A 60948-nucleotide genomic window follows, 5' to 3' on the forward strand; every position below is an offset into this window, starting at 1 on the left:
CTTCTCATGTACTAAAATTATGTCTTATTCAGGATGCTTCAGATCTCAGTCATTTTCTTTACAAAGGTAAAGAAGTTTAAGAAATTATTGCTAACAAAGTCTCTCTTTTTGTGTCTAGGGTTGTGATGCCATTCATAAAGTCTATCCTTTTGATCTTGCCATCCGTGCAAACTGTATGGAAGAGCTTGACAGATGGTTTCATTGCACCAGTGTGTCACAGCATGGGACAGTGCTTTTCAGGAATCAACATACGCCTTGACCAAGAGTGAACAATTTGGATCCAATGCTATTTTAGTCTTAAGTGCTATTAAAATCTCCTTATTGGTATAATGTAGAGACACATAAGCATTCATTCCAAAGCTACTGCTGTTTAAAGGAATGACATTTTCACCCTTCAGCTGGGTTGCACTTTTTATGGAGGGAAAAGCTTGCTTTGGGGATAGGGAAGATACCTATATTGTAACTAAAGGATAACAAGTGACATTTAACAATGTTAAGGTAATGGTACTGCTAATGCTTGGTTTCCGTAAATGTGTTGTGGATAACTAAGGGATGTCATCTTGAGGTGTATCAATCAAATTTTCATCTATTGTATTACTCAGATTTCCTAGAAATCATTCTATCAATAGATTTGCCTGTTTATTGACTATAAACAGCTCTTAGAAATAAGAATGTAAAAGGTTAATTTGGAAGAGGTTTCTTATCTGAATTCTGCTGGTCAGCCTTTCTAGCCACACAAACAGCTAGCTCTGTTTGTTTATAGATTCTATAATCCATCAGCTTCTTGAACTGTATAACCTCTTAGTATACAGGTAGTCCTCGACTTACGACCACAATTGAGCCCAAAATGTATGTTGCTAAGTGAAACATTTGTTAATTTTGCCCTACTTTGCGATCATTTTCTTGCCATAGTTGTTAAATGAATCACTGCAGTTGTTAAATTAGTGGCACGATTGTTAAGTGACTCTGGCTTCCTCATTGACTTTGCTTGTCAGAAGGTCACAAAAGGTCGGGACACTGAAACCCTCATAAACATGAGCCAGTTGCCAAGAATCTTAATTTTGATCACATGACCATGGGGATGCTGCAACCATCATACGTGTGAAAAATGATCATAAGTCACTTTTTTCAGTGCCATAACTTTGAACAGTCACTAAATGAACTGTTGTAAGTCAAGGACTACCTGTAATTCTGTTCTAACCTAGGCTTCCCCAAAAAGCACGAAGGAGAGTCCTGGTCCCAACAAAACCCCTTTTATTAAACAAATGTGAATTCCTCTCATTCATATTCAGCCAAGGCCTGGCAAACAGTCTTTCAAAGGAGTAATTATGACTACAGACCTTATCTATGTTGGAAAGCTGCCATGTAAATATTTTCCAAATGAGGTGCTGTGCAAAGAAAGTCTGGGTACAGAGTTTCTGAGGTTCACGGACAGATTTTCACACTCCTGAAATGAATCTTAACAACCAAACGAACGAATTGTTTCCTGCAAAAACCTTTCACTCCTCTTTTATTTCCTATGGGAGGGGCCAATCACCTTCCATCTGTGACTTTACTCCCAAGTCGATCCTGCTTTCTGAGTTGTTTTTTTCTTCTGGCAGTTCTGCACATGCGCACACTGGGAACAGGCTCCAGCTGTTCTTCTGCCTCACTGCTGCCTAGCTCCATAGGGACCTGATCACTACCAGACGGCCTCAGTCCCATCTCTGCCTCTGACGCAGAGCCCTCATCCGAGCCTTCCCCAGTCTCCAGGACTGGCCCATGCTCCTCCCCAACCTCCTCATTGTCCGACTCTACTGCCAGCTCCGCTGGCCACTAGGAGGCCACAGTAAATTCATATTTCAAATACTGACAGTTTCCCAAACCCATGGATTTCCAAAACAATAGGATCTTAAAATCTGGTAGAATCCATGCACATTCAGTGAATAATAAAAGTGACATTTCAGTGATTGCTTAGAGAGCAGCAGAAATGCTTATAGTACAATACAAGCAAAAACAGGTAAATGCTTATGTGAGCACAGCCATTTGAGAAGCTTAATACAATATTGCCTGCAAGTCATTGGGGCCTTTCCTCTCATTTTTATGCTTACAAATATTTTGGAGCATATATACACATATCCTTGGATCACTGATTAGTTCCAGCCCCAGATCATGAAAGCCCCATTCCCAAAGTTTACAGTGAGGTGTTCAGCTGTACAAATGTGCTCCAAGTGCAATTTCCAAATAATAGAAGAATTCATTCAACCATTTTTTTCTTGTTTGCATCAATGTCTATAGGAAAACTCTCGCAGGACTTCTGTGAATTAGACTAGCATTTAAAGACTCCAACCTGTAAAACCAAGTACATGTCTCATGGGAAGAGGGAGGTTATAAGGGATATCTTTTAACAGGATTTGAGGATTTCTAAAATTGGGTAAAAGTTGTGAATTCAAAAGAGTTGTATAGCAAATAGACATAAAGCTTCACAGATAAAGGATACTGGCTGAATACTTCTTATATTGCCCTCTGTGCATATTCCTAAGTATCAGAAGAAAAACAAAACCTTCCCAAATCCACTCTTTAAAATGAGATGTTGATCTGAGAAGAAAGAAAATCTTTATGCTATATTTAATTAAACTTTTGACTTTTTTGTATATATTGTGTTTTTTATGTAAATGACAAAGTAAAAGGTTGTCTTGAAGTATTATTTTTGTGAACTTGCCAAATAGTTATTCTAAAAACATGGACTACTTCAGCCAGTGGTCTGCTGTAGAGATCTGCCTTGCATGGAAAGCAGGGGTGGGTTAGTGTCAGTTCGCTTCATGCGCACTTTGCGCGTGTGCAGTTGAGCAAAATTGTTTTGTGCATGCACAGAACATGAAAAACCAAGCCAGCATGGGTCACCAGGGTTAGGGGGCTGTCCCTACCAGTTCAGCGTCCCAATTTCCAGTACCGGTTTGCTTGAACCGGTGCAAACTGGTAACAACCCACCAATGGTGGGTTTCAAAAATTGTTCGAACCTACTCTATGGGTGTGGCCTCCTTTGTGGGAGTGGCTTGCTGCCCATGTGACTGGATGGGAGTGGCTTGCCGCCCATGTGACCGGATGTAAAGATGCCGACGACACTTGTCAGAATCACCTTAAATTACCTCACACACAGCACTGGCATGCATAAGAATAGGATGTAAACTTTTTTTAAAAAAGGCATCTTTGGTTTGCGTTAAAACAACTTCAACACACGCAATGTTCTGATTGCACCACAAATGTAGTAATCATCCTTACCTTTCACAGAGGCACTGAGTTTTATAAATATGAGCATGATAGTGTAGAATAATCATATCCAAGGACCAGTGGTGGGTTTCAAAAAATTTTGGAACCTCTTCTGTAGGTGTGGCCTGCTTTCCGGGTCCACTGGTGGAACCTCTTCTAACCGGTTCGGTAGATTTGACGAACTGGTTCTACCGAATAGGTGCGAACTGGTAGGAACCCACCTCTGCAACCCACCCTTATGGAAAGGCAGACAAAGGACAATTTCATGCATGCAAGAGAGAAAGAGCAGGATGTCCAGTGAGGTTGAATTGCATACAAAGAACCAAGCACAGCACTTACTGAACCTGGGAACTAAGCATCTGACATCAAACTAAGAAATTTGTATATACTCCTTTCTCCCCTAGTATGTGCGCTTACTTAATCCACAAGCTGTGCTCTTATTTTGTGCAATATTTATATACATTTTAAACACACAAATGTTCAATTAGCTGTATTAATCAAAGGGCCTTTGATTAAGTTATATAAAACTTCCATTGAAATGCACAGGCTCAATTCAAAACATACCCAAGACCTCCTGTAATTTCCCTTTAATGCTCCAAACAATCTAGGCAACAATTCTATAATATGTATTTTAAAGATTATTTTTTATTAAAGTGGTTGATACAACATTCAATTTTTTCTGTCTTTATGATTGAATATAAATACTGTACTTCTCATAATAAATATATTACTGATATAGAGTGAGAAGGATGCTCTCTTGCAAAGAACATTTATTTAGTTAACATTTATTATAGTCATAGACAAACATTGCATAAATAGGTATATCAATAGGTATGTCAAGTGGACTCACTTTTAACAAAGTTACATTAAACCATCAACAGGCAATATAATTCCCATGATTACCCTTACCGAATTATCAGTAAAATGCTGGGCATCTGCCAGGATCTTTTTTACATCTGACTTAAAACAAAACAAAAATGTGAATGATTGGGATAAAAAGACAAAAATTACGAAATGTCATTTTAATGTGTGCTGATTACTGTACATTCAAAGTGACAATAAAGTTATTCTAAGACAGTGAGGTATGGTATGACAGGCCAGTCCATGCCGCACTTAGCACAGTGGTCTCCAACCTTGGCAACTTTAAGACCTGTGGACTTGAACTCCCAGAGTTGAAGTCCACAGGTCTTAAAGTTGCCAAGGTTGGAGACCACTGGGATCTAGATGCCCAGGCAGTCAGGTTCCATGCTTGCAACATGGATTGTTCTTTTTTTTTAAGGCAGTTTGGTGTCCTGGAGAATCTTGTCTAGTCCTAGATTATAGTCGTCCTCTTACTGTCACTTGATATCTACTTTGCATGTGATGCATTGAATCAGCTGGCTGTTGATGAAAGTGTAGTATAGGCCAAAGGCATCTTGTTTTGCAAATGCTCACACAGATACTTGCATTCACTCTTGGCACCTGACTCCCCAAGTACCACTCCTTAAGAATTAAAAAAAATCAATCAGAATAGAGCTGGAAGGGACATTGGAGATCTTTTAGTCCCACCCCTGCTAAAGCAGGAGACCCTATGCCATTTCAGAAAGGTGGCTGTCCAGTCTTTTCTTTTTTTTTTAATAAAGATTTTTATTAACAAACATGTAAAATACACACACACAAAAGTTAGACGTACACCACATTTATACAATACAGTAAGAACAGGAACTTCCTGTTTTTTATAATAGCAATCATCAATCGATACCGCTCACCTTATATTATTTCCCCTTCTATTGTATTTCATTTAGATTTCACCATTCTTAACCCTCTTATTTTACTCATAACTGTTATTTTTGAGTTTTGTTATATTCCTTCATTGATTTTTGTTTCTTTCCTCCAACCACCTATACCATTTATCTCATATCTGGTAGAATTCTGATTCTTCCTTTTCCTGGATTTCTTTAATTAGTTTATCCATTTCAGCACAGCCCATAACCTTTCTTATTATTTCATCTTCACTTGGGATTAATTTATTTTTCCATTTCTGGGCAAAGGCAATCCTTGCCGCTGTAATTATATGTAGTATTAAATACTGGATTTCTTTTTTGTATTTCACTGACATAATTCCTAATAAAAAAAACTTCAGGTTTCCATTCTATTTTAACCCCTGTTATTGCCTCCAGCCAATTTTTGATCCTTTTCCAAAAAGAATTTGCCTCCTCATAGGTCCACCATAAATGATAATGTGTTCCGTGTATTGATTCACATTTCCAGCATTTTGGGGAGGTATTTGTTAAGATTTTAGCTAAACGTGTTGGTGCCAGGTGCCATCTGTAAAACATTTTGTACTGGTTTTCCTTCTATGCAACTGATAGTGTCATTTTTAAGTTGGTTCCCCAAAATTGTCCAGTCTTTTCTTAAAAACCTCCTGTGATGAAGCTCCTACAACTTCTGAAGGCAAGCTGTTCCACTGGTTAATTGTCCTCACTGTTAAGATGGTTCTCCTTAGTTCCAAGTTGCTTCTGTCCTTGATTAGTTTTCATCTATTGTTTCTTGTCCTGTCCTCTGGTGCTTTAGAAAATACATTGACCCTCTCTTCTTTGTGGCAGCTGCTCAAATACTGGGATACTGCTATCATGTCACCCCTAGTCCTTTTCTTTAGACTGGTCCAGTGGTGGGATTCAGCCAGTTCGCACCTATTCGGGAGAACCGGTTGGTAACTTTCTAAGCAGTTCAGAGAACCGATTGTTGGAAGAAATCTCATTTTGTTTTTTTTTTCACTTTACAGGCTAATCCTATAAGGAAGACAGGAAACATTCTAGGTTGTTTCTAGCCTAATCTTTATTGCCCTGCTTACCGAAACTGCCTCTTCGGTTAACCCTTATTACATTGTAACAGCTAAGGCAAAGCGCCCATCGACCTGAGTGACATTGAGTTGGCCATACCCATCCAGTCACAAGACCACCAAGCCACTCCTACCCAGCTGGTCATTAGGGAAGAGGACCGGTTGTTAAATTATTTGAATCCCACCACTGGACTGGCCATACCCAATTCCTGCAAACATTTTTATGTTTTTGTCTCCAGGTCTTTAAACATCTTAGTTGCTCTTCTTTGCACTTTTTTTCCAAAGTCTCAACATCTTTTTTATAATGTGAGGACCAAAACTAGATGCAGTACTCCAGGTATAGCTTTATACTAAGGCTTTATAGAGAGGTACAAATACTGCACATTATTTTGATTCAATGCCTCTGTTTATACAAACAAGGATTTTATTAGCTTTTTTGGCTACTGCCACACACTGCTGTCTAAGTGATCATCTACTAGGCCTCCAAGATCCCTCTCAAATTTACCATTTGTGATCCAGGTTTCGCCTATTCTGTACTTGTGCCTTTGTTTGTTTTTTCTGCCTACCGTAGGTCTAAAATCTTACTTTTCTCCACATTAAATTCATGTTGCTGGATAGGGTCCATCATTCAAGTCTGTCAATCTTTTTGCATCCTGAGCTTGTCTTCTGGGGTGTTGGCTATTCCTGCCAGCTTAGTATCATCTGCAAATTTGAAGAGTTCCTCTTCTATAGTGTAGTGTAGTGTAGTGTAGTGTAGTGTAGTGTAGTGTAGTGTAGTGTAGTGTAGTGTAGTGTAGTAGTATATATATATCACAAAGCAGTGTATCACAAGACATACTTTGTTCATATGCTGCAAACAAAACCCTATACGGAATGTTTTTAAAGGCTTTAGAAAATCAGTCAGATTGGATTTGAGCTTCAGGTCTAATATAGATGTGAAATGTTGAGTATAGTAATTTGTATTTTCAAATTCTTTCTAATGAGAATATAAAGTTCTCACTAACTCTAATAGAAGGTTTTATTTATACATTTGACAAATCAGACACCAAGTGAAGTTAATTTTTTACCACAGGACATTTATATCCTTTGCATCCTCTCTATGTGTTTGAATAATGTATATCACTTTCTTTGGTTTCTGGGATAATAATTTGGGAAATGATGGCATGTCTTCAGAATCATCCCTTTCTGTCAAACTAATCACACTGTCATAGAATGATATAAAATGAGACATCACCCCTTTAAGGAAAGTCAAACTGAAAAAATATTTTAAAAAATCAAATATTGGTATTATTTCTACTATGGCCCCGTGAATGTTGCTGAACTAGAATCCTACAACCCCAATTAGAAAAGGCCACAGTAGGGAATTGTGGGAGATGCAGTTCAGCAATATCTGGAGAGTTATATATTCTTCAATCCTTTGGGCCCTAAAACATCAGTGAGAGTTACACTTTCCTACAGCATGGTGGCAATGTAAAAAGATTGGGAGAAATATGGGCATCTGGTATAACATGTTGTCTCCAGGCCATAAGGGGTACAAAATATATCAGTGTAAGTTTGCTCTTTCAACAACACTGTCAGGATGCACAGCCTGGGCATCATTTAGCTGAAACAGGAGGACACTTTCACTTAGCCAATGTTGCTGGCCCCTTCCTGATGCACTGATTCAAATACCTGCATTTCTTTTATATCCATAAGTAACAACTGACTTTAGCTATATTTCACCACTTTACCAGACATCACAATTCCTCCTAGCATGTTCTGGAATTCATCTGGCCAAATATAAACTATGCCAGCATGGAACATTCCATGAACTGTGTATTGCAATCTTGCATGGTTATTACAAAACAAACACACACACACACACACACACACACACACACACACACACACACCCCAAACAAAAAACAGTTACATAGGATTTTAAAGTTCTGACAAATATTAAGGTTTACTGAAGAGACAGACAGAATTTTAATGCCCAATGCAAATAGTAACTAATTAGATAGGAAGGAAGGAAGGAAGGAAGGAAGGACAGAAATTCAATGACTTGAGATTAGGATGAATGAATGTTTGCCTGCCATCACATTTTGCCAGTGACACATCAAGCTCTTCAGGGAAAGCATTTCTTCAGATGGTCCCTGATCAGGTAGCTTTTAGGGATGAAAAAGATATTTAAATATTATTTTCATAAAGAGCTTGTCTGACAGCAACTTTCTGGAGTCAAATCTTGGCCATTTCATCTTCCCAGCTTTTACTATGATATATTATTTCATACAGGTCTTTTAACAAACTGTGCTGTTCCTGGATTCTATGTAGGTCTTTTTAAGATATCCTTGAAATGCTTATGATAAATGATTTTTTGGTATTTATTACTGAATATTTGCATCTGAGGTGTGGCAAAATTCTCCTGCTTAGGAGCCTAGAAGAGATCAAGTTATCATAAATAAAGGTGCTGTTCTCTGGACAATTCCAATAACTTTTTGGGCTAAAACTCTTCAAGTATGGACCCCCCCCCCCTTTAGAAGTTATTTAAAGATTACCAGAAAGGCTCTGCAAACCCAGTGTACTCCCTGCTCCCATGATTTATGCAGCCTTATCCTTTGGGGATGGGCTGGAAGGATGAGCATAGCAGGGCTGGGTTCAGTTGAGGTTGGCTACTGTTGAAATACTGTAATTCACAATCCTTCTGTATCCACTCACTAGATTCAATCTTGACACAAAAAAACCCGGCAGCAGTGAATCTGAAATACCAGCACTGGAACATAGGAAAGGGAGTGGTCTCCTAAAGAATGAGAGTTCTGGAATACGTTGAACTAATGAAATAGACTTGCAAAATAATTAGTGGGTCTAATGTTAGTTTTATCGGTAGACCAAGTCAAGTTTATGCATGGGTATTATTTATTATTTATGTATGATTTCTATCTAGTTTTGACTCCTGGTGACTACAAGTGTATCCATGTAGTTTTCTTGACATTTTCAGACATTGCCTTTTTCCTGGGATTGAAAGAGAAGGACTGGTCCCCAAATCACCCACCTGGCTTCTCCATGCAAGACTAGAATTCACAGTCTCCCATTTTTAGCCCAATGCCTTTAAGACCTGCATCAGCTTGGCTCTTATTACAGCCAGTAGAATGACTGGAACCTGGGCAGCTTAATTTATCCTAAACAAAAGCAAATCATTGTCCAATGTACCGTACATGCTGAACAACCAGATATTTGATTAAATTTCCAGGATTTTGCTGGAGGATTGGACCCAAAGCCCCAACTGTCCCATTCTAAGCCTCTTATCTATTTTGACTCTCTGCCTGCTTTAGTTTCTTGAAGCTCCTTCTTACACTTTTTTTATTTTGCTGCCAGCAACCACGCCCTGGATTCCATGCTCTCAATATGAGCAAAACAGTTTGGAGTCTCTCTCTCTCTCTTCTCTACCATTAATGCCCTTTAACATACCTATGCATTACCAGCCAACCCCATATGCCCTTTAATTTAAAGGCTTTAAACGATCATTTCCAATGCCAATGCAATCCAGTGGCAATACAATTAACTTTGTAGGCAACGCATTTGCCATTTCTGCTGTTTATGGTACCCATCAACGGGTTATGTTTAATAAAATACCACGAAGAACAAACCAGCTCTTTAATATAATCATGTGCATACTGTACTAATTATGGAGCCAGGGTTTTTTTTTTGGGGGGGTGGACGGGGAGGGAGAGAGAAACAAGCGAATAAAAACATTTTGAAATATAGCAGCCTGGAACGAAAGGTCCTCACGTCGGGCAGAGAGAAGCCCACGTTTCCAAAGCCTACAAGGTTTTCCGTGCAGAAGCTTCGTAATTAGACCATCAATTTTGAATCCGGCTCGTTCCGCGTGATTCCTCGTCTTGGAGCAGAACCCCAAGGCAGCCCCGTGACTTTGGCATCACAGCTTTGACAGAACTAGGAGAGAAGCAGAACAGTAGAAGACTCTCTTTCATCTATCTATCTATCTATCTATCTATCTATCTATCTATCTATCTATCTATCTATCTATCATCTATCTATCTATCTATCTATCTATCTATCTATCTATCATCTATCTATCTATCTATCATCTATCATCTATCTATCTATCTATCTATCTATCTATCTATCTATCTATCTATCTATCTATCTATCTATCTATCTATCTATCTATCTATCTATCTATCTATCTATCTATCCGTTAAAGAAAGACCGCAATCCCAGCGACGAGCAATTGTAAACAAGGCAACCGGTGTTCGGGGTGTGGGTGTGTGGCTTCCCCCCCCCCCCGCTTCTTTTTAACTGGAGCAGCAAAGACCGCTCGAGAGGTAGTGCCAAAGCGTGGACCCGCTGGCCTAAAAACAGGCTTTCAATATTGGGGGGATAAAGAGACGACGGCGGGAGGGGGGGGATCTGTTGAACACGGTTAGGGTGTCCTGGCATCCCCCCCGCCCCCTGGCGTCCCCGCATCCTTAGGGGGGGATCATGTGCCTCAAGACCTATCAACTCTGCCCCAGAGGTAGCAGCAGAAGGAAACTCTGGCGGGTGGCCAACCGGGCCACTTGGAGATACCTCCCATTCGGCAGCCGTCTCTGCGTGGGCGTGCGGGTGCTGGGGGGGGGGGAACCGTGCGTGCTGCCAGCGTCAGGTCCCGTCCTTCTTCGGATCCTGTCATTTACCCATCAGAAAGATTTCTGCAGCGCCTCCAGCCAGCCCAAGAAAGCATGTCTGGGAGCAAATACGTAGATTCCGAGGTAGGAGCTGCTTTGCATTTTTTTAAAAAAACGGCTTGACATTCCTGGCAGCCGGTTACCTGCTCCAGCCGTCTCGCGAAGCCCTCTTTGGCTCGCCTCTTATCTCTTATCTTCTCCACCTCGGAGCCTCTTCCCGAGAGGGGAGGAAATCCGGACTTTTCCGGGCAAGGGGAGGTTATTCTCTCGGTGGTGGCCGGTAACTCGATCTCCTTGGCTGGGCACTTCTCTTTCCTCCCCCTTCCCCCTCCCGTCCCGAGCTGGGTTGCTCAGTTTCTTTCGCCCCGCAGCAGTCGAAAGACCGCACCAGTTCGGGCGTCTCCACCCTGAGGCCAGCAAGCAAACGGCTCTCGGCGCGTAAGTGCGGGACGGGGGGGGAGTGGGGAGGCTTTGCCGCTCTGCAAAAACTCTCGGGTGCAGGACCCCAGTCACACACACACACACACACAACACAGACAGACAGACAGCCCGTGCTGTGGCCATTAATCAAGGCGGGAGAGAGGATTTCTGGAGAAGGCTGCCCCGAGTCCAGCGGCCAGGCGTTCGTCGAGGGGGCTCTTTCGCTCTTAGGAGAAGCAGATCTCTTGCACCCATCCAGAAGAGGGCAACGAGGGGTTGGGGTTGCCTTAGCAGAATGCCTCCACCCGAGAGTTTTCATGGCTGACTTACTGAGGTTTCGGGACTTGTTTTTTTTTTTTTTTTTTTAAACCCTTTGAAGTAAAACCGACCGGGCATCGAGAAGTTCATTTTAAGAGCATCTCCCCAAAACGCAGCAAGGTTAGAAAACTGGTTTTCTTTTTCCCCGGACACCACCACCTTTCCGACGCGGCCCAGTCTACATGCAGTGACAAGGCTGGCTGGGTGCTGATTATTAAGAGTGCCAAGACTTTTGACAGCTCCAAGTTGGAAGAGGCTTGAAATTTCACTTTTCATTGTCGCTTGATTTCAAATTCAATCTTTTGAAGTCTCGTCCATCACCCCGTGATTTAATACTAAGGAGTAGTTAGATATTGCCCTCTTCATCCCAAACCTGCCTACGGGAAAATCGGGCCCAAACTGTTGCACTTTTAATGATCGCTGCGTGGCCTCTTTTCCCACCTACCCCAATTCCTTGGGACGCTCAACTGAGGCGGGCTAAGAGCTTTTATGCCAACCTCAGATCCTGCCTGGATAGTCCAAGCAAGGAGTCATTTTTCTAGCAGAACGAAATAAAAGGAGGCTTTAGGCGATGCACTCGCGTTTCTTCCAGGGCCAAAGGGGAGCTCATGCAATGCCCCCAAAATATCGTAGGCACTGAAGTGAAGAAGCTCCGTCTAACCAAATTTGGACCTGTGAATTGTTGTCTGGTTTTCTCCCACGGCGGGTGGGTCATTCTGGCAGCCACCACATCGATCGGCGATTTCGGAGCTGGAAGCGCCGGAATTCAAGGGCGAGGTAGCCGCTCCCTGCCCCGCGGAGTTCGCCGCGCCCTGCTTCTGCCTGTAGAAGCCCCCTGGCGGCGGGAGGCGGAATTGCAGTTCAGGCCGGTTCCCAGAGGGGTGTGTTGGAGGTACCGTCCTTTTTAAAAAGCCCAGGGCCTTGAGGGACAGTGGCCGGATGAAGTTCCTCCTGCCTTGATCGGCTCCCCAATTCAGCCAGCAGCTCTGAATCGTCGCGGGAATCTTTTTCCCCACTCTTCCCTCCCTTTCCTTTCCCAGGGACGCTCAGTTCAAGGCAGCGCGGCGGACTGATCGTTTCCCCACCCATCCCCGCTTCCCTCTCCAGGATTATCTCTACACGGGGCCTCTCCGGGAGCAAGGCAACATTTACAAGCCCAACAACAAGGTCATGGCTGACGAACTGAGCGAGAAGGAATTCCAGGACGTCCACACCAAAGAAATCGACTTAGTTAACCGGGACCCCAAGCATCTCAACGACGAAGTGGTGAAGGTAGGAGTCCGAGATCTGTTTCTATGCTTCCCCCCCCCCGTCCACCCCGGGTCGGAATGGACTGAGGGAGTAAGAAGATGCGCAGGGATTTTCCCAGGGAAACTCGTGACAGTTTCTTTCCTAAACTCGGGCTTTCATACACTGCTAGAAGTTTGCATAATGTCGCTCAGTGCTCACTTTTTAAAGGCCGGTGTGTAATATCCGACGCACGAACCAGCTGAGAGATGCAGGATGTACACCTTTATCTTGGTTAAGCCATTCTGATGGCCGAATGGGTCAGTTAACATGTTTCGATTAGAACGAGGAAAAACACTCTACTGCACGGGTGAAGCTTTTTAATGTTTACCGTCGTAATGGATTCTTTATTTGAGTATATTATTACCTTTTACAAATGTTCAGTAAATAACTCTCCGGAAAAACTGCATGCAGCTGAATGTGGGTCTCTGTTTTCCAGCAAGTTAATATTTGAATAACTTGTTGGAACACCTGTAAAATGGAAACAGTGCTAGGGACAAGAGTGCTAAAACTGTGGGAAAAGTAAAGGATCACAAGCTACATTGAAAAAAGAACAGTAGATCATGTAGAATGTGTTTTTGCTTTGGAGTTTTGGAATAGGGGTGGGGAATGGCCATTCTCCATAACGTTTTTGATGTTCTGCATGTGTTTATATTTAAGATGCCATGTGATTCTGGTGTCTTTTTTTAAATACTGGGCAATGTTAATTGTACACTCACTTCTCAGGGCTTACTGTTGAATAACCATAACCAATGCATTATTTTGCAACATCTGATCGTAGAAGAGAAAACAAGTTGCCACCTAGAATAAGTTTGGGAGGTTGTGTGATTAAGAGAAACATGCATTTGAATATTTTCTCATTAAACGTAACACTGTTCACAAGAACTTGCCTTCAAAAGTGCTACAAAAGGGAGGAGGAGGAGGAGGAGGAGGAGGAGGAGGAGGAGGGGGGGAGGAGAACCATGAATCATTAATTGGTAAGCTAAACAAATGGAAAAGAATAGGTCTGCAATGTTTAATCTCTTTTGGATTATTTAATTCTAAAACGATGGAATTGGGCAAATTGTTTTTTTAAATAGATAGATATTTTCAAATATGCAAATATTTGAAAATATTGCAATATGCAACTGCAAATATAAAGTGCCGCTTTAGAAACGTATTCCCTCTTTTTTGTGTCACAGAAGGAAATGCCAGCTCTAAGATGAGGTTTATTAAAGGAGGGAAAGCAGGGATGTTGGGAAATATGTATATGTAGACTTTAATTTATTTATGCAATTTTTGTACTGTCCACCATACTTGCATGAATGAGCAGTTAACAAATAAAACAAAATCATATAAAAACCTCAGTCAAAAACAAAGTTAAAAACAAGATAGACATGAGTTAAAAAGAATAATTGCAAAACTGAAAGGCACACTTTGAGATGTGTACTGGAGGCCACACGTAAAGTAGACAGGGCCTGCCAAGACAAAAACAAAATTTGAATTTAAGTTAATTCTCAGTTCACCCTTTCCATCTGGTGGCAACTTCTGGAGATGGTCTAGAAGTCTCATATAGGTTTTGGGGGGTTGCATATGGCCTCACATTGAAAGCCATAAATATAACAGTGGTGACATTTTGTTCCGAACCATTGCCCAGGACAAGTAAATTTAGAATTTAATTGCATGCAGATAAATCTCACCACTTCTGGACGCACAGTACTGGACTCTGAGGCGGAGTTTTTCAAAAGATGTTCTTTAAAAACTTCACTCAAATGCAGTTAGCAACAACCATATTAAATTTTCTTTAAGTATAAAGAAAGGGTGGGACTTGTATTCCCACAAAAAAAATATATGCCATGGCCTCCATTTTGTGCTCAGAGATTTCAGTAAGTTTGTTGATGATTCAGAGGTTCTGCAGTTTGAAAAAAAATGCCAAACCCATGCTCTTAAATCATTAAAGGATGGTCCAGATATCTGTAATTGAAAAAAAAATATGAAAATTTATATGATGTGGATTCCCAGTTGACGAAAAGAAAGAAATTATTATTTTACTCTAGCTTCTAGCTTCAAGTCTCAGTATTTCTGCCTATGCAGGCACTGTGGCATCACAGATGGGCTAGTGTGGGATGGCAGAATTAGAATTTGTGGAAGTAGACAAAAACCAAACTAAAAAAGCGGAGGGAAGGTAAAAACAATGAGAGAAGCGGGCTTTCCCAAAAGGTGGCTCTATACCAGGAGTGTCAAACTGGCAGCCCGTGGGCCAGATGCGTCACAGGCAGGCCATGCCCACCCCAGCTCCAATGGGAAAAACATTGCAAAATGTCACCCTATGGCAATATGGTACCATGAGTTTGACACCTGTGTTCTATACTAGTGCCTATTAAAAGTGGTACCAGTAAACGTTTGCACTCAGTAGAGTAAGTCAGAGGAATGGTGTCATTGCAATGGCTGCAGGGTCTGTGGAGGAAGCAACCAATAGGGTGGGGGGAAGACAGAGATTAAGACTAAGGATAGGGTCCAATCTGCCCCTCTTCCTCACTTTTTCCCTCTGATACCTGAAGCAGCCAATGTACTATATGCCTACAATAATGTTCAAGTCAGCCCTGGGCATTAGAGAAGGCTGGAAAAGGCCTGGCTGGATTTTATACTATCACATTGTGCTTCAGGTTCCATCTGGCTTGCACTGACTTAAAACCAAGACATGCAATCACTGAAAGTTGCACTTGGCTTTTTGGTGAGATGCCAGAGACTTCATGCTGAAGAACAGGAGCACAAGTGGGGAAAGCTAGAATAAAAGTGCTTTGGTTTCTATTCAATGTAATTAATTAAAGCCCATAGAAACTAATTAAATACAGTTCAAATGATTCCTCTTAGTGTATTGCATCATTTTAACCTTTTTCCATATGAGAAATTGCCATTTGGTGGCAAATTTGGAGTGAAGTTGGAAGTCTCAGTTAGGGCTGTACAGCTGGGGGGGGGGGTTCCAAAATTGCAGCAACGGGTTCGCTGCCCCATTGCTGGGCAAGCGTGGCCATGGTGGGCGTGGCCTAGTTGGCCTCCTGCACATACGGGGAGACATTTTTCACCCTCCCCCAGGTTCCAGAGGATTTCCTTGAGCCTCCGGGAGGGCAAAAACTGCTTTCCCTGAGCTCTGGAGGCCCTCCAGAAACAGGCCCATTTCTGGACTTCTGGAAGTTCCGGTAGGCCCATTTTATGTCCTCCCCAGGCTCCAGTGGTTTTCTTTGAGCCTCCGGGAGGGCAAAACTGCTTCCCCCAGGTTTCAGAGGTCCTCCAGAAACAGGCCCATTTCTGGACTCCTGGAACTTCTGGTAAGCCCTTTCCCCCCCCTCCCCGAGCCTCCGTGTGGACCCTGTATTTACCTGGTATGATGAATGGGCCATGTGGAGATTCCTGGGAGGGGAGGAGTGAGAGGGGCGGGGCAGCGTGGGTGTGGCTAGCCATGGGTGGCATTTGGGGGTTCGCCAAACTGGGCAGAATTCTAGCTAGAGGATCGCCTGAACCTGTGAGAACGGCCTGCAGCCCACCCCTTTGTAAAGTGCTATCAGGCCTGAAACTAACTTATGAGAGAGAGAAATCCATGTTACACGGCAGTGTTGCCTAGTGGAAGTTTGTAAGGGGGGACAAACTGAGTTTAACACTATTGTTTAGAATATTGGAGTGGGCAAGATTTTTCTAGTATTTCTGAGGAAGGTTGATATACATGAGAAAGCTTTGTTGAAGACTGCCCAGAGTCACTTTTTTTGTGAAATGGGCAGCTAGGTAAATTTGACAACTAAATAAAATAAAATGTATTTTAGCCAACAAGCAACTGAATTTTTGCTTCTGGAATTTAAATTTACAAATTTCTATGAAGGATGTTTATGAAATTGAAGGGGACTCAAGTTGATTCTGGTTATTTGTTTTTAGTTAGCGTTATAAAACTGCTCTTTAGAAGGCCAGATCCTGAAGATGAAACTCAAATATTTTGGCCACCTAATGAGAAGGAAGGACTCACTGGAGAAGCGCCTAATGCTGGGAAAGATTGAGCGCAAAAGAAGAAGGAGCCAATAGAGAAGGGGGTGGCTGGATGGAGTCACCAAAGCAGTAGGTGTGAGCTTAAATGGACTCCAGAGGATGGTAGAGGACAGGAAGACCTGGAGGAATGTTGTCCATGGGGTTGCTATGGGTTGGACACGCCTTCGCAACTGGCAACAGCAATAAAATTGTAGGTAATTTGTAATAGAAGAAGAGTATATAGATACTGATGATCTGTTCAAATATTCAGATGGTGGTTATGACTACGTGACTGAAGCTCCACCACATTTGATGTGCATGTGATATCAACACATATACCAAAAGCCTCAGGGCTTTGATTGCACAGTTGTGATCTCCATCTTGACTTCTTTGACTCATCCCTTCAAACACTCCTGGTGCCTCTGTGTGTGTGTGTGTGTGTGTGTGTGTGTGTGTGTGTGTTTTCATCTGAGGTTCGAAATCTAGTATGCTCACATTTCATAGGCTTGAAGAAGTTCTTAAGCTACTTCATATCCTGAAAGGAAATTATATCATTCACAGTGTTTTGCTTACAATGTTTTGCTCACAATGTCTTGCTTGCATTATTAACATTTCTTTTGTCTCAAAGCTAATTCAGATGTTTCCTTCTATAGCACAAGTGGTTCAGTGAGCTGATTAGGAACATACTGTATATTACTTAGGAGATTGTATATTTGGATGTTTCTGCCTCTTGTATGTTTTCTAATGCCAGAACTCACTTCCCTGAGATTCTCTCAAGAACTGTCTTTTAATTGATTGCCAAATGAGCATACATCACTGTCTAGTATATCTGTATTCTATAGTGGTACACTAAAGTCAGCATTGTCACATTTCTCTTCTCGGTTTCCATTAGTCTTAATTTTTACCAAAAGAATAGGAAACTTTCACTTTCTCCACCAAATAATCATTGTTAGGATAGGCCAAATGGCCTTCTAATCTAGACCCTTCCACCAGACACTACCATGTAGGTACCTCTTCTAAACCCAACAATCATCCAGCAGAATTTTCCCCACAAGTCAAATATTCTGATTTCTGCCATTGCAAATCCAAATTGAGAGACAGTCTTAAATTTGAGACTCTAGTCTAATATACTTTTAGGTAGAACTAAACACCACTAAATACTAAATTTCTTTTGAAGAACAACACACTGAATTGAATTTGGGTTTTTCACCAGAAGGCAACATTGTCCCATAGTACATAAAGTCTTCTTGCAAAACAATACATGAGAAAGTAGCTTAATACTGCAACATAACTTTTTTAAAAAAAAATTGGGAAGAGAAAATAGGCTTGGGAAGAAGGGAGCGTTTGGGGAATTCAGAGCACATACTTCTTAGCTTGTTCTTCAGAGCAGCTGAAAGTCGCAAAGCAAGAACATCTTACAAGGCTTAGTGATATAAGGAAGGCAGGATGGAATCTACATTGCTCTCTAACAACATATCCAAACAGAAAAAGATGGATACTACTGGGAATAAAAGGCTGCTCACAAGAAAGAAAAATAAGGGCAAAAATGAGTATTTTAAAGGAAATGTTTGCAAACTTTCCCCCAGAGAGAAATCAAACGTGTCAGTTACATCCAATGTGCTAAAGAAAAAATGGGAATGCTACTTTGCTACAAACAGGTTCAAATTATAGACCCATTAAATACAAATGGTTTTTCTTTCTCATCTCCTTGTACCTACATGCTACTGGTGAGGCATTTCAAAAGCATAGACTCATCTGCTGCTTTTAAAAAAAGCTATCATGTTGGGGATGGAGGTTTGCAGCATTTTACTTTGAAGATAATTGCTGTTCTTTCATTCAGATAAAACAGCAGGCAACTCTTCATCACCTCCAAGAATACTTTAGAGCCAGATCCAAGTTACAAGTATAAACTGGGTGATGTTATATAAAGGTTATTTCAGACTGCAGTGACTAGGGGACTGATCTAATTTGTAGTAAAGTTTTGTATCCAAATTGAAAGTTCCCATTCTACACAATAGCATCCGGGGCAGGGGAAACTCCAAAATCATCAAGACATTGGAGAGAAATAGAAGGCTGGCCACATTTGCACATGTAACAAAAAGGGCACAACTTGAATCCAAATGCTCCGTTTGCCATCTCGCTCACGCACGCGCGCACACACACACACACACACACACACACACACACAGAGAGAGAGAGAGAGAGAGAGAGAGAGAGAGAGAGAGAGAGAAATGAAACTGGTTCTGCACGAGCAATTGATAAATTGTGACTAGACATAAGATTTGCAGGTTGTACTTTGGCTTTTCCTAAATTTTAAGTCCTTCTGGCCAGCAAAAGATGCCCATATAAAACTAAATTTTGGATCTCTTCAAAATTCATTGAACTGAACTGGACATATATCTTTATTACATTTTTTAAAAAAATATTACAGTTTTATTGATTTGCATTCTTTTGTTGCTTCTTTTAGCAAGATACTTTTTTTTTTACCGTTAAACTACTGAAGATCAGAAATCCTTGCTGATTTAGAACAGATTACCAAAGAACTACAAGTTGCTGCAGATTTATTTTCTGCCCAGTCTAATAGGGATCTTGAAGTAAATGTTACTTTTGAACTGCAATTGTTTGGAACACCGATAAATACTTTTAGTCCCCTGTGTGAAGGACCGAGAAAAAGTTCTCCTACCAAAGTCTGGAACAATAATAGTGCAAATTTGCTTTCTTTTCAAATGTGTTTCAGTTTCTCAATCTAACCACAGCTATGGTGTTTTCTGGTTGTCTCCTATCCTACCTGCAGATGCCATCTTTAAACATTTACCCTGTTTAACATGCTGTAACTGACCAGGCCCAGTCCTGCTTAGCTTTCAAGCCCAGACAAGGTTAGTTGGGCGTGGCCCATAGCCAAGTAGCTGAATGTGTGTAATTTTTTGCAAATATACCCATTTATCTAGGAATAGGCTTCTGTGAAATGAGTTCCTGTTTTAAATAAGCATGCATGGGATTGTTAATTAAGGTAAATGATAATGGAATGCATATTTTTTTTAATAAAGTACTAGCGATTGCCACATATTTCATTGACTTGAAAGAAACAATTCCTTTCTTGTGAGAAGTTTCTAGCTATTTAGTGTCTTTTTCTGAAAGTACACTTCTTTGAAATAAACATGGATCTTTAAGGCACAGAGTAGACCCTTCTTTGTCATCTTGTGATGTTCTTGATTTCCTTGAATGTTTGCTCCATCACAGCCATTTTAGGGTTTCTTCATTTTATGACAGGTGATAATCATTCAGTATGGCCCCTCCAAAAATATGCATTTTGTTTTCATCCCAGTTATAGGGGCAGCTTTTGAAGGTATTCCTGTCAATTCATTCTTCATGTTTCTTTCATACTAGGCATCCATTATAAGCTGCAAAGTTGTTTCATATAATGACACACAAATTATAATGTCATGATGAGAAATGATCAAATACATTTATTTATTTGTGCCCTGCCTTTATTATTTTTATAAACAACTCAAGACAGCAAACATATCTAATCCTCCTTTCTTCTCCTATTTTCCTAACAATAACAACAACCCTGTGAGGTGAGTTGGGCTAAGGTCCAACAGCTGGATTTCATGGCTAAGGCAGGATTAGCACTCACAATCTCTTAGTTTGTAGCCTCTCTCCCTGTCCCTCAGTCCCCCTCCTTTGGAAGATGGCATCAGCATGCTTGTAATATTATTTCCTATCCCTGCTCTCCTACCAGTAGATGCCTCATTTCCTTTATTCAACAAGTGATAGCTTAGCTCATGCTGTAACTTACAAACTGGTATTTGGAGTTTAATAAGAATGTAGAGAAAAATTGGTGACAATATTTGACCCAGTGTTTATGTATTCCCATAAAGCATAGAATTGGAAAAGTCTGCAAGGATCATTTACTTCAACATTTTGCAGCCCGCCAGAACCAATTATGTTTTCCTTGAGAAGAGGCTATCAAGATTCTTCCTAAAAATCTCTAGAGAATCCACAACTGAAATAATTTTCTTTTCTTTCTTACTCTTAAATTAAATTTTAGAAAGCATAATTCACACCTACTATTTCTGGTCCTAGTTTCTGTGACAACAGAAAATATAAAGGTTTTTATTTCATGGAAGCACCTTTGGAATCTTTATCATTATAAAATGATTGTTAAGGTCTGTATTCAAAATCTAGTCTTTCGAAGATTGCTCTCCATCTCATGAGGGATCCTGAGCCACCCTATTCGGTCTCCTACAATACTCTAGAACAGTGGTTACCAACGTGGGGCCTACGCCCCACAGGGGGGCAATTTGATTTTTAATGGGAGCAATTTGAACCTAAAAGGTTAATGGCCTTTTAGGCTTCCTCTGCATGAGTTGAGTTCACTTTTTGAGTAAAGTAAGAATTATATGTTGGGGGGGGGGGGAATCAGGATTTTAGAGATGCTTAGATGGGGCATGGCCAAAACAAGGTTGGGAACCACTGTTCTAGAGCAAAACCCTATCAGTCCAGAGTCACTTTGCAGGGAAGATGGACAGCATAGAAATTAAATAAATAAATAAATAAAAATAAAATAAATAACAAAGAAATCAGTTTGGTCTAGCAAGGAGGCAATTTGGCCTAGCAATTAAGACACCAGTCCATAAAATAGGAGACCGTGAATTATAGTCCTGCTTGAAACATGACAGCCAACTGGATAATTTTAGGCCTGCCACTGTCTCTCAACTCTCAACCCACCTCACAGGGATGTTATTGTAAAGAAAATAAGAGAACGTTATGTTTGCAACTTTAAGTTATTTATAAAAATAATAAAAGCAAGATAAAAATAGGTTTTTAAAAAAGCCATGCAGCGTGGTGACCATTATGAAATAGCACTCTCCTCACCTATCTGCCTGCTACCAGTGATCTGTGGTCAGTGTCAATAATTGGGTGGTTATGAGCAAATGTTTTCTCAAAGATGCCTAGTGGGGGTGCCAGGTCTTTTTCCATGCAAGTAAGTTCATTAAAGTGGAAAGGTTTCCAGGTTTCATTGCATGCCTACAGGGGAAATAAGGAATCAAGTAATGAATAATACATTGGATACTGCTAATTGAATGTACACTCTTCAGAGTCACATTTTTGCATGTATGGGATCCCTGGTTTATTCCAATTATTTGGCTTATTTTATATTCTGTGCATTATAGTCATTGTCTAGGATTTTTGCATTGTGTTTCCCCTAATGCCAACATCAACACAGAAGAACAGCCGAACACGGACAGATGATTAAGCAAAGGCCAAGGAATCTGCCCTGTAAGCAATTCTTTGCATGGCTTCAGTATTATTTCACAAAGTGCCTCATAATGTTATGTATTTGTTCATTATCGGGGGGGGGGGGGTGTCAGTGTGCCATGTGGCAAGCACATCATACAAAAGGGGACAGAGACATTTACAAGGCAGAAAGTAACAACCACACAGAGGGAAGACTGAGAAGGAACTAAATTTCATGTTGCTGGATAAATGTTGCTAGTTTGCATGGACATTGTTGAGTTGCTGACACTGCCTAAGCTCCTTGGCCCTCCAGTGGAATAACACAAGAATAATTCACGCAAAATAAAACAAGTAAGCAATTCTTCAGATGACCTCAGTATTGTTTCCAAAATTGTTTTGGAATCTGTGAAAAACAATGGGTTTTTATAATTTTATTATTTGCATCCTCTGTATAAATAATACAGATTTTGGATATGAAGTTTTATTATGATGAACCAGCAATAAGAAACTTAAAAGCAAGTTAGAAGCTGCTCTGAGCTAGTTGATGGTAAAATCACTGACTTGGGCTTAGAATTGTATTAATTTACCACATCTGAGCTATAAAAGTCCAGACATCCATTCAGTGAGAGTGGAATTAGAATATTCTGTTTCACTTCGTTGCTATCTAGCAATTACCTGGATTATTTTTTAAAAAATAATTTTTATTAAGCATATTTCAACATTAAAAACAACACACAGTTCCACTCTCTGTATCGACGTCACTCTTATTAACATAATTTATAATTATATAGATTACTATACTATGTATTATATACTCATTTAAACTATAACAATATTTACAAATATATACATTACTCTCTCTTTTTGATATAAATCTTACATATTCCTTATATAGTAGTTTTACATCTATCTGGATTCTATCTGAATTCTTATAGACCTCATTAAACCCGAATTGGGAAAGTTTCAGTGACCAGATTGAGACACTAACATAAATATTTGGCAATGGAGTATGGGGTGTGAGGTTGTAAAGAAAAACTTGAGCTGCATGCAGCCCTTAAATCTTAGATTTTCATATATGCACTGAGCTGAATTTTAATAAGAAACCATTTAATTTATACAGTTTTGTGCATTTAGTAATATGTCAAAGCAAATTTTAGTTCTTTAATTCTACTTTTTATGGACACTTACCTTTAACAAATTATACAGGCATGAATATAATTGGAGAAAGCAGCTTGGAGAAATCAAAAGGCAATGAATTAAGCCATTTTTTTCCAATATTCCCTCTCCTTTATTGCTTTTCCATATTACCAATGAATGTTATTTAATTCACATTTAAGGATGCTCTTTGAAAAAGTTAGATAACTACAGAACGGAGTTTCTCAACCTTAGCAACTTTAAGAGATGTGGACTTCAACTTGTAGAATTCTCCAGTTGGCTGGTGAATTCTGGGAGTTGAAGTTCACAGATTTTACAGTTGCTTTGAGATACACTGCTTTACAAGGGAGGCTTAGCACAACTAGGCTGTAATAACTCAGTATAGCCCAAATAGAACCCAGGGTCAAAGATAACTACCGTACTTGTAAATACTCAGAAATGTGAGATAGAGGGTAGGAAATGCAGTTAATTTTAAGCAATTTTTGGAAACCCTGGAATGATCTGGCTGACAAGGTTGGATGAAGGTATTTGATCAGTCACTGTACAAATAGCTCAGGCTGAGAAGTTTTCCTTTGCTGTTCAAAGCTGTAGGGGGAATTTGAAAGCTTGCTCAGTTATAAGATGATGGTTAGTTCCCCCATAAACAAGTCTATTGACAGTGCATTTGCCTTATAAAGCAGCATAACCACTTCCATTTTTAACATATCTTACAAAATCATAATATACAGTTCCTAGAACCCATAGAACTGCTGGGAGAAAATGAATATTTGTTTATTTTTGTCTGAACTTTTAGCATCTAATGCCAGCATGAATAGTTGAAAGCCGCTGTTTAAATTTTTTTTTAAAAAAAATCTAAAACAGACAAGATCTAATGAGAAACATGGGATTTAAAAAAAAAAACTTAAAATTGTAGTATTAAATATGTAAAGAGTACACAGCAGGGAGAGAGGGAGAGAGAGAGTTAGTTAGTTGCTGGAAGAATCCCATCACACAGAATCCAGAAGCTGTGTGCTCTCTCACATGTATTAAACAGTTGTGAAGTTTATGTACATAATTCTATAGGTTAGGTGGATGAATTTAGCTTTTTTCCCAATGCTTTTTTGTTTCTTCCCCAAGTGCAGCCTCTCTTTACACCCACTCATGGCCTTTCTCTGAATCAGTAAATATTGCCACAGATGCACTAACGGATTATTGTTTTCAGCCTGCTTGAGCACAGCCAGTTATGCTGCCTCCTGGAAGGGTGCGGCCAAGAGAAAAGGGCCTTGTATATATGTGTGCCCTTTGCCAACTCCTACTCATGGTAGTCTATGACTTGTTTCCTTTTAGTTGCTTTTTAAACTAAAGTTATAATCCTATGCCTGCTGCGTACTGGGAAATAAATGTCTTGCCAATTGGTTAATATTAACTTCCAAAGAAGACCAGGATCTGGCTATTAGACCCTATTAGACCGCTCTGGAGGGTGAAAAACGGCCCTACGGACAAACTGGAAGTTACCATTCCTGAACTTCCAGGTTGCCCATACGACTGTTTTTCACCCTCCAGAGTGGGAAAAACAGCCCAACGCCAAACCGGAAGTCCGTTCCCGAACTTCCGGTTTGCATGTTGGGTGGTTTTAGGGAGGCCTCCGGAGGATGAAAAACTGCCAAAAAAGAAGGCCGAAGTCGGCCAGCATGCGCATGCACATTGGAGCTGACAGGGCAACACCTCGCGTGCCCTAACAAATGGCTCCATAGATTCACCATCAGGGTAATAGAGCAAACTATTTATTTGCTGTTTGAATTGTGCCCGTGTTGGAACACTGCTGCACTATCATTGACGGGGCATATCTTGCAGCAAATAAGGTATAATCCTACATGTGAGAAACACATTTCCCTATCTGGCTTCCCCCTTCAGTCGGTTCCACCACAAATCCGCGGTAGACTAAAGCGCGCTCGACGAAAGCGCGTACTTGACGTCATCACAACGCAATGAAAACGGCACGCTGTGAGCGGTAAATTTAAAATTAACACGAAAACCTTACCCTAACCCCCCCAAACCTAACCCTAAACCTAACCCTAAGCCTAACCCTTAACCTAACCCTAAACCTAACCCTTAACCTAACCCTAAACCTAACCCTAACGCTTAACGTAACCCTAAAACTAACCCTAACCCTTAACCTAACCCTAACCCTAAACCTAACCCTTACCTTTATGTGAATTGGCTTGCTTTAATTTTATTTTAATTTTAATTTAATTTATTTTTAATTTTATTTGTCGCGCTGCCGATGATGTCACGTACGCGCTTTGATCGGGCGCGCTTTAGTGGACTGTGGTTTTGATGGGTCACGCTTCAGTCAGGTTTTTGTATCCTAAAGCCTTGATTTTAATGATAGAATTCAGAGGTGCATCATCCATTGTATATAACTGTAAACCAACAACACTGAAGTAAGGTAGTCCTCTACTTAAAACCAAAATCAAGCCCAAAATTTCTGTTGCTAAACAAGACAGTTATTAAGTGAATTTTGCCCCATTTTACAAACTTTCTTTCCACAGTTGTTAAGTGAAACATTTCAGCTGTTAAATTAGTAACCTGTTTTTTAAGTGAATCTGTCTTCCCCATTGACTTTGCTGGTAACAAGGTTGCAAAAGGTTATCACATGACCCCAAGACGCTGCAACCGTCAGAAATATGAGTCAGCTGCCACCTATCCTCTCCTGTCTGTTAGACTTACAGTAAAATAGTGGTAAGAGAAAACAGAGATGTGCAGCTCTACACATTTCTGTTTCTCTGGGATATCAGTAATCTCCCACAATCAGATTCTGAATTGTATAGATCAGTGTTTCTCAACCTTGTCAACGTGAAGATGTCTGGACTTCAACTCCCAGAATTCCCCAGCCAGCGAATGCGAATGCTGGCTGGGGAATTCTGGGAGTTGAAGTCCAGACATCTTCACGTTGACAAGGTTGAGAAACACTGGTATAGATGAAAACATACACAGCTGAGCCTGTACTTTTATTCAATCATGGGAATGAAGGAATACGTAAATTTACATTTCCTTTCTCTACATTCGATTTAGCATCTTGCAGAAATACACGTTCCCCAACCTCATTTAAATTGACATAGACAGGGTCTGTGGAATGTGTGTAGGACAGACCAAATAGATGTGTTAGAACATAGGCACCTTGGTGGTCTTCTAGTCCAACCCCCTGCATGAACAGGAGACCCTACACCGTGGTTGTCCAGTTGTGGGAAGCACCCATAGCTACTGAAGGCAAGCTGTTTCATTGGGTGATTGCTGTTACCATTAGGCAATTTCTCCTTAGTCCTAGGTTGCTTCTCTCCTTAGTTAGTTTCAGTTCATTGTTTCTCTACTTCCTTTTGGTGCTTTGGAATATAGTTTGACCTCTTCATCCGCGTAAGAGCCCCTCAAATATTGGAACACTATCATGTCATCCCCTGGTCCTTATTATTCTAATAAAACTGAGACTGATTAGTCTAATGAAAAGTCCTTTTCATTAGTCTTTCACTAATGAAGCTAAATTTTCACTAACTTTTCACTAGTTCTTTTTTCATTAAGCTGATCTCAAAATGCACAGATTATGAGTATATATTCCACTCTCTTCTAATTCACAGAAATAAATAGATAGCCTTCAAAATGGTAGGGAAACAATATATGAAGTGAACACGTCCGATGGAAGGGGATTTTGTAACCATTACTACATTATTTTCTGATGTCAGGAAAAAAAGATAAGCACAGTAATTTAAAAGTTACAGGACAGTACACCAAGCAGTGCACTTCAGTTTGCTCTTCCTTTCTGTTCACAGCTTTAAACTGTGACTTTGCTTGAGTAAAAGCCAAATTAATTCAGGTTGTAGAATTACAACCTGAATGGTTTGGTAAGAATTACATGAGAGATGAAAATGATCCAAAGCTCTGTTTATATCTGATGTACTTGCTTCATTTTCAACAAAGTGGGACTGATAAGGTCAGTTCCTCAAATAGGAAAGAGAAAGATTCCATCACAGCTAAGAGTGAAATTGCTGCATTCTTTAGTAAGCCTGCTTCCTACATACAGAAAGATTTTTAAAGGAGTCCCCCCCCCTTTTTTTCTCCTCTATGTAAGTTCTATGGCAAAAGTATACATTTGCAGCAGGCTCTGGGTGATGCATCCTTGAAATGACAGCATATAGGCAATTTTGGCTAATCTCAAAAAAAAGAGAGCAGAGATGGACTTGTCCTTACAAATTTCAGGGTTTTAAGCTAAAGTGTGAAGTCAAATTAACGATACTGGAAAAAAGCAGTGGCTTTTGTACTGTCTCTAAGAAGTGAGATGGACATGTCCATGAAATCACCAGGCATCAGACTCAGTTGGAAGGAAATTTATTTACTTACTTTATTTACAGAAGAAAATAAGAGAAAGAAAGCATTGACATACAGCTCCTGAATCAAACCCTATCCTCAAATGTGCACCTAAGATCTTCTTGTAAACACAGAAGATCATGTCATGTGTTTATGACTGCTGTGCTTGCTTCTGATTTAACACTGCCCATCAACTCAAGCTAGCATAGTCTCATTGTTTGTAAAAATGAGATTACAAGGACTGGGAAAAGATTAGTGATGTAATAAGATGTCTATAAAACATTTTTGGGAGATGTTGATGTCTATTTATGGTGGTTAAAACTTCCATTTTAACAGTAAATGATTACTCAGCAAATAAATGTCCACATAATGAAAACTAGAGAGCAAAAATTGGATGTAGGATAATCCATCCATCTTCTCTGCTGTGACCTTCTAAATCCAACTTAATATTATGATTTGTTCCTTTTTAGCTTAGTGTGATGTGCATACAATACTTGAATCTATAAGACTAACTGGTGTTTTATGCAAATTATATCACTCAAACCTTTATTTAAAAATTCTACCCATCAGTGTAGTCTCTACAATTAGAATAGAATAGAATAGAATAGGCCAAGTGTGATGGACACAGAAGGAATTTGCCTTTGGTGCATATGCTCTCAGTGTACATTAAAAAATACATTCATCAAGAATCATAAGATATGATACTCATAGGATACTAAATAAGCAATCAAATCATACTAGGAAACTAAATAAAAGTATATAAACTGTAAAGATACAAGCAACAAGGTTATACTCATAAGTGGGAGAGATAAGTTATAGGAAGGATGAGAAGAATAATAGTAATACAGTCTTAGTAAATAGTTTGACAATGTTGTGGGAAGTAGTTGTTTAGCAGAGTGATGGCATTTGGGGAAAAACTTGTCTAGTTGTTCTGGTGTGCAGTGCCCTATACCATCATTTTGAAGGTAAAGGTTGAAACAATTTATGTCCAGGATGGGAGGGGTCTGTATATTTTCACAGCCCTCTTTTTGACTTGTGCAGTATACAGGTCCTCAATGGAAGGCAAATTGGTAGCAATTGTTTTTTCTGCTGTTCTAATTATCCGTTAAAATGTGCGTCTGTCTTGTTTGGTTGCAGAACCAAACCAGACAGTTATAGAGGTGCAGATGACAGACTCAATAATTCCTCTGTAGAACTGAATGAGCAGCTCCTTGGCAGTTTGAGCTTTCTGAGTTGACGTAGAAAGAACATTCTTTGTTGTGTTTTTTTGATGACCTTTTTGATGATAGGTGTCCATTTTAAGTCTTGAGATATGATATATCCTAGAAACTTGAATGCCTTTACTGTTGATACTGTGTTGTCTAGTATTGTAAGAGGTGGTAGTATAGAGGGTTTCTCCTAAAATCCAGCACTATTTCTATGGTTTTGAATGTATTTAGTTCAAGATTGTCCCAGTTGCACCACAACGCTAGTTGTTCAACCTCCCATCTGTATGCAGATTCATTGTTGTCTCAAATGAGACCAATCACTGTTGTATCATCTGCAAATTTCAGGCCTTTAACAGCATTGAAATTTGATTTAAGCATCAAATTTACATTAAATTTAAATATTAAAATTGAGATACAGTCATTGGTATAGAGAAAGAAGTACAACACTTAGTGATAATCATAGGATACTAAATAAGAGAGCGCACAGCCCCCCGGGGCTGTGCTAATTATACAGGTATCTGATGTGATTTTGCCTAGTTCACCTGCTGCTTCCTGTCTTTTAGGAAGCTTATGATCCGTCTACAAATGTGGTCAGGTACAGCTAGCTGATTTAGTTTAGTTAGAAGAATATCTGGAATGATGATATTAAATGCTGAACTGAAGTCTACAAAGAGGACCCTTTCATAGGTCCTTGGAGATTCAAGATGTTGTAGGATATAGTGCAGAGCTATATTAACAGCATCAATTGTTGATCTATTTGCTTAGTAGGCAAATTGCAAGAGGTCTAATAGTGGATCCATGATGGTTTTCAGGTGGACCAGCACTAACCTTTCAAATACTTTCGTAAGTACAGATGTCATTTGATTCCTTGATGGAAGGTTTCTTTGACACTGGGATGATAGTAGAGCATTTGAAGTAACAAGGAACATAGTACATCTCTAGTAATTTATTAAAGATGTGGACCAGTTGGTCAGCACAAGCTTTTAAGCAAGAAGGAGTTATCTTGTCTGGGTCTGGTGCTTTTCCTGGCTTTTGTCAGTGAAATAGACCTTGCACCTCATTTTCTGTAATCGCCAGAGATGGTGGGTCCAATGGGATGGGGTCACTTGTTAATACATTTCTGGCCTGATTGTACAGCATTCTGTCACCTTTTCTGTAGGCTTCTGCTTTGGTACGGCATAGCTGCTTAAGTTTAGCTGTGAACCAAGGTTTGTTGTTACTATATATTCCAAGGTTTCTGGTCCGCACACATAGGTCTTCACAAAAACTGACGTATGATGTTACAGTATCTGTGGATTCATCCAAGTATCAATTAGTATCAGATGAGCAAAACCATTGCCAGGAGAAGCTATGACTGGGATCAAGAATAATTGTTTTGAGCTCCTAGAACAGTGTTTCTCAACCTTGACAATTTTCAAATGGGGGGACTTTAATTTTCAGATTTCCCCATCCAGCTTTTCATGACTTCCTATTGGTTAATATTATGTCAATTGGATCCATCCACTCAGAAAGAGTACACAAGGGTTCCTTGTGTAAGAAAATGTTCATGGCCTCAATATATTCTTTCTATCTTAATCCCTTGAATCTGTTCCTGGCACTGCTTCAGCTTCCTGATACTGGGAGTTGTCTGTGCAACTTCACATCCACTTCTAAAAGATAAAGGAATTCAAATAGACTCTTGTCTTTTTTGTTAGCCACTGAACTGTAGAGTAGTATTGCTGACTTGGTAGAGGCGGAGAGGTGTGTGTGTGTGTGTGTGTGTGCGTGTGTGCGTGTGTGCGTGTGTGCATGCACACTCACACACACACATTTGCAAGCATAGCTACTTGCATACCTATATACAGAGAGAGAGGTATGTGAGAAATATTGTGCAGATATTTACAAGGCTCAGTAATATTTGCCTCTCCGAAATTATTTTCATCATATAGTTTAGCACTAAATCAGACCTACATGTTTGTCCTAAATGTTATCTCTTGCAGCCATGTGGACAGTGACCTATCTTTTCCTCTTCGAATGCAATGTTTCTTTGATAAGTGGAGTGAATGTCCGGACGTCTGTGGGTTACATGTATATTCCAAAGGAAGTGGAAAAGTGCTGGTCAGAGAAACTTTGCTGGCTTCGTATTCCTCTGTAGCTTTTGGAAAAATGTTTTACAAATTAGGTCCAACTTGCAAGGTTCTCCAAATATTTTAATGTCGTCGTCGTCGTCATCATCATCATCATCATCATCTCAGAATTTATGGATGTCCATTTGCCCCTTTTAATCTGGCAAAATGAATTGTTTGGCAGCATTGTATATTTGGTGTTCTCCTTCCCTCCCCAAATGTAGATTTGTAGGCGTTACTTATGACCATTTTATGAGCATTGTGTATTTGAACCCTTTTAATTGCTTTTTTAAAAAAGGAAATAGGGCTATATGAGAACATGACTATGCTAACAATCTTTCTCTATTGTAATAAACCTATTTGTTTTCAGCTGTACAGTTGGAACATTAAGCATTCAGAGATACTGGCCTTGACATGACCAATTTGTATGATTTCCAAAAACAAGTTTGTGTCAAGTCTTCAAATAGATTCTCATACATACACAGAAATAAATATTTAAACAATGTAGATGATCATGTCAGTAAAGAGTTGGATACTTATTTAAGAACAATATCAGCCTTCTGAACATGAATTTTTATTCCACAGCACTTCTTATTAAGCACTTTAATAATGTCAATATAACATTAGATAACCTTTGTGTTTTCTCAAAGACATGTCCCAAAAAGGCAAATGGTGTTATTCCAAAATAAGTAGATATGGAACTGGAGGCATAAGACTGATTAACTTCCCTTAGTCAAATTTACTAGGGACTACAATAATTATATGTTATCAAGTCAGTATGATTTTTTTTTGAGATCACATAGACCTTCTGCACAGTTTCTTAATTCCCAATCTGCCCCTTCAAGTTTTCCAAATGTTTACCCATTGCCTATAATCAAGTCCACCCTATTCTCTTTCTCTTCACGTTTCCTACAGTAGCTAAATGGACCTCACAAGGGAACTACAATTTTGCATAATATGTTCAAAATATTATAATTTCAGCCCAGATCATTTGGGCCTTAATTGAGATCTATAGAATGATTTGTTTTATGAACCATTTTATTTCTATTTATAGTATTATCAAGTCTCTCTCCACCACCAACATACAAAGGAGTCAATCTTTTTTCTGTTGGGCTTCTTTAATGTTCAACTTTGTTTTGTATAGGGTTTTATGGGGGAAATAATTGTCAGCCCTATTCTGATCGATCTCTCCCTCCCTCTCTCCCTTCCTCTCTCCCTCCCTCCCTCTCTCTGTGTTGCACACAAACACACAAAGATCAGAATATTTCCTTCTATGACTGGGGGGGTGAAGGAGCTTGTGTGGGTAAATGAAATCATGGGCTATGTCATCAGAGATATATATGTGCAGAAGGGTTTCCCAAGGTGAACAGACCATGATGGATAACCCAGACTAACACCAATCACATCCAGGTTGTTCAGTAAGTCATTAAAAGACACAATGAGTACAACATACCTCTGGTATGTTGTACTCATTGGGCATGGCTATGAAAAGGCGTTTGACTCAGTATTCTAGCAAGCAATAATTAATGCATTGCTCATCCAAGGCAAAAACATTGCTTGCATAAACGTATTACAACAAATATAACAAAAAATGGCAACAATTTGCCTTAATGATCTTAAAGTGGAAATCAACATAGAACAAGATGCACAACAAAACAATGCAGTATCACCTGTCCTTTTCTCAGCCTGCTATAGAAGTATTTCACAAAGTAGACTGGACAAAAGACGAAATAAAAATCAGCGGTGCCTGCTTAAATCAATTAAGATTTGCAGATGACATTTTCTCTTCTCAGAAGACACAGAAGACACGTACAAGAGATGCACAAAGAAGGAGAACTATTTGGCTTTAAAAGAAACATGAAAAAGAATCAGGTTCTGTTTAATAAATTAACCAAAGAAAGAATTTTTTTATATATCTAGAGAAGAACTAGATGTAGTAGATACATCCACATATACCTTGGCCAATGGATCTCAATGGAAGGCAATACAATAAAGGAAATTGAACATTTTAAATGTGATTGGCAGGCATAATTTTCAACAACAACCTCCCCCCATGCCTGAAGAGAAAAGTTTTTGATCAGTGTGTGTTACCTGCTCTAACATATGCATGAAACATGGGCACTAAATCAATACAAAGGTTATGAGGGGCGCCAAGAGCCATGGAAAGATAGATGCTCAGCATTACAAGACAAGATAGAAAGACCTGCACATGGATTAGAGAATAAACAAAAGTATACAAAATGAAGAGAGTAAAAGAAGTGAAATGGAAATGGGCTGGTCACATAGCAAGAAGAACTGATGAAAGCAAGTGGACCAAGGCAGTCATAGGATGGATCCCACTTGATAAAAAGCATCCACTAAAGTGATCTAAAACAAGATGGATCGATGACATCAGCATGTATTGCAGGACCAATTGGCAAAAGAAAGCTCAGGATAGACAAGGGCTAAAATGATGGTGGTGATGATGATATAGTGTGTGTGTGTGTGTATGTGTGTGTGTGAGAGAGAGAGGGGGGGAGGGAGGGAGGGAGAATATGAATATTTTTTCCATGGCAAGTCTATGGCATGTTTCTTGACTACCAGTTTCTTCCATGTTAATTAGTCTTAAAGACAGAAGCTATCTAATACTTCATTCTCAACTCTAAGGCTAGGCTATTTGCTGTACAAGTTGTTATAAGCGGACTCCAGCCAATCAGTGAGCTGGCTGGGATGGAAAACTTTAAGCACGCCGCGTTTTCCATCCCAGCCAGCTCACTGATTGGCTGGAGTCCAGGCCAATCCAATCAGTGAGCGGCAGGCTGGGCTGGCTTAAATTTGTAGGTAGGTAGGATAGAGAACAGAACGATGAGCCAGCCCAGCAAGCTAGCAGCTGATGGGCGGGAGCTGCGAGCGCCAAAAAAAGCGTGCTTTTTAAAAAAGCATGCGGGACGCGGGAAAATGCATTAAAAAGTGGGGGTGTCCCGCCAAAAGCGGGACGTCTGGTCACCTTATATTAATTGGATCTTTTTTGTAATAAATTTAGTCACTATAATCCATAACTTTTATTACTAAAGCATGGAGATTACCTCCATTTTCCACTATCAGCATAGTATCATCCGCAAAGTGCAAATTACAGATGTTTCTTCCTCCATGCTATCTTCTTCCATTGTAGCCTCCCACAGTGTATATTCAGTATATAGGTTGAAGAAATAAGAAAGAGTATCTAGCATTTTCTCTGGAGGCAGTCTGTTTCACCATGTTCCATCTAGGCTACAACTTTCTATCTTATGTACAGATTTCACATCAGGACAGTAAGAAATTTTAGGACTCCCATTTTCAAAAGCCTTTCTATAATCAATGAAGCACATCTTGACTGCTTTTTTTTTAACTTTCTCAGTTATCTAGGATGCATCAGCAATGATGTTCTTGGTTTCCTGTCCTTCTCTAAAACCAGATTGAATATTTAGCAGCTATCTTTCCATGTAGGATTCAAAGTGTGTTGGGTGATTCTAAATATTATTTGGCTAGCATATGAAAGATTACTGTGTGATAGTTTGCAGACTAATGAATCTTCTTTCTTTGGCATTGATATATAGATTTCATTCTGTAGAGCAAGGGTGTCAAACTCAAGACCTGGGAGCTGAATCTGGCCAGTGGGGCGCTTAGATCTGGCCCGCGGGACCATCCTGGAAACAGCAAAGGATTGGCCCATGTTGCCTCTGCCAGAGGAAACAGAGCTTGGGAGGTCCATAGGTGACCCTCCTGAGCTCCGTTTTCACTGGTAGGGGGTTGCAGGAACCTGTTGCAGCCGAAAACAGAGCTTGGGAGCCCGTTTTCACTGGCAGAGTGCTTGGACCATCACAGGTGCCCCCAACGAGAGTGATGTTGAGTTGGCCATGCCCAAGACCAAATACAACCCTGATGCGGCCCTCAATGAAATCGAGTTTCACACCCCTGCTGTAGGGCATTGTATCATTCTTCAGATTTGCTGCCTCTTACTGATTCCTTTTAAGTTGTTTGCCATATTATTGTAGATATTCCATTCATTCCTACAGACTTGTGACTTGATAATCCCAGAGTGCTGATTTAATTTTATTTTCTAGTACAAGAAACTATGTAAAACTATGAAACTTGTAACTATGGAACATCTTTCTTGGAACTTTTTGAATCTGTTGTTATCTATCCACTGGCATCTTTTACATACCAATCTGAAGTTGTCCTTTTGAGTTCAGACATCTTTTGAAAGAATGTACTTTTTTTTCCACATTAGTTTCTATCTGTGATGCCTTTACAGAAAGTATAATATTACTTTTTGCCTCTTTTAGCAGCTCTTTGAGGTCTGTGTTAAATTCCTTTGTCTTTCTTGGCTTTTAGCTTCTCTTATCTTGGCAATGTCCACTATTTATTCTGACATCCGGTTTGATTCCTTCTGTTTGATTTTTCTCTGGGTCTTTGACAGTCTCTTTTCATATTTATCCTTAACAGTGTCTTTAATTTCATTGGACAGTTCCAATGGTTCTCAGAATGATTCCTGATGTTCTCCTTAAAAATGAGAGACAGGGGAAATATACCCAAGATCATATTGTGAAAACTGCTTGACTTTGTTCTTCTATTTTAGCTTGGCATGGGACTTGCGCATGAGCATTTCGTGATCTCTTCCACACTCAAACCCTGGCCACAACTAAGCTCTTCATATTCTTATACTTACAGCATATTCAGTTTTGTTTCTATGTATTTCATCTGATGATGTCATTGTATATAAATATCACATTGGTAAGGAGAGAGCAAAAAAATATGTGAGGTAATATTCCACTCCACTTTTGTAGAAGCTTCTTCCAAGAAGCCAATTCCAAGAATACATCAAATGTGCTTTCTAGAAAATACTTATTTTGAAATAAAAATTTTAATACTTTAGAAATATCCCTTAAATTTGATTGTTATAATCTCTTCTTACCTCCATTTAGATGGAAATGATGTTACAGAACATACACTCTACAATGAGGTGTATTATTGTTCAAATATTAGGGATTTACTCAAATTTCTCTTATAGGAAGTAACATGGTTGTTTATGTTATATAGGTAGTCCTTGATTTAAGATTAAAATTGGGACCAGAATTTCTACCATAAGTTGTTGTAGTCATACATCAAGTCAGATCTCATTATACAACGATTTTTATGATGGTCATTAAGTGAATCTGCAGTCTAAGTGCAAACATATTCTTCAAAAAGGGTATTTTCGTGGAAATTGGCAAAAAGGTCACAAATAGTAATCAAGAGAGTGCAAGACACTGCAACAGATTGTAAACGTGAGCTGGTGCAAGCACCTAAATTGCGACCACATAACCATGAGATGGTGGAACGGGACGGCCCGTTCCCATTGCCGTTCGGAGCCAGACGTTGGGAACTGGGTAGCTAGGGCTACGTGGAACTGTGGAGCTGTGTGTGTGTATGCCAGAGATTAAGAGCTGGGCGGTCTGTTCACTCACCGGGAAACACTGAAGCTGACATCTGAGCTGCTGAGATCGTGGCTAACCCCCCCCCCTCCTCTGTTGCTGTTGCTGGATACCGCGCTGTTGTATGTCAGGGCAGTTTGAGTTATGCTGAAAACAATTGAGCTCTAAGGACACGGAAGACACTAGGAGCCCCGGGAGTTGACTTATTAAACACCATCTAAGGGGTAGGCAGTGCTGAGTTGGGGGAAGTGCTCCCCCCCCTCTCAGGAAGAACTAAGGGGTTTCTGGGGCGTGCTTGGGGTGGCGTTGCTCATGGAGCTGCTGTGCTCAGGGACGCTGAAGACACCAAGGCCAGCACTGTGGTGGTTAGTGTGGCTCAGCTGACCAGAACACCTCACTGAAGTTGCTATTTGCTTATGACTCTGAGACCAGCTGGGAATCCCACGGGACTGTGAATGGCGCCTGAACAAATATTATAGCCTGGCTGCCGGGAGGGAGTCTTTTGATTATTTGTAACCATCATCTACATCATTTGCAACCATCGAGGCCACCTGGGAATGCTGTGGCCGCCCGGGAATGCTGTAGCCTAACCGAGTGAGTTGTTGAGAACTTGTGGGCCACTACCATCTTGCGAACCTGTCGGACCGCCTGTGGAGGGAGGCGGGCGGTGACCTCCTGACCACCGGGGCCGAAGACACCTGTTTGGAGCCTGGAAGATCAGGCTGAGACCGTCTGGCTGCCGTGGAAGCGGCTATCGGCACCTATTTGGGGGGACCCGACCCCCCTAGGTTGTCTGACGCCTCCTCTGCTGCTGTGCTGTTGTGGGGTCAGGCTAGGGACAGGGTAGGGTTAGTTAGAATTTAGGGTGGGGTTAGTGTTAAGTTATAGTTAGGTTAAGGTTAGGGTAGGGTGAGGGTGGGGGTGGGGTTGCTAGCCTGATGTCCTGCTGATGGGCTGCTTTCACGGGTGGCGTCACGGTACAGCCGGGAGTGGGGTTGTTCCCCCCCTTTTGCCGTGGGGCTATCCCTGGCTCCCGGATGTTTCTTTGTCCCAATGGGAGGGGGTGTTGCTGGCTGCCATCTCCTGTGGTTGGCCCTGCAGCTTTCGCGGTTGCAGCCTGCTGTCTCTCAGACTTTCCCGGCCTTACTCTGGACTATTGTTGGCTTATTGCTTTTATGCCCTTGCTATCATTCTGGACTTCGGACATTCAGCTTTGGGAGGCTTGGACATTATTTCTCCAGCCTCCTGGATTATGTAATTGCTCGGACTGCACAGACCATAATTTTTTATGCACCTGTAATTTTTATTAATAATTTTTATATACTAAAATTGCATATTTAAACGTGTGGGGAGAGTATGGTGTGACTGGGATTGATTGAATGTTCCCACTTTTATTGTAATATTGTTGTTCTATTTTAACTTGTACTGTGGGGATTGATTGGTTGTATGCATGGGTATGTTAGGTGGGCTGGGAGTTTAGCCGGATCCTCCTGCACTGAGTGCTTTGGCAGAAGTGCTAGGGGGACCCGGGCTCGGTCCCAGCCCTTGGATGTGTGTGTCGAATGGCCTGCCGATGAATCCGGCGGCTTGGGGAGAGGGTGGAGGGACCACAGATGCGGGAGTGGGCCAGAACATTGGGGTCATAATGGGGAGGGGCAGATATGGCGGGAACTTCAGGGCTAGCCATTACCGGGGAAGGAGGGTTCCCTATATCAGAGGTATCCCTCCTTCCGGCCCTGTGAGTTCCACTCCAAGGCCAGATGGCGTGAGTAGTCAGGACCCTGGTCTCAGGTTGCTGATGCTAAATGCCAGGTCTGTGGTTCACAAGGCTCCCCTCATCCAGGACCTAATTATAGATGAGGGGCGGACCTGGCATGTATTACTGAAACCTGGCTGGGCCCGGAGGGAGGCGTCCCCCTCACAGAAATGTGCCCAGAGGGTTTTCAGGTGCTTCATCAACCGCGACCCCAGGAAAGGGGCAGCGGAGTGGCCATTGTTATCCGACAGTCCTTAGCTCCTCGTAGGATCCCTGCTCCGGAGCTTGTCGGGTGTGAGTCCTTGCTGGTGAAGATGGACAGCGTGGCAACAGCCCTCCCCTTGCTCCTCGAGTCAATAGCCGAGCTGGCGGTTGAGTTCCCCAGACTTATGGTACTGGGGGACTTCAATTTGCCTTCACTCGGTGAACGCTCTGATGGAGCACAGGAGTTCATGGCTTCCATGACAGCCATGGGCTTCACCCAAGTAATCCAGGGTCCGAGTCACTCAGCGGGCCACACACTCGACCTCGTATTTCTCTTGGAGCAGTGGAGTTGTGATCTTGGTCTGAGGGGTAGTGAGATCTTGCCCCTGTCATGGTCGGACCACTTCCTATTGAGGCTTGACTTTTGGAGACCAATCCCCTGCTGTAGGGAGGAGGAACCGATTAGGTGGTTCCACCCCAGGTGTCTTATGGATCCCCAGGGTTTCCAGACGGCGTTTGGTGTTATGCCTGATACTCTCGCCCGCAGTTCAGTGGAGATCTTAGTCACTACTTGGAACTCGGTAGCGTCTGAGGCTCTCCACCGAATTGTGCCTTTACGGCCGATCCACAGCAGTGGATCCAGGAGGGCTCCTTGGTTTAATGAGGACCTCCGGGAGATGAAGCGCCAAAAGAGACGCCTAGAGCACCGCTGGAGGGCCAGTAAATCCGAGTCAGACTGAGCACTCTTAAAAGCCTGCATCAGAGCATATCTATCGGCATTATGGACAGCCAAGAACAACCACATTGCTGCTCTGATTGCATCTGCTGAGTCCCGCCCTGTCGCCTTGTTTAGGGTGACCCGCTTCCTCTTAAATACGAGGGTTGCGGGGAACCCCTTACAAGGTAGAGCAAAGGAATATGTCCAGTTCCTCGCGGACAAAGTTGCTCGGCTTCGGATGGACCTGGACTCCAATTGCGCAGAGCCAGCCGAGGTACCGGGGGAAGGTCTTGAACGACACCTCTGGACTGATTTTCAACCTGTTGCTCCTGATGAAGTGGACAAGGCCATGGGAGCGGTGAGTGCTTCCACATGTGTACTGGACCCGTACCCCTCCTGGCTGGTCGTGAACAGCAGGGAGGTGACGCGGGGCTGGATCCAGGCAATGGTGAATGCCTCTCTTCGGGAGGGTTTCTTCCCACCGGCATTGAAGGTAGCGGTGGTGAGACCCCTCCTGAAGAAGCCATCACTGGACCCAGCCAGTTTGAACAACTACCATCCAGTCTCCAACCTCCCCTTCATTGGGAAGGTTGTTGAGAAAGTGGTGGCCTCGCAACTCCGGCGGTCCTTGGATGAAGCCGATTATCTAGACTCCTTTCAGTTGGGTTTCAGGCCTGGCTACAGCACGGAAACCGCTTTGGTCATAGGACCGATGATCTCTGGAGAGCCAGGGATGGAGGTCATTCCTCCATCCTAGTGCTCCTTGACCTCTCAGCGGCCTTCGATACCATCGACCATGGTATCCTTCTGCGACGGTTGCGAGAGGTGGGGGTGGGAGGCACCGTTTTTCGGTGGTTCTCCTCCTACCTCTCGGACAGGTCGCAGTTGGTGTTAGTTGGGGAAGAGAGGTCGACCCCTAGGCCCCTGAAATATGGGGTTCCTCAGGGTTCAGTCCTGTCCCCCCTGCTATTTAATATCTACATGAAGCCACTGGGTGAGATCATCCGATGGCATGGAAACCATCAATATGCGGACGATACACAGCTGTATCTGTCCGCCCTGTGCCAACTCAGTGAAACGGTTGACATGATGTGCCAGTGCCTGGAGGCTGTTAAGGTCTGGATGGGGGTTAACAAGCTTGTACTCAATCCAGACAAGACCGAGTGGCTGTTGTGTTTCCCTCCCAAAAACATGGTCAATATTCCATCACTCAGGCTGGGGGGTGAAAATCTACGCCCCTCAGACAGGGCTCGCAACTTGGGGGTCCTCCTGGATCCACAGCTGACTTTAGAACACCATTTGTCGGCTGTGACCAGGGGGGCATTTGCCCAGGTTCGCCTGGTGCACCAGTTGTGTCCCTACCTGGAGCGGGAGGCGCTCGCAACAGTCACTCACACCCTCGTGACCTCAAGACTGGACTACTGCAATGCGCTCTACATGGGGCAGCCCTTGAAGAGTATTTGGAGACTTCAACTCGTCCAGCAGCCATGCGAGCGATTGTGGGTGCACCTCGGTACACCCACGTTACACATATCCTCCGCAAGCTGCACTGGTTACCGATCAGTCTCCGGATACGCTTTAAGGTGCTAGTCGTAACTTATAAAGCCCTTCATGGTATTGGATCTGGGTACTTGAGAGACCACCTGCTGCCAATTACCTCCCACAGACCCATTAGATCTCACAGGGTTGGCCTCCTCCAGGTGCCATCTACCAGCCAATGCCACTTGGCTAATACCCGGGGGAGGGCCTTCTCTGTGGCAGCTCCGGCCCTCTGGAATGAACTCCCCACAGGGATTCGGACCCTCACCTCTCTCCAGGCCTTCCAAAAAGCCGTCAAAACCTGGCTTTGCCGGCAGGCCTGGGGTGATGAGTTCCCTCCCCTCTCGACATGTATGGTTGTGCGACTGTTGTTTAATTTTATTATTTGTATTTTGTTTTTTATGTTCCCATTTTTCCCCCTTGAATTGTTCACCGCCCTGAGTCCTCCCAGAGAAGGGCAGCATACAAATAATAAAATTCTATTCTATTCTATAAATGCAAGGACTGGACTTTTTAGCACCATTATAACTTCAACAGTCATTAAATAAATGTTTGGAAGTACCTATAGCATACCAATTTTCTTCTGGCACACTTACCTCAGGCAAAATAAAGCAGATTTATTTCAGTCAATTTATTGGTTGTATCAGAAAATGACAACAAAATGTGTTTTAATATCTACTTTATTAAGAGAGAGACACCTGGAGGTAAGGGAAGATTTTGTGTCTCTCTGTACTAATAGGTATGGATTCCACATTCCAGCCTTTGGAGTCTTCCCCATTACCCAGTCATTGGATATTTTGGCTGCTACTACTGAATGCCAATATAGCCTATTATAAATGCCCCTTCATCCAGCCCTTAACAATGGATAATTGGGCTGACTTGATGCACATAGTCAAGACATAGTTGAACACAAGGAGGATTTCACTTTTGGAAATGAGCCATCTTTGTTTTGTAGGTGGCACCAAGCATTCCCAGGAAGGGTGGGGTGTTGGCTATATTCTTATGAGAGTGGTTTTCAAAGGCATTGCTCTTCAAAGAACTAGATGTGAGATTCTGTGAAGTTAGGTCAAGGATAAGATCAGATGGATTAGCAGCTATTGTATCAGCTTTCCTGCTGCAAAGCATCTTCCCTTCTTGGAGTGCTTGATGCTGTGGCTTTTTGGTAGTGGAGTTCCAATTTGTTTTCTCTAGAGGCAGTGGTGGCTCAGGAATTCATGGCTACCATGGCAACCATGGACCTGATGTTCTAGAGTTATGTGATGATCCAGGGCCTAGCACAAAAAGCAACACAGCCAGAGAACAGGTCTAACTCCCCTTTATTGACTTTATTAACTCCCCAACATTGCCCCCCATGTCCCCATCTTTAGTACACATGCCTTCAGCAGCCTCTGGCTGCAAGTAGTCCTGTAAGCGAGGTTAGCCAAACAGTAACCAGAGCCAGCACTCCAGTAAGCCACGTTAACCAAACAGTAATCTCCAGGTGTCAGCAAATTCACACAAGGCTCCACAGATTCAATGCTTGTTTCCAACAAATGCCCCTCCCACAAGCACCTCCTAGGGCATTCTCCTTCCTTGTAGCTGGCTTAGTCTGCATTGTTCTCGCCTTCTCTCTTCTCTGGATGCTCTAGGATCAGGAGGGAGTGGTCCTTGCTCTTCACTTGAGTTCTGCCTCTCATGCTCCTCCCTGTCTGCAAGCCTTTCTAATCCTGGAAAGCCTTGCCTGGACCGATTCTACCCTTCCCCAGTTTCCTTCAAGGCCAATGGAACCGTCTTTTCGCTCTCTGTTGGCTCTTGTTTCAGCTCCTCTTCCATCTCAGATCCGACTCTGATGGGGGCATGACAAGTTGGGTGATGTTATCCTTAATATCAGGTGTTGTCATGGGCAGATTACCTTCTGGTAGTTTGGAAATTTTCTGCAACTGCATACAGGGAAGAATAGTGGCTAGGACTAGTGCTCAGAGTCTTAGTCACTGTAGCCCCCCCCCCAATCACATGACTGTGATCAGAGTGCTTGGCAACCTATTTGTTCTTACAAGCTGCCAAGCACCTCATTGTCATGTGATTACCATTTTGAACCTTCCCTATTGGTTATAATGGTATGCGTGGGTAATCTCAGGAGATGGAAAAGAAATGCTGCTTTGGGAATGATCAGATAATGAGGAATACACCTTCCTTGACCCTCCATTGTGCACCCATCCCCTGACTCTGTTTCCCATCCATAGCAGCCATGTACTTGCTTGAAAACCTGGGGTTGTGGGAAGGCAGCAGGAAATTGCCACCCTAACAACTATAGGATTTAAAGAATGAAGGTAACCGGGACCACAGGAATTGCCACCAGTGCAATTACACTTTATGACCACATCACTTAGTGACAGAAATTCAAGTTCCAATTGCCTATAAGTTGCAGTCTAGCTGAATTTAACTAGGCAATGGCCCCAAAATGAATGCTATATGCTGTAAATTACTTATTGTTTTATTTTTTTGTGGCTTTAACTGTCAGTTTTTGAATGCAGGAACCTTTGCACAATGTATAGTCTACAAATGCTTCTGATAAATACGTAAGCTGCATGCTCAAACTGTCCATCATGTGATATTACAGGAGGGATAGTAATCTCATTTATTTAACAGTGTGCACTGCAGTGTGATAGCTAAAACTGTATACTGCCAATCAAAATGCCTTGTTAATTGATTTTCTTCAAGGAGAGGTGATGATCTTTGTGTCAAAATTGTGCATAACCACAGATATTCTTCTGTCTACTTTGGTGATGCACTGCGTCCAATATGGTATCTAGCTAGAAACATATTTTCACATTAAATCCCTGTTTTCTACACACAGTTCTTGGCTGAGAGTCTAAACTTCAATTTTCGCGCAAGAGTGCTTATGCTTGAAACTGCCCTCATTAAAATACCAGAATTCACTGCATCTATTTTTTTAAAAAGGAAAATCATGACCAAAATGCAACACTAGCTTTTAGTATTTTTATAGCAAAAATGAACAAAAGACATTGTAACAACAACATGCCCAAATTGAATAGTAGGAAACAAAGAAGCACTGAAATCAGGATGTGGGTTGCAAATGAAAAAGGGAAGCTGTTGCAGTTTAAACCTTTTGCCCCAAACATATGGTTTTTACAAAGCTTATTGGCTCTAGTCAAAATGCATTTTCTTTACTTCCTATAATTTACTATAGTATCACTAGTGTTTTAAATGTCAGGGTCACTTCACAACATGTCTTGATAACTTATATAGTTATGTAACTTATACAGGTTGTATATAATTTATGTATTATAGGAATCAGCTCATTTATGGGTTTGACCAGGGTATATCATAAATAAATTATTAATTGATATTGGCAAATCTGGTAAGATGAATTGGTAAACTGGTAAGCTGAAACTACTAGGAAAAAAATATATTGCATTTCTGTGATGCTAAAACAGGCTCTTCAATCTGAAAAATTGCTAGTGATTATTGCACTCCAATTTCATCATCATCAAGCTGCCTGTGGAATAGATCATCTAATTTATTTTTAATCTTGTTTGTTTATTTGTTTGTTTGTTTGTTTGTTTGTATCCTGCTTTTATTATTTTTACAAATAACTCAAGCCGGCCAACATATCCAACATCCCTTCCTCTCCTATTTTCCCCACAACAACCCCTGTGAGGTGGTGTTAGGCTGCGAGAGTGAATTTATGGTCTTCTAATCTGGCACCTTAACCATTAGACCAAACTAAAAGACTCCAAATTAAAGAGTTTATCAGTGTAACCTAGGGAGATGTTGGTTTAAATCCTTATCCAACTGCAGGACTTTCTGTATAATCTTGGGCTATTTATGAATTGAGATTAAACCTAAGACTAAAATACAATGCAATTTTTGCTTAGTGTGTTTAATAGCCCTGTTAATTTCCTCTGGTAAAATAAATTGTGTTGGCATAATGTGTGAACAAAGCCTTTCTCTTATTTCTCCTCAATGCATTGTTGGAGTAGTAAAGTGTAGGAAAGAACCACATAGACTACGTGGAAATTTTCAGAAGGAAAAAAAAATAAATGTATAAAAAAGTATGTCTATAAAACTCTAATAACCAAATTAAGAATATAATTATAGAATAGTTCTAATAAAAATACCACAGGGATCGCATCCCTCCAACCTGATGCTATTTTGATATAAATTAAAGTTAAATGAGATTTCCAATTCAAAATGTGCTGTTCAAATCTTGGAAGTCTTACCCAACGGTTTAGATCAGAAATGATTTATTCTGCTAAGTACTTGGATACTATTGAAGTAAAGAATGTATCTGCCAACAGTGTTCTCCCATTTATTAAAATTTGTCATCCTCATACATGCATTGTGGATCAATGCAAAGGAACGTACAATCTAATAGTGTGATACAGACAATGACAGTGACATGGAAACTTTTTGAATTCTTTGCCTTGGCCTTCAGAATGAATTATGATGTTATAATGATATTGTAATTTGCGCCGGGGGGGGGGGGTTAGGAATACAAATAGGTCTTACTCAATGTTAGACAAAGCATTTGGCAGGACTTCTATCTATTAGCAAGAATGATCAACATTTATTAAAGTCAGGCTATAATCTAAAATGTACTTAGCCTATAATTGGTTTTTGTAGATTCTCAAGACCAAGGATATGTAACTGGTACAAAATTTGTAGTACATATAACAGATGCAATGTTTAACATAAAATTTTCTAAAGTAGATTTTCTCTCTTATACACATACTGCCTTGAGTAGAGCATTGATGTTTTGTGCTTATTAGACTTGGATATTACCAGTAATTTAGTCTTCAACCTTGCATTCACTGTAAATTCATTTGCTTTTTTCCACATTTCCTAAATATGGAAACTTTAAACTTCTTGACCCCATATCCAACATTCTGACTTACATGTATTCATTCATTCATTCATTCATTCATTCATTCATTCATTCATCCCCTATCCTTTGCATATTCTTTTTATTCTTTCTAACACAACAACATTTTAGGGGGAGAAATCTATGTAAAGAGGGTCAGAACTATCTATCTATCTATCTATCTATCTATCCATCCATCCATCCATCCATCCATCCATCCATCCATCCATCCATCCATCCAATCTATACGTATTGTAGGAGGAAAATAAAACAGGCTAGGGCTATATAATATGATGGGAAAAGCCAGCAACAGAACTAAAAATAGGATATAAGGGGCTAGGTCTGCAGAAAAAAAGTCATTCAGAAAATATCCTAATGATAAAAACAATTAAGCAGCAGCTTAGAATATTATTGACTGTTTCATTCTGAATTTCCCTCCTTTCTGGTTCTGTGACCCAAAGTGGAACATATGTAGCCTGTCTTATGTTTCCCAATGTACACATACATATAAGCATAGATATAACATAAAAGGAAAGTAAACACATACAAAAAGAAATGCAATAATTTTATTAGAAGAAAGGAAAGACCACCTCCCTCTACCACAACATTATGATAAATCATTGATTGATTATGCCATCATGTTGGTGTTGACTCCTAGCAATCACATAGATATTATCCATTAAATACATACACAATATCTTAAAAATATATAGCCAATATATATCATGCAATATGTAGCAAGGTAATCACTACATTAAAAAACTTAAATTTTAGATTTCTTTGTGAAGTCATCCTTTTTTTAACCCAAGAAGTCTTGATTTTCCCTACACAAATAATAAATTTTTCATAATGCAAGCCTAAAAATTCTTTTTGACCAAATTCAGCAGTTTGATAGTGCACTTGAGCCTAAGAAATGTCAAACTTATCAAGAAAAGATACTGAAAAAATAATCTATACAAATTGTGATCCAGGATGTATCTTTTAAATTAATCAAAATGTTTTAAAGTTGTGTACTACATCAAAGCATTCATTCTTATTTATGATTCATCTTAAAGTATAAACTTTTCATCACTAGCAGATTGCCAGAGGAAATCCTTTGCTGAAGTGCATTTTTATTTGAAAATGAATAAGAAAAGAATAAGTCTCTTGCCAACTGAGTAATCTGTCCCTTATATTAGTTTTACATTTTTTTTTAAATGTTTCCAAAAGCTCCAAATTTTTAGAAATGTCCAGAGTGTTGTAAGATTGCCCACCTTTAAGTAATTTTGTTGGAAATCTTGAGCAAATTTTTTCCACTGGCATACAAAGCAAATACAGTGATCCCCAAGTCCCCAGCTAAAAGTGACAAGAACTCCAAACATTCCAGTGAACAAATATAGTATATATAGAAAGAGAAACTATAAAAGCATCACCAAGATGTCACAAAAAACTAATTTATGACTTGATGGAGGCAATGCTGAGGTAATATGGGGCAACCTCAACTAGAAGACATTGGCACCTCTGCATCTGAATAGGTCTTCTCTGCCCATATATTTATACCAGTAGCACAGTGTGTTTTTCAGTTAACTAAACTTTATTATAGCAGTAGGGATGTTCTTCACTTTTGTCTCATGAAATGCCAAATGGTATTTGTCTCCTCAGCCATTACTCAGATTCACTGATTCAGTGGAAACATAACACCCAACATAGGAAATATTACAAAAGTATATTTCCTTTTGTACAAAACAAAATGCCTACTGTAATAGTATGCTTCCTATTATGCTAGAACAGCAGATTATTATGAAATAATAATAGAAACATCTACATATCAAGTAATATGTGAATTTCTAGTTTAAAGAAAAGTGATAAAGCAGGTGCAGTAAATCCAGAATTATTGCTTCCTTCCAGTTCTTCAGGTCATTTAGGGTAATTCTTTATGAAGTTCATAATTCCAGAGAGAGGCTTCCTGAAAACATTTGCTAGAGAAAATCCTACCTTCAACGGTCACAATTATAGGTTGGTAGCCTAACAAGCATTATCTATAGGCAGAGACATTCTCTGATCCATGTGGTGTGCAAAACAAGGCATTCTGTTTGTGACATGATACTTCTAGGCCTAATAGGAAAAATTATTTAGTATAAAACTGAACAATAGCCTTATATGTAGCCAGTTGTCAGCTTCTGCTTCTGCTTTCTAATTACTGAGAAGAACTTAACCTCATAGTTTAACACACATTCATATATTGACAGATTTAATCGAAGCTTATTTGAGTATTAAAAAAGAACTATCAATACTGTAATAATGCATGTCAGGAACCATCTTGAATCTCACTATCTTCCTGAAGAGAACTTAAATATGGTGGACACACTAGATTTGAGAAAATGTCATATAATTCTAGTGCCAGTGTACCTGATATCTGCTCTTTCCCTGAGTCAGTTTTACTGTTGAACATATTAAAATGCTTTTTGAGGATGTGGAAGATAATATCTGCTATGAAGCAATATAGAACAAGGGGACCCCAACCCCCAGTCCATGGCCCTGTGCTGGTCCACAGCCCATTGGGAACCAGGCCATGCAAGTGACAGATGAGCACAACATGAAGCCCAAGCAACGTCTGTGTGTCTGTGTGTGTGTGTGTGTGTGTGTGTGTGTGTGTGTGTGTGTGTGTGTGTGAAACCATCCCCTTCCTCTACCATTGCCACCGGTTTCTGTACTGGAAAGTTGGGGGGGGGGCACTGATGTAGAATGTTTCAGACAAATGTAACGTATTATACTGCTTGTAAAGAACAATAAAACAATCTGGTGAATTCTAGATGCTTAATCAGGAATAAAAGTTTATGAAAATTGTCATGTACTCAAACAGCTACTACTCTATTGTCTTATTTAATTGCAGTAGGTTCCCTAGCGATCCATAGCTCCTTCTCAGGAATCTGAGAAACTTTGATTGAAGAGTTTCTCAGAAGGACTATTGTGCACGATTAGTGTATAGCTCATTAAATTCAAGATGCTGTGTTACGTTTTTCCTGTGGACTTGACATACCTCTATTATTTGGTTATTTTAGCTGCAATAAATATCCTGTGCTGTGGATTATATCAAAGATGTGATCATGTGATACATAGAGGAGCTCTTTTGTCTCAAGTTGTTTCTGTTAATTTTCTACTTTGAAATGTTATGACAAACCTCCTGGGATATTTTGGCATTTTATTTGAATAAATATGTACTTCCTTGGATAACATTTTTCTCTTTCATGAGATACCAACATTCAAACTCCCAAAATTAAAAAAAAAACCAGATATTTCTTCTTAATAGTCAAATTACATGTTAGCCTTTCAAATCAAGATCCAGCATTGCATTTAAAAATGCATTAATACTTCTATAATAAAATCATGAATCACACAAGTTATTTAGATTATTTTTATGCAAGACATGACTTCCACAGATAATACTAAAATAGTAACAGAGTTTCTAAAAGGGTCATCTAGAAATGTGGAATTCCAAGTTATTAGCACACTGATGAACCTTAGCTCTTCTGTCTCTTCTTTCCCCCTTTAGCTTCTTGACAGGTGCATCGACTTGATTAGAGTTCAGAAATTAAAACTGAATGCAGATAAGAAAGAAGTGGTGTAAGATGGGTGGCTTCTCTGCCTAAGAAATTAGAAGGCGGCCTCTGTATGGCTGTGTGTATAGCAAGTGGGTAAGGTGAGGGTACTACTGTTCCCAATGTATCATTAGAGGCATGGGTGTACTCCGTGGCAAGGGAAGTCTTGAGCTGCTTCAGCAAAGTTGTGCAGTCTTCAGAACTGAAGTAGTAAAGTGCTGCAGAATTGTGATGGACACTTTCTTACCTGCCAGCAGCTCCATAAAGAAGTCTTACTTTTTCTTATATATTCACAGTACCCATACAGATTCAGGAAAAGAATTGTCCGAATTCAGAAGGGCATTTATGGTTTCTCATACCAAGAGAATTCATTAAATGAATTCTTAGGGAATGCCTTGTACTTAAACCAGATTCTCTTTTAACAATTGTTAGAAGAATCCTTTTCTGGCATCTTTACTGGCTTGGCAGAAGGTTGGACGGCCATCACTACCCCACCATGGTCTGTTGACCACATTTTGGGGACTCAACATTCAGCCTGCTTTTACAGTGTTTTGCAGTATTCCGCAGTCACATGACCACAGTTTGCAATGTTTTTGTCAGCATTTTACTTCCAGTTTTCAGCAAAAATGCCCCATAGCAAACAATTCACTTAATAATTAAGTACAGGTAGCCCTCGAGTTATGAGCACAATTAAGCCCAACATTTATATTGCTAAGTGAAACATTTGTTAAGTGAATTTGCCCCATTTTATGACCTTTTCTTGCCACATTTGTTAAGTGAATCATTGAATTTGGTAAGTTAGTAATACAGTTGTTTAGTGAATCTGTCATCCCCATTGATTTGGCTTGTCAGAAGGTTTCAAAAGCTGACCACATGATCCCAGGACACTGCAACTGTCATAAATATGAAGCAGTTGCAAAGCATCTGAATTTTGATCATGAAAAGCAGTAGTAAGTCACTTTTTTCAGTGCTGTTGTAACTTTGAACAGTCACTAAATGAACTGTTTAAGTCAAGGATTGCCTGTATTTGCTTTACACCTGCTGGAAAAAAAATTGTAAAATTGGGTCAGTTATGTGATGGCTAATTTTATGGCTGTCATGACCTATGTGTGTAATTGGACAGCTTTGTTACTGTTGTAAGTTGAGGACTACCTATATTTTTGGGGTTGGCCTGCTGAGCTCACAGAATTGTACTCTATGCAATTACTTTGGCTCCTGTGATATTGAGATTCAAGATCCCTTTATAAATCTGGCAAGTCTTCCTCTTCAGAACCATTTTAGAAGCTCCAAAATGCACAGAATGCACATGCTCACTTGATCTTGTTAAGGTGTTAGTGGAGGATCTGTTTTTCCTCTCTAGAGTTGTCAATGCAGAAATCTAAGCTGTGTGGCACTCTATTCATCCTCGTAGTGCATAGAAATTTTGCTGAAAAGCATGATTGAACTTACTGGTTTGATCTTTCTACTATAGTTCCATCCCTTTAGCATTTCAAGTGTAAAAAATGTGAATAACTCATGATTGCTATTTTGCTCTGCATGCTGCAGAAGATGTAAATGTAATTAGCTTTTAGGAGGTAGGTAAAATTTTTGATGTGGAAGACAGAAGATTTGAAAGGGAATATGGAATGTGGCTTTCTTTTTCATATGTATCATTGAAATGTTTGTCCATTTATTTAGCTTGTGGCCAGGGGCAACTTCAGCAGAGCTGAAAAATGTCCCTGTTATGCAATATTCATAAAAAAGGAATGGGACTTCAACCTCATGCTGGGAACTGCCACCTTGACGCTTTTGGCCTCCACTTGTGGATACCTCTGATTGTGACTTAAAGTTCATGTGTTGGAGCAACTGTTATGAGTTTCATTCTAACTTATGTCATTTTTTGTGTATAGATTGACTTTGAAGATGTGATTGCCGAACCTGCAGGAACCCACAGTTTCGATGGGATCTGGAAGGCCAGTTTCACCACCTTCACTGTGACAAAATACTGGTTTTATCGCTTATTGTCTGCAATCTTTGGCATTCCCCTGGCTCTTATCTGGGGCATTTATTTTGCCATTTTGTCCTTCCTCCACGTCTGGGCGGTGGTGCCTTGTATCAGAAGCTACCTAATTGAGATCCAGTGCATTGGCCGAGTTTATTCTATCTTTATCCATACCTTCTGTGACCCGTTCTATGAGGCTGTTGGCAAAATGCTTAGCTCTATCAGAGCAACAATAAGAAAGGAAGCATAAATGACATTTCAAGGAGCTGAAGAATGAGCTCCCCCCGCCCTTCATAGTTTGGTGCCAGTCTCAAGGCTGCCATAAATTAATAAAGTGACCGGCACTTAACAGCATCACTCCAAAAAAAAAAAAACCAACTTGAATGCAGCAAATAATTCCTTTTTAACTTTCTTCACTACTTAATCCCTCTTGGATTTATGCTATTTACTCTTTTCAGGAGGAAAGTCAATTTGCATTAAACAAACACAAACAAATTAAATAGCTGCTCGTCCATTTCACCTGCTTGTTGTTTTGCTGACCTTTGATGAATTGACTTCTATTCTGCTTACCCCTTCCATTCATTTGTTGCAAATTAAACTCACATTGATTATAATGCAGAACTGCAAATACCCTTTCCAGCACTATCACACTGCTCTTCATTTTACTGTGAGTAAAAGAGGTATAAAAGCTACTGCAGCATAATGCACATGGCAACAAGCTGGCAGATGTCAACAGAATGTTCCTTTTATAGATGTATTGTCAGATGACTGTAGCGCTTTACTGTAGTGACCATATCTAATTGCCACACACAGATTTAAAGAAATGACTACTGTAACATATGTGCTGAGAAAAAGGAGATCAAGTGTCTTTAAAAAGACAAAGCTTTCGATTCAAATAACTGGGCATGTTGACAAAAAGCTACTAGTACTGCTTCTGTCTTATTTTGTAATCCCCATGAGAGAGTATTTGGATTATAAATATATAATATATGTCACTGAGAGAAAATGTAAAGGGGAACCTTAGTGCTTTTCTTTAACCAAATAATTTATGAAACCCTGTTGACACTGGCATGCGAGTGGACCCTTTTTCTTTGAAATCTTCTTAACTAGAAATGGCAGGATGTGAATAAACAGCTTTTTAGAAATATGACACAATTTTATCTCTGAACAAAGACTTCTAAAATGTTCAATCTATAAATCCAAAATCAAGGTAGGATTTTTATTTTTTGAAAATGCATCCATGAAGAAAATCCTTATGGTGTGCACATATTGAAAGTTAATTTATCCCTAGATTAAAATAGCAAGGACACTATTGTGTTTAATTTTTTTAGCATCATTCTTAAGAACAGATGTTCCAATTAATTTAAATAAAACTTACTACAAAGGGACTAATTATTCCCTTAAAAGTAGACAGCAAGGTATGTACAAATTGTGTTGAATCATGCCAACTATATACTGGGTTTTAAGAGTGATTTGGCTGTTTTCTATGAGAACAGATTTAAGAATCTTTAAAACGAATTCATTAAATCCAAGCAGGTCCCCCAGCCTGCTAGTTCTATTTACACATTGCTAACTTTTCCCTAACCATCCATACAAGTGGTTTAGGCAGCACTATGTTATGGTTCACCTTCCCCCACCCACCCTTTCTAAACTGAACTATACATAATTCAAGTAGCTTTCCAGGTGCATAAAACTGTATGAAAGATACAGAAATAAAACATTTATAGTGTTATTTAATAGTGTGTTGCAGAATCTTTACTGTCACCACAGTGACAATGAAGTGAGAGAATAGCTTCATTGGTTTTGCATGAATGTGCTGCTTTCCTTAAAGCTATTAAACAAGATCATCTTTCTTAAATATAAACTGAAGAATTTCAAAGTGTGTTCTGCTTTTGTTAGAAACTAGTTACAAGGGTGACTTACTTGGATCTTGAGTATCTAGAATAGGTTCCAATTACAGCCCTAGCCTAATTAATAATAATGTCCTGACTAGTTTTTTTAAACTATCTGATTGCTTCAACCTGTCTATTTTTTTAGTGCAAGTCTAAGCATAATCACTAAGAGATTGGTATCCATCAACCGAGGGAGGCAAGTGCTGATCTCAAACATATTGCTTATCTGAACTGGAGCTCAAATGGCATCTCTCTTCTACACCAACCTAAAGTTGCCCCTGTAAAATAAAAATAAAAATCCACTCGTATAACCTCAGAGCTTTATCCTGCCATATGACAGGACCAGTTCTGAAGGGGAGATCTTCAGGGCAATTGAAACTAACATTTTACCAAAATTGCTCGGATATAGTAATGGGAATATAGTATAATGGGAATATAGTAATGGGAATGCCTTGCTTTTTGCAAATACAGGTTTTACTAAGAATAATATTGGTGTCCTTCATTAATTACATTTCTACTACATTAGATAATTAATTGATTAGACTTATCTTTCATGTCCACGTGCATTGATATAGGACCATAGCAGCTCATTATTTTGAATAAAGGATGAACATTTTATTGACAATAGGCAATAGTTGCAGTAGATACAGGTGTAGAATCATCTTTTCTTTTATTACCGTCCTATACTAATAGTGTGTGTACCGTATTTTTCGGAGTATAAGACACACCTTTTTCCCTCAAAAAAGGGGCTGAAAATCTGGGTGCAGTCTTATACACTGAATACAGCATTGTTTGCCTCCCGAAACCCTGCCCTCTTCACCAAAATGGCCGTGCATAGCCTTTAAGAAGCTTTCATAGTGCTCCTGGGGGCTGGGGAGGGCAGAAATGAGCGAAAAATGGGCTGCTTTTTGTTCAATTTTGCCCCACCAGCTCCCGGGAGCACTCTGCAAGGCTCCTAACAGCTATGCATGCCCTTTTGTTGACAAAAAATGGGACATTTTTTGCTTGTTGGGGGGGGGCATTCCCCAGGAGCAATCTACAAGCCTCCTAAAGGCTATTCATGCCCTTTTTTGAAAAAAAAAATGGGCCCGTTTTCACGAAAAATGGGTCATTTTTTGGGAGGTCTGCAGAGTGCAAATTTTTTTTAAAAAAATTGTCTCTTCAAAACCTTGGTGCTTCTTATACTCCGAAAAATATGGTTTGTGTGTGTATGTGTGTGTCTACAAATGCAAGTAGATGAAAGTAATAGGAATATAGTTACATACAGTTTGCTCAATAAATGTAAAATTGCAAAACTTTTGTTGGCCAAGAAATTAGTACAGCAGTCTTGGTGGTGCAGTAATTAAAATATCAGTATTGCAAGCAAACTCTGCACACAGCCTAGAGCTCGATCCTGATGACTCAGTCAAGGTTAACTCAGCCTTACATCTGACTTCCAAGTCAGAAAATGAGGACCCAGATTGTTGGGGCTAATATGCTAACATTATAAACTGCTCAGAGAGTGCTGCAAAGCACTATGGTGTGGTATATAGGTCTAAGTGCTATTGCTATAAGTGCTATAGAATATTACCCACAAATATCAGTTTTACTAGGGAGCAAATCCCTATAAAATTTCAATCAGCTTTCAGTACTGTAACTCTAAACACTAGAAATAGACATTTTATAAAAGTGCTTTTTGTGTCTTGAACACCAGTTTTTGAAATATAAATAACTTTATATGTTTTCCTTTTGCATTTAAAACATACACTGGTCTGGCATATTTTTTATAATGTATATAAATAAGAAATATTATTTAGATATATATCTATATATCTATATAAATTGTAATACAGCAACAACACACTTTTTGTGAGAATGTAAACATATTTTAGTTTTATATAATAAAAAAAACACTTTGAAATATATTGCCTAGAACGGTATATTCAGAAAGTGCATCCCAAAGCGAATAACATTAATGATCCAAGATATTCACATATGCTTACAAGATGTAACAGCCATTTTTTTTTATTCTGCATGTTCAATAGCCATGGTTACAATCTGCACAATAAAAGCTGTTTTAATACAAACACTGGTCTAAATCATTCTTCTCTTTAAAAAGAAGTTCTCGCTACTAGTACAAGATTTTGGATAGTTTTGAGAAACTATAGTCTGTTCACTGCATCTTCCATAATGGTAGTTTGTCAAAGTCTGAATAACTATGCAGATTGATCGGGTTCACGCTTTGATGTAGAATGGCCAGGTTCACCTATTACACTAAGCCATGGTCTGTTTAGCTATGGTTTACTCCATAAGCCATACTTATCTGATTGCCTCAACATACCACAATTGCTGATTTCATACAACACTAAGCTAAAACCAACCAGTCCACATCATGACTTAAGACAATGACTCAATTTCTCAATTTTGGGGAGCTGGTGAGTACATCTGAAATTTAGAGAATGTGGAATGTTTCTTCTTGGACAATGATTGCCATATTCAAAAAAATCTGCTTGACTTCTGTAATACTCTTGTTCCACAAAGCACTTGAAGGGAATGAACTATCTGGACCCATTCAGTTGGGTTTTAGACTGAAGTGCAGTACAGAGACAGTATTAGTTGCACTTGTTAAGCTATGACAGAATAGAAGTACTGCATACATTTTTGTGTTCTTGATCTTTCAGCAGGTTTCAATACCACCAACCATGATATCTTTCTGAGGTGGCACAGTGGTTAGAGTGCAGTACTGCAGTTTACTTCAGCTGACTGCTGGCTGCAGTTCGGCATTTCAAATCTCATTGGCTCAAGACTGACTCAGCTGTCCATCCTTCTGAGGTGGGTAAAATGAGGACCCAGGTTGTTGGGGAAATATGCTGACTCTTTAAACTGCTTAGAGAGGACTGTAAAGCATTATGAAGCGGTATATAAGTCTTGCTATTGCTATGACTTAGTCAACTTACAAATTGGCTACAGTAATACACTCTATATGAGTTATATGCAGTACAGTGCAGTGACCCATGTGCAGATCTGTACATTGGGAAAACAAAGCAACCAATTCATAAATGCATGGCACAACACAGGAGAACAAACCCATCAGAAAAAGTTTAAGAGGCAAAGGCCACTTTTTTGAAGACAGCAAAGTCCACATTTTGGACAGAGAGGACCACTGGTTTGAAAGAGGAGTCAAAGAGGCCATCTGTGTCAAAATTGAACAGCCCTCTCTCAACAGGTGGAGGGATATGACATCATCTATCTCCAGTCTACAACAAAGTCCTTTCAACAGTTCCAAGAAGGCTCCCCACCCATTTGTACTACTCAGGTGACCATGACAACACAGATAAACCTCCAGGTGGCCTCAAAGACTCTCTAAAATAATGCAAATGGCCAGCTGTCTACAAGGAATATAAATCCTTCCATTCCAGACCATCCAGAGTTGAAGAAATTTCTTGAATGAGAAGTGAAATGTCTTCAAAGAAAAACAAAAAAGTCCAGTTGCCTCTTGGAAAAGGACCTTTGGGGTATAAGTCTAATTGTAGATTTACCACTTTCTCTAAAATTACATCATGATTCTCTTCTTTCTATAATCCATCCTATTTAATCATGAAAACCATAGAACATGTTTATTTTTTCTGTTTAATGCAAGAATCCCATAAGGGGTTTCCAGACAGCAATAAACATAGATGGTATTGTCTTTTCTTTAATCAGCAAGTTCTTTCATCTTCACCAAATATTCCTCCATTTGGATATTGCCAATTCTTTCCAAATTTGTGCCTATAATAACCCCAACTGTTGTTTCCATATATAAAAACAAAATTCCATGACTTTTTTCCAAATGTTTATCCATCAGTTCTTTGTATATCAATCTTTAAAATCCTCTGAAACAATATTGCATATGCACTTGAAGCCAAAATCTTCTAACATTTTTGCATGTCCATCAAGCATAGTAAAAATGACACTGCTTGTAGTGGTGAAATTCCATTTTTTTACTACTGGTTCTGTGGGCATGGCTTGGTGGGCGTGGTGTGGCTTGGTGGGCATGGCAGGGGAAGGATACTGCAAAATCTCCATTCCCACCCAGAGGTGACATTTGACAATTCTCTGAACTACTCAAAGTTTCTGCTACCAGTTCTCCAGAACCTTCTGGATTTCACCCCTAGCTGCTTGTAATTCATATTTCCAACATAGATTTGAACGCTTTTATACAGGATATTTTAGATAATTTTTCTAGTGATCATACAATATATCAATGTTCCATCATTTAGTTATACTAGCAGTCTTTGAATATCTGGTTTTGTTCTCAGGCCCCAGATTAGAATGGTTGCTGAGCCCCTAAATGTAATTATTTTAGGGTGGTTTTTTTGATGTGCTGTGTCTATTCCTAAGTTTAAACAGTTCTTTTTTATGTAATTGTTTCATGTTTTTAGAAGTAAGCCTTGTATAGATTGGACAGTCTCTGTATAAATAAATATAAGTAGACAATATGCTTGAAGAAGTACTACATCATGGATTTATATGTTCAATTCTGAACTCTGCAAACAAGCATAAAAAGGAATGTGACTGAGAAAATACCTTCAGTTTAAGGTGGACATTGGAGACACTGTACACCAAGAAATCAAAAATGATTTTCATACACATTTAAAGCTCTGGATTTATTACACAGAGAAACACATACACAATAGACAGAAAGTATTGAATCATTGGAAAAGGAACAAGGGACCAGAGTAAGCTGACGGGGTAAAGAATGGAATCTGCTGGTGGTGAATAGAATATAATGGCAGAGGCTGACTGAAAGTCTCACAATAATTGAATAGCTAGCTACAACTGAAAGCAGAGTGCCGAGACGGCGAAGTAAAATAAAATTAACTGTTCAGTCTATATCTCAGTTATTGTTCTTTATAACTCTTTTTGGTTATAGTTTTCTCTACTTCCTTTCTGAAAAGGACTGAGCAAAAGAGACAGAATATAGTAAGTAAGTAAAATCTTTATTACGGTCAAAGACCAGCAATACACATTAGTTTTTACACTATATTAAAAAATACATATATATGTGTACATTAAAAAAAACTAACCTTTAGAGACAACCAGTCATTGTCTAGAATGGTCATTTATGGTCATTTATAGGCTTTCACTGGGCTGCCATTAGGACATTGGAGAGATGCCCATTAGCTATCAACAGATAAATGCAGTACAGCTAGGATTGGCCACAAGAGTATCCTTGCCACTATTGCCAAAGTAAAAAATCCCTCATTACTCTCAAGTTGAATGATTGCCAATCTCTCACTGTGTCTCCTTTGATCTTCTAAATTGGCTGCATGTGAAAAAATGTGTGTTCCACTGATTTGATGCTTTCATTTTTTTAAAAAACATTTACACATAAATAAAAGCCAAGATTCAAGACAGGATTTCTTTTTGTTACTACTATTGTTAGCTAAACACACCAAAAGTGCATTCCAATTTTGCATGTTCTTACTTGAACATACTAAATCACTACTTTAACTCACTGAGTATCCATAGGCAAAACAATACCATCTGTGCAGAAGCCGTTAAGTGTGCTTGTGGGGGGGGAGGGGGGGATTAATGAAAAAACAAATTTCAAAATAGATCAATGAATACTCTTAGTGGCTACATAATTTTATATTTTTGCTGGGAAGTGAATGAAGAAACAAATTCAGGCAAAGGTCATGTGTTTATAACAGTTGCAGTCAGTGGTGGGATTCAAAATTTTTTACTACCATTCTGTGGGTGTGGCTTGGTGGGGCGTGACATAGCTTGGTGGGCGTAGCAGGAGAAGGATACTGTAAAATCTGCCACTCCACGGGAAGGTTACTGCAAAATCCCTATTCCCTCCCAATCAGCTGGGACTCGGGAGGCAGAGAGAATAGATGGGTGTAGGGCCAATAGTTCTCTAAACTACTGAAAATGTCTGCTACCGGTTCTCCAGAACTGGTCAGAACCTGCTGAATACCACCTATGGTTGTAGTGCCCCAGGGTGATGACCATTGTCTGTGTTTTAATCACATGATTATAGGGATGCTGCAACAGTTATATGAGCAGGTTGTGAACCACTTTTTTTTAGTGCAATTGTAACTTTGAACAATCACTAAATGAATAGTTGTAAACTGAGGACTACCTGCATTATATTCATATGTACTACTCACTTTTTGTTAAAATCTAACCATTCCTTATTATGGGAAAATGTTTTTTTCAATTCTTACTTTCCCATCTTTGCCTAGCTGTCTTCCCCAATCTAGAGTTGGACATACTGCCTAGGACATTGTGGTCCAGAATTTCTCGGCAAACCAGGCTGCATTGAATCATTTAGTCACACAGTCCGATATGCTTAAGGAGATAAAATATAACATGCTAAGCTTTTGCAAAAATGATACTCCCTAATAGGCAAGTCTTGATAAACTAAATGCAGATGTTGCCATCTGGTGGCTGTCTGCTAAAAGAGTCTCTAGAAATTTATATATAGAAAATAAAATAAAAAGCCTTTGATCTTGGATGACCTAATAGTTTAGGACAAACTTCATCTGCTACTACTGTATAACACTCTCACTCCACCAGAAGTCATGAAGAGATTCTTTTCTGGAGTGCAATATATTCCAAATGTGTAAAATAACCAAATTGAATAAGTCAAAAGTTTTTGAAGGCGCACAGCAAGTTTCCTAACTATTTTATGCACTAATTATGATTTTAATGAATCTAATTTCTGGTACCCAGGAGTCATTTTAATGGTTTAGTTTAATTTAACAGCTTATTTAATTTGCTTCATTGTATACTTCACACTTTGAAATGCAACCTTTTTTTTTTAGATTTTGAAGTATTTGTAAGCCTCTCTTGAGAAACACTTTGACACCTATGATTAATTAATTTCAGTAATTTTTTTTACCTAGTTGACTGTTGAGATGAAATAGAGTAGAAATGAAATGAGGGGGAAGGGTGGAGAATCTGTACTAGAAACCTTATTTTGACCCAGAATCTATTCAGCAACACAGGCAAACAGGATTCTAACTATTAGGAAAAGAGAGAGAAAACATTCAAAATGTGCCCAGAATTTTAAAACTCTTATGTTCGCCACAAAAAGCTCAGGTTTTGGATATCACTGGGAAAGCACTAATATGAAGTCCAGAGAACTTGACATAAGCGTGTCTAAACCCAGCTGTTCTTTAGAAGAGCAATCTAACGTTAACGCAGGAGGTTTCACATCAATAGCACCTGTGCCTTGACCTCTGCTCCAGGAGGAGGGAGGAGGAGCCAGGAAGTGGAAATAAATGCCAGACAGATGTTCAGCATCAAATTATGTCTCTTGCAAGAAATACTGACATTGTTATTCTTCTATTTGTCACTGAAGAATTGCAGCATTTGGCGGTTGCACCATGGGAGCCAGTTAAAAAAACTTCAGCCCCACCCCCCACCCCCAGAAGAACCTGAGAACTTGAGGCACTGATCATATGGGGTCAAGGGCTTGAAGATGATTAAAGGAGTTTTCATGGCATGTAATTTATTGTCATATCAAATGGCTGCACCATATGGACTTATTGTCTAGGCTTATTAGTCTATAGATTGTTTCAAACATCTCATGTGGAGAAAGCCCTGTCAAGGTGCTTTCATAAAGCTCCATATGTCACACATTTTTCACAAGTTTAGCAGTAATTTTTCCAATCTCCTTGAAGTGTGAACTTTTAATCAAGAATGAACCCCCAGACTATCAAAAGAGCTTGATATTATGGCACCTTCTGAGCATTACAGATTCCTTCAGTGATCTCTCTATATTTTTTGCATCTCACTTTTACAAGGAAATGCATAGGAAGGACTGAAACTACTAAGATATTATTCCAGGTGGTATAAGTTTCATCTAAGTGGGAACAAACCAGACTAAATTCTTTTGCGGAATAGCCTTGGAATTCCAGGATATATTAATATTATGTTGCACTATATCTGCAGGGTTTAGAATTGGTTGCTGTATCAGATAACTGCAGTGAACAAGCTAACTATATTTCAGATAAGCACTATTTGTTTTCTGGCCAATATTAATGCTGGCTTCAACCAAGGGTGCTAAAATGCTTATCTGGAATAAAAATAATAGAGCTTCTATTACAGTAATTGGAAAAGCTACCCTTTCCTCATGGCTGTTGTGAACTGCAATGTAGCAACTGAAAATTGGCATATAAATGATGATATTATTATTATTATTATTATTATT

The 60948-nt window shown here is 39.9% G+C and overlaps 2 protein-coding genes across 5 annotated transcripts in view; both read left to right on the top strand.

Moving 5' to 3' along the window:
* Positions 1-878, top strand: part of CAV2 (caveolin 2) — a 9350-nt gene extending 8472 nt beyond the window's left edge. Inside the window, exon 3 of the mRNA XM_032221487.1 lies at positions 119-878. Within this exon, the coding sequence (XP_032077378.1) occupies positions 119-269 (151 nt within the window). The 3' untranslated portion in view covers positions 270-878. The remainder of the gene's footprint in view (positions 1-118) is intronic.
* A 9832-nt stretch (positions 879-10710) lies between these two features.
* Positions 10711-53139, top strand: CAV1 (caveolin 1). Of its 4 annotated transcripts, none has more exons than XM_032221491.1 (3): positions 10711-10821; positions 12583-12747; positions 50783-53139. In XM_032221491.1, the coding sequence occupies exons 1-3, from the start codon at positions 10792-10794 to the stop codon at positions 51122-51124; spliced, it is 537 nt and encodes a 178-aa protein (XP_032077382.1). In that variant the 5' UTR covers positions 10711-10791; the 3' UTR covers positions 51125-53139. The 4 variants fall into 4 exon arrangements, with proteins under 4 accessions (XP_032077382.1, XP_032077385.1, XP_032077386.1 ...); XM_032221494.1 differs by having other exon boundaries at positions 10725-10821; positions 12516-12747; XM_032221495.1 differs by lacking the exon at positions 10711-10821 and adding an exon at positions 10903-11175 and having other exon boundaries at positions 12516-12747.
* The last annotated feature ends 7809 nt before the right edge of the window (positions 53140-60948 follow it).

The sequence above is a fragment of the Thamnophis elegans genome, chromosome 7, assembly GCF_009769535.1.
Source record: "Thamnophis elegans isolate rThaEle1 chromosome 7, rThaEle1.pri, whole genome shotgun sequence".
Lineage (NCBI taxonomy): Eukaryota > Metazoa > Chordata > Lepidosauria > Squamata > Colubridae > Thamnophis > Thamnophis elegans.

Coding starts and splice junctions, on each gene's coding strand:
- CAV1 (XM_032221491.1), top strand. CDS start 10,792: ATGTCTGGGAGCAAATACGTAGATTCCGAG. Junction 10,822..12,582: donor GCAAATACGTAGATTCCGAG/GTAGGAGCTGCT, acceptor TTCCCTCTCCAG/GATTATCTCTACACGGGGCC. Junction 12,748..50,782: donor TCAACGACGAAGTGGTGAAG/GTAGGAGTCCGA, acceptor TTTTGTGTATAG/ATTGACTTTGAAGATGTGAT.